The 70975-nt window shown below is 41.6% G+C and overlaps 4 protein-coding genes and 1 long non-coding RNA gene across 7 annotated transcripts; 4 read left to right on the plus strand and 1 right to left on the minus strand.

Annotated features, from left to right (window-relative positions):
* The first annotated feature begins 422 nt into the window (after positions 1–422).
* Positions 423–14435, plus strand: prkcda (protein kinase C, delta a). Of its 3 annotated transcripts, XM_070901966.1 has the most exons (19): positions 423–488; positions 3657–3786; positions 3931–4130; positions 4229–4295; positions 5043–5058; positions 5467–5619; positions 6123–6154; positions 6375–6460; positions 7016–7145; positions 7228–7328; positions 8701–8797; positions 8955–9085; positions 9411–9584; positions 9693–9784; positions 11637–11699; positions 12371–12509; positions 12652–12840; positions 13152–13280; positions 13406–14435. In XM_070901966.1, exons 2-19 carry the CDS (start codon positions 3678–3680, stop codon positions 13562–13564), a joined length of 2067 nt encoding a protein of 688 aa, XP_070758067.1. In that variant the 5' UTR covers positions 423–488; positions 3657–3677; the 3' UTR covers positions 13565–14435. The 3 variants fall into 3 exon arrangements, with proteins under 3 accessions (XP_070758067.1, XP_070758066.1, XP_070758065.1); XM_070901965.1 differs by lacking the exon at positions 5043–5058 and having other exon boundaries at positions 5463–5619; XM_070901964.1 differs by lacking the exon at positions 5043–5058 and having other exon boundaries at positions 5463–5619; positions 9411–9784.
* Positions 14436–15246: 811 nt separating this feature from the next.
* On the plus strand, positions 15247–18174 carry rft1 (RFT1 homolog). Its single transcript, XM_070903256.1, has 10 exons — positions 15247–15309; positions 15433–15518; positions 15649–15771; positions 15865–16156; positions 16237–16371; positions 16475–16735; positions 16825–16969; positions 17070–17175; positions 17264–17513; positions 17651–18174. Exons 1-10 carry the CDS (start codon positions 15247–15249, stop codon positions 17813–17815), a joined length of 1626 nt encoding a protein of 541 aa, XP_070759357.1. The 3' UTR covers positions 17816–18174.
* A 936-nt stretch (positions 18175–19110) lies between these two features.
* Positions 19111–19683, plus strand: LOC139282826 (uncharacterized). The gene is made up of 2 exons (XR_011597308.1): positions 19111–19443; positions 19554–19683. It is a non-coding gene; the product is annotated as an uncharacterized lncRNA (long non-coding RNA).
* A 1151-nt stretch (positions 19684–20834) lies between these two features.
* On the minus strand, positions 20835–26355 carry ruvbl1 (RuvB-like AAA ATPase 1). The gene is made up of 11 exons (XM_070902486.1): positions 26172–26355; positions 25093–25179; positions 24843–24975; positions 23554–23705; positions 23075–23164; positions 22220–22369; positions 22050–22113; positions 21751–21949; positions 21530–21632; positions 21358–21449; positions 20835–21145 (listed from the first exon to the last, which is right to left on the minus strand). The coding sequence occupies exons 1-11, from the start codon at positions 26310–26312 to the stop codon at positions 20986–20988; spliced, it is 1371 nt and encodes a 456-aa protein (XP_070758587.1). The 5' UTR covers positions 26313–26355; the 3' UTR covers positions 20835–20985.
* A 764-nt stretch (positions 26356–27119) lies between these two features.
* On the plus strand, positions 27120–37801 carry eefsec (eukaryotic elongation factor, selenocysteine-tRNA-specific). The gene is made up of 7 exons (XM_070902922.1): positions 27120–27426; positions 28851–29058; positions 29354–29450; positions 30103–30267; positions 31455–32099; positions 33692–33848; positions 36972–37801. The coding sequence occupies exons 1-7, from the start codon at positions 27120–27122 to the stop codon at positions 37151–37153; spliced, it is 1761 nt and encodes a 586-aa protein (XP_070759023.1). The 3' UTR covers positions 37154–37801.
* The last annotated feature ends 33174 nt before the right edge of the window (positions 37802–70975 follow it).

Below are 70975 nucleotides of genomic sequence, written 5' to 3' on the forward strand. Positions count from 1 at the left end.
TAGGGCACACTCACCAGCAATGCAGATCTTTATCTACAGTTGCCTGGACAGTTTTTTTTCAGCTCAGGTGATCAACAGGTCTGCAGTGATGAACCCACACCCTCATGTTTATCACCCAGGGTGGACTTGGATGGAAATTTACATGTGTGGCTAAAACACATGTGTGTGTGTGTGTGTGTGTGTGTGTAGCGAAGCGAATAATCCAACTCTTGTGGAAAAATGCTTTATAATAAATGACAGGCCCTTTATTCAAAGTAGGGCAACGGAGTTCTTTGCAACTACTGGGGCACCACAGACGGCTTTTGTGTGTGTGTGTGTGTGTGTGTGTAGCAGGTAAACGTCACAGCTTGACGAGAAAGCCTCTGCGGGCGGGCGCGCGCCACACTTCCTCAATCGACGGAATCACAGAACGAAAAGCGAGAGGAAGAGAAAGAGCAACTTTCGTCGTGCTGCGGTGAAGAACAAACAACACCAATTTGCAGGACGAGGTGAGACTGCGCTTACTGTTCTTTTGGTCGAGGTTTCACAGAGTTTTGGGGTCTTTTACGTTTGGAGTTTGCATAAAGTTGCTCAAAGACCCCCTCCCCACAAAAAAACCCGTATCCTTCTCTTTTTTTCTTCTTTCATTTATGGGGAAACCAACTGTTATGTTAACTCGTTCAACCGTAGCCATTGGCGCTAACGTTAGCTATTTCTTTAGACTGTCTGACTGAAAACGTACGTTAACTTACAGTAGTAACGTTAACTCTATATGTCCACGCCTTTTCTGTGGACATTAAAAACATAATTGACACTACCTAGCTAGCTGTTCTGATTGAAATAATAATCAACCAACTACCAACTTTTTGCGAATAGTTTTGCCTCGTTTTAAAGGCAGTTAAACTGAAATGGTGCGACGGAATCTGTGACCTTTCAGCTTTTATGGCACTACGGGGTTAACCATGGACGAAAAGAGACTGATTGGTTGATCAAACATTGACAGGTGAGGTGTTATGACTCTGCAAACTGACTTATGCTGGTTACCACTTCATGCTATGACAGCTTCCCGTAATGTGTGACCCTGTCTAAATAAAATGGGCTCACTTTAACTGATATTAAAGCACTGTTAGCTAACGATATAGTAACAATTGCGTGGTGGCTATATGGAATTCCAGCCCGGGTCACAGAATCTCACGGGTCACAGAGTACGTTGTAACACCGGCCGTGAGGAGGAACCCCAACATTAATTGTCATGGGGATAATTTGGTTGCAAACTGAGTCAGACGTAAAGTGTCATCTGCGTTCCGCCAACTGACAATCAACCACATCCTTTAGAGACCGAAATGTTGCAAAAGGAAAATCAGATGCTCTGACTGATTCTCTCCAAATGACTGCATGTCCTCAGTTGCTTTGTAAATCACTGTAACAGCTGCCCCGTACTTTGTGACTATCAGTATTGTGCACAGTGTCTTTGAACTAGTTGCAGTATGTTCATAGCTGTTTTTCACACTTTCTCCACGTGTGTGTGTGTGTGTGTGTGTGTGAGACTCAGAGAGGCACGTGTGAGGACTTGTTTCCATCACTAGCAGTAAGACTTTAGTTTAATTTGATGCGTAAATTGTGAGGTGCTCCAAAATAGTTTTTAGTAGAAACAGTAATTACATCCATATAGCAGATTCCTGTACAAGCTTCCTCTCTTTACTTTTTCCTGCCACAGTGGAGCAATGATACTTTATAACCCCTATCTCTTTGTCCTTCACTTATTATTTTATTATTTCAAATACCTTGATAGTAATGTTAGTATACAGTTCAGTCTCCAGCACTCATGCTAGACAAGCTACTAATGCCACAACTACATGTGTATCCAATACCTGTATTATAGTTGCTTATCTTATATTTTAAGATATGGTGTTTAAACACAAGCATGAATGGACAAAGAGGCCAAGTTCTATTGATTGTGATTACTCTAAGCCCATATTTCTAGGTGTAATAATATAATAACATAATTTAGCCTTGGTAATAGCACTTGCTACTCCTGCTAACAAACACACTTTTGTGTTGGACATTAATGCAGGCATCAGGGAGTAGGCTATATATAAATGAATATTATGAAGTTAGGTAGAAGTTTGCAAGTTACAGTATACTGGTGCATGGGACATAACTGCTGAATTTAACAGATGGAACAAATCGAAACTGCACATGAACAGTTTGCTAGGTAATCAATCTCTACCGCCCTCAATCACACAGTGTGCTTGCTATTGATTAACTCCAAAAAACCCTGACATCACAGCTCACAGCAGCAAGTCTGTGAGTGAACATGGTCGTTCATCACCCCCCCCTCTTTAGTGCATACTTTTTTCTTCTCTGTGTTATTTTCTGTGTCTTACTTTTCTGGTCTCAATGTGGGCGTTATGGGTTTAGGATTGTGAATACCAGCAAGGCCCACTGTGGTGCTCTGCATGCTTGTATTTGGATTAGCGACATGTTGAGACTCGCTCTGCCTTTGTAGTATAGGCAAACACCTCCAGCTGCAACCTTTCAGAAACTACACAGTCAAGAAAACACTGTGACAGGGAACCAAACAAGAGGCAGAGGCGCAAATGATGCTGGCACATTTGACACTGTGATTGTATTATATACCTAGAGGTGTTGAATTAACATAATAGGCATGCAGGAATGCATGGGTGTGACTGAAGTGCCTTGCCAGTAGATGAGATTGATGGGCGTCACCTTTTGCACTGCACATACAGAAACTGATGGTGCATAGGATGTTATAGAAATAGTTGTGGCCCTATCTGTAGCACATGTAAGCTTATGCAGGCAGTAAATCATGCATGCAGCAGCTAGTGCCAAGCATGTAGGGTGATATTGATCTCTCGCCAATATATCACTACCAGCATGACAAAAACAAATATCCATCACAAGAGCCTAAATTTTCTTTCTATACTAGCAGTGGGAAAATCACCTTAAAGTATGCACAAGCCTTCCCCCCCAAAAAGTCAGATATAAAAATTGTCATACTGGAAAAATATGAAATACCAAATGTATGTGAAATACAAAATACATGTCATATGCACTTTTTTTTACTTGACCAGCTTTGTAATCTTTGTAATCACATACAATAGTCAGTCCTCCACACAAACAACAACAGGTGTTGTTGACGGAGGTGTAAAGATGTTTTGTGTCCCTTCCCCCAATTTTTTGATGAAGGTAAAATGTGTCACAACATACCATTATAAATGAAGCATTGTGGTGCTACAGAGATGCCCCAGCCTGCAAATCATATTCTCCATACGTAAGGGAACATGCTTTTTAGGTACATACCACAGAAAAAATAACATCATTATCATTTTTATATTTTTGTCAGTGAAAATTAGTGTCTGAATATGTTTTGAATCTATTTCTTAGACATCAATTAAAGGAGCACTATCTTATCTTCTTTCTCTGATATTTTTGGCCTCACAATGCACATAGAGATTATGCAGTAGACCTGTAGCACTTAACTTAATGTTTAAATGTGAGCCAGCAGTATTGCTGCACAAGAATATGGCGCTGTGTGTATGTATGCAGTATAATAAGTGGATATGATTTCGAACTGTAGCTGTGTGTGTAACTAACATGTCATTATAGATAAATGTCACCAGGGTAACGCTGTGTTTGTCTGTGTCTGAAAACAGGTGACCTTGGTACTCGTCACCATGGCTCCTTTCTTGAGGATCGCCTTTAACTCATATGACTTGGGCGTCCTGCCTTCTCTGGCCGACCCTCCCTTCTGTGCAATCAAGATGAAGGAGGCCTTGACAACTGGTGAGAAAGTCTTTGATGGCCTACACCACCCTGTCTTTTGCAGAAGTTGTCCCCTTGGTAAAAAAAAAAAAACTGTTACTTCCTTCTTATTTCCTGAGCTTGAAAACATGACATTTCTCTCTCCGCCCATCTTCCTTTTCCTAGAACGAGGTAAGACCCTGGTTCAGCGGAAACCCACCATGTACCCGGCTTGGAAGGCCAGTTTTGATGCGCACATCTATGAGGGTCGTGTGCTCGAGGTACTGCTGATGAAGACAGCGGAGGAGCCGCTGGCTGAGGTCACTGTTGGAGTATCCGTCCTTGCTGAGCGCTGCAAGAAAGCCAATGGGCGTGCTGAGTTCTGGGTAGGACATTACAGACTGTCATCTGTCCCTGTAGAGTAATATCTCGGACTGTCTGTGAGTACCTGTCTGTGTGTCTAACTGTGTGTTTGTGTGTTCAGGTGGATCTCCATCCTGCTGGGAAAGTGATGATGGCAGTGCAGTATTTTCTGGAGGGAGTGGATACAGGTAAAGGAAATTAAATGGAAACATTCTCGACTTTCCTCTATTCTCTGCCTTTTTTCTGTAATCTCTATAATTGTCTGGCTGCTTTGTTTTGTCTGGTTTAACATTTGCCATGTTGTCATTAACAAACCCCTGTAAACAAAAAAAAGGGAGTTCTCCTGCTCAGAGAGCTGTTCCGGCAGTACCTACATGTACCAGGATGCATTTCGCGCAAGCTTCTGACGCCCAAATCCTTCCAAAAATTGCCCACGCTGAAATGAATTGCAGCAGAATGATTCAGTTTTTGTTGCCATTGGAGGGCAATTTGAGCAAAGGCACCACCAGTTGGTGTTGGCGCTCAAGTTCTGGATGGTCCCTGCCGGCCATATCCTCTTGCACGGCTAATAAAGCAGCAGCCTCGGCCTCTCTACGCAGCATTTCTGCATCCAAGGATACGACTGAATATCCAAGTCAGCCAAAACACTGTAAAATGTATCCTTATTCATAACATCCTTTGCACTCATATTTTGGGATGCCATTTTCACAGTTGGAAATGTAGATAGTTTAGAATACAAGTGGGCAAGCCTGTAGTTCTTCCTTGTCCCCAACTACGTCACTGTAGTCTGCACAGACATATGTGACATCACCTTTTTTCTAACTTCGACCCACACACTTCAAACCAGAGCACAGACAAAAACACACATGCAGAAATCATCATGTGAAATAACCACAATTGTTCTAACTTTGGCAGAACATTTTGTGTTCATCTAGGACTCCATCACTCATAGTAAGAAGCTGATATCTGAGTGAAATTAGAGTAGAGTTGGAAAGTGAGTGAATAGTATGAAAATGGGGAAGAATCTATTTTATATCTGTCTCATATTTTTAGCATTCATCAAATACCCAAATACCATATTGATAAAACTTAGTCTGTCGATTGTCTGGTTTCCAGTCTGTACTTCATTCCTTTCATTTTTTAAAACCCCCACCCTTGTATATACACAGACCGTCCAGCAACCAGTGTTTTTCCTTGCTAATATAATCTTATCATTCACAGGCATTCACATGAGCAATTCCTGTGGGTCCCCATAGATTATCACCAAGGCTATCAATTTGTGATGTTTACAAAATCACCTTTGTTTACCCATTAGAGTGTTGTGGGATGACTGTGTTTTTCTGTCTATCTGGAAGAGAGTAAGCAGGCTGCGAAAGAAGAAGAGGCTCCTACCCTGAACCGCAGACGAGGGGCCATCAAGCAGGCCAAGATCCACTTCATAAAGAACCACGAGTTCATCGCCACGTTCTTCAGACAGCCCACTTTCTGCTCCGTGTGCAGAGAATTTGTCTGGTCAGTCTGGCCTACACTTAAGGTCCATAAACAAACCTTCAAGGCAGCCAAAGAGGAACTCATGAACCACCAATCAGATAAACTAAAACATCACACAGAAGTACACGGGTAGATACAAAACATAGGAACTTCCTGATATTTGGCAGTATTTAACACTCTGAGTTGGCTAATTTCTGTCAAAGTAAGTTAGACAACCCGTTTGCTCGTGATGTTATTGCTAAAACCAATAGGGTCAACCTTCCCTTGAAGTTGTAACGTCTTTGGAAGTGATAATATTTGTCATTCTTTGAGGGCTACAGATCTCCACTAATCTGCTTTGAAGCCCATTTTGGTCTCACTGGAGAGGAAGTTTGTAGAAAAAGGAAACCCTGATACACAAATCAGCATGGGTGTACTTTAGCTGTTCATTATGACTAACGGCTGATTAATCAGCAAACCATTCACATTCACATGATCAAAGAATGATACAAACTGACCCATTTGTGTCACTTTGTTTCCCACAGGGGACTCAACAAGCAAGGCTATAAATGCAGACGTAAGTGTACAATAACTTAAAAACTCATGTGGTTTGTGTAATATTTAAGATTGTAGCCTAATGCATAGATGGTATATATTCAAAAATCTGTACTTGACCATGAATAAAAGTACTTTTTCATTTGTAAGCATTTTGTAAGCATGACTTCGTGGCCAGTGGACAAAATATGCTCGGATGCTGGATCAAAGAATACAAATCTCTTTCATCTTTGCTTTTTCAGAATGCAATGCAGCCATCCACAAGAAATGCATAGACAAAATCATCGGCAGATGCACCGGCACTGCTGCCAACAGTCGGGATACTGTGGTACGTATCACATATTTGTGCAGTACACCATGTACTGTGAACATTCTCCATATGTCTCAAAATTTCAGTTTAGGGTGGGCTTTTCTCTCTCTGGTCTTTGCTGTTGTAGTAAAATATCTTTCCTTAACACTATGAATAATGATGGGAATATCATTGAACTGGCAGGTGTTGCTGGTTCCGAGTTAAATACAAAAGCAGATACCAGTCAGAGTCAACATCCAATAAGACGCTCTTTTGAGTGATCATCAATATTGGAAGATAAAGACGATCAAAGACCAACCAACCTAGATAATGGTTACATGGAAATGATCAAGCACACACCCCCCACCCATGGGGTGAATAACAGATGGGATGTGGTCTCAGAGAGACACTTCAAGTCACAGTAAAGCAGCGTGGTCACTTCTGACAGTATGAGCTCAGAGAGGGAAGCAGAACACAAAGCAAAAAGAAAAGATGAGGCAGGTGCGCAGGCCTGTGAGGTGTCACAGGCGACTGATTAGGATTCCTTTGCCACTGGTCATTCATGGAGATGATGAATCCTGTTTGTCTCCGCAGTTCCAGAAGGAGCGCTTTAAAATTGACATGCCACATCGCTTCAAGACCCACAACTACATGAGTCCCACCTTCTGCGACCACTGTGGAAGTCTGCTGTGGGGTCTTGTCAAACAAGGCCTCAAGTGTGAAGGTACAGTGCAGTTATTATTGACTAATTGTTGGAGTGTAAATGTACTTTTGTCTTTAACAGACTTTTTTTGCTCCGTTTGTAGATTGTGCCATGAATGTCCATCACAAGTGTCAAGATAAAGTAGCCAACCTTTGTGGTATCAACCAGAAACTACTAGCTGAAGCACTGACACAAGTCAGCCAGGTGAGTTCACGGTTCACAAGTCATTCTATGCATGGTCAAACAAAGTCTTTGAGTTTTTAAGCTGAAATCAGAGTAAAGTCTAAAGAAATTGAAGGAAAAGTCTGACCCAAATATCATACCATCTAATTAAATCATAGCATGGCTCTTTCAGGCATTGCAGATATCTGATTACATCATCTTGTACTTATCTATTACTATACTGAAATGGGTTTAAAAATACTAATGTAACTTGATGAGATGAGAAAAACAGACATGCTCTTGATACAATTTAATGCCCTACCCCAGGTAATAAGATTTTTACACTTGTAAAAAATGTTTCACAAACATTTATACACATTTATACTTACAAAAATGGCACTGTGTTCTATTCAGGAGTTGTAGGTGAGTCTGAAGTGAGCTTGGTAACGCTTACGTTGGATGTTGTCCAAATCCAAGTGTGTTACTGAACTATCTTGTGGCAAAAATATAACAAAATAATATCACAATAACTTAACCTTCTTAATGATAAAGTGATGATGAATGGAAAAAAACCTGCAAATATGTATTTAAACTACCATCAAAACATCCTGAGAACTACATGTCTGCATCATATGATTTGCTAAAGATCATGAAGAAATACAAAGTATTGAGTATTAACAGTAAAGTTTATCATGCTGCACACAGCTTTGTTTTGAATGAAGATATAGAACAATTGTGCGATGAGATGGAAGTGTGTGACAGGTCTCAGAGGCACCCGGAGAAAGCTTTTACGAAACATAAATATCACAATGTTGAAAGCAATTTCAGCAAATGTTGGTGTAGGACCTACTGTAGCTCTGTCCTCAACAAAGTATCATTGTTGACCCTAACCATGATCTTAGGCTGACCCCTATCCTATCTTGGCCTATTTCTAACATTTATTCCCAGACCAAGACCAACCATAACTCAGTAGAGTATTACGTGACTCTCAGTTCATTGTTTATTCACACATTATAATCCCTTGATAGTTGATTATTAACAATAAACTATCAAAATGAAGTGTGGCCATCAAACTATGTGTCACTTGAATGTGAAACTCCCAATCCCTGGTGTGTGTTGATGAATTGTTGAGAGTGTGACACCTGACCTCGATGGGAAGCTGAGCTTCCTGTCCTAGTGTGTTTAAGGACTAGCTTGTTGTGGAACTCTCTGGTTCTCTTGTTGTATTTTTACAGGCATCTCAATGTCTGTAGTTTGGGGGAGAGTCAGAGCACACTATCATTGTTCAAGAGAAGAATCAGACAAAATGTGTTCACATTGGATATACCATAGCTAAATGGGTAACCACTGTTGGGAAACTATTTGTCTTGCTGTTTCATGCTTAGTTTTGCTATTGCATTTTTTATTCCATCAGAAATCGTCCACCCGCCGTTCAGATCCAAACCTGCCCAATCTGCCTGATATTGGAATCTATGATGAAGTTAACAAGCTTGCTGGACTGGATATCAATGGTCAGTGAGTGTTTGTCTGTACACTTACATGCATTTATGTGAGCAGTCTATGCTCTGTACTGATAATAATACTTGCAGAATAATATGCAGAATTCAGTATTTAAGATAATTATGTGAATAGGTCATTTCTAAGTGTGGTGATGTGTTTGTCCATTAGATGGATCTGCCTATGGCAGACTGTGGGAGGGGTCCAGCCCACGGCCTCAGTCTCGTATAACCCATCTGACCCGCATCAACGTGGACAACTTTGTCTTCCACAAGGTCTTGGGGAAAGGCAGCTTTGGCAAGGTACAAAGCACCATGTCAGTGTGAATTAAACTGTGAGACTGCTGTTTTAGAAACCCAAGAGTGAGAGGATAACCATGAGTGAATCAATAACACTCCATTCAATACTCATCCGCTGTTGTAAACACACTGGCAACTTCAGGCATCATATAGAGATAATGATATAAATGAATTGTAGATAAGGTGCTTAAATTTATCAACACTTAACTTGTCACTTCAAGCTGCATGCTCTTAATAACACAGAAAACAAGTAAAGTGCTACTATTAATCCCTCTTCTCCTCTCTTCTTCTTCTCTGTTCTTCTTCTTGTCTGCTCTTCTCTTCTCAGGTTCTCCTGGCAGAGCTGAAGGGTCATGGAGAGTACTTTGCAGTGAAGGCTCTGAAGAAAGATGTAGTGCTGATGGATGACGATGTGGAGTGCACTATGGTAGAGAAGAGAGTCTTGGCTTTAGCCTGGGAAAACCCCTTCCTCACACACCTATACTCCACCTTCCAGACCAAGGTAGTCCCTTTCCACCTCAATAGTGTCTTTGTCACTTTGTTTTTCCTACTCTACACTCTCATTGGTTGGGATTGTGTCCTCAATACTCAAAGTGGCACTTGTCAACAGGAGCATCTGTTCTTTGTGATGGAGTATCTGAACGGAGGAGACTTGATGTTTCATATTCAGGAGAAAGGGCGCTTTGAACTCTACAGAGCCACGTAAGTCACACCTGTTACACAGACATAACAGACTTGGTGTAAAAAAAAACACACACATTACCTGCCACATTATGTGCTCTTGTGCTCCTGTAGCTGTGTAGAGACTCACACATACAGGATCAATGAGCTGATGGAAAGCAGATACTCGTAAAGAAGAGTTTACTCCCCCTATGTCAAGCTCTTTGTCTCACTCCCATTATGTTTTTTTTTCGTTTACACGATATGCTGAAGCCTGATGGGCTTGGGCTGAGCTGGCGTCCATTAGCTGCTGCTCACTAGCAGACTGGCCTTGTAAGGAATAAGCAGCTCTTAGTGCCTGTGTACTGTTTGTATGGGGAGGTATCAGTTACTACCACCCAACTCTCTACTCATCATTCTGTGGGAATCCCTCCAGAAAACAACAATGGTAAAAGAGTGTTATGAAGTCTTAAGCTTGGTGGCACCTGCACCACCGCCAACTGAAGTTTTAAAAAGTCTCACATTTACAAACAGAAATGGAAGTGAAACATTTCTTGATGATGTTAGACACACAAATAAAGCCTCAAGGCAAGAGATATAAGTGATTATGTTATGTGTTGTTTGTTGTTTTGAATCACTTTTATGGATTCCACCTTTTTGAAATAGGACAGTAAACAATCTCAACAAGAAAACAATCTCAACACAAGGACCATTAGTAGCTTTTCTTGAGCTTTTTCGATTGTATCACACAATCTTTCTCAGCTCCTCAGATGGAGTTTGCCCAGTTACAGAGGAATTGTAGACTTTCAAATGTTAGATAGACAAATAAGGACAACAGTAAGGTCTTTTATGGTGTTATGGTAACAAACATAGATTACATTTCCTGTAGTTAAACTGGTGGCTGCGTCCTGGACCCATGAGATGACAGGAGTAATTCTCTACTTTGCAAACACAGACACCTCATCTTGTGTTGGCATCCACTAAAATCCTACTCACTCAGTGACTTCTATTCAGCATGGATGGGTAATTTACCCTCAGTGAGTGAGAAAAAAAGAGAGTGGGCTGTTTCATTATCTCGTTAATTTTTAACAAAACATGCACGTTTGTTTACATCCATGTTTAAATATAATAAATAAGCTTGTGTGTTGCTGCACAAGTTGTCACAGTGGAATGGAAAGTATCTCCTGGATTTGGTTATGCAATATATTTCCTCAGGCAGCAAATGAACGGCAGAGTTTCCAGTGACCTCTTTATCAGCACAAAGGCCCTGTTCTCCGAGTGGCTACTGCTAACCTGTTGACCCGCTGCTGTAGAGAGTCAAGTCCAGCGTCTCAATGTTCCTCCCATAGCAGAGCCCAACTTACTTACACCTGACACATACTGGATCTAGACTTCATTTTACATTCTGTTTTGTGTCTGTTGTGTTGTTTCTAGAGCAGGTTTAGATGTGCATATATGCTTTCTAACTTGTTCTATGAGAGTTTTAAGGGTCTGAGAGATGATCAATAGATGAAACCTGACAGCCTATTCAGCCCTTGTCAGTTGGTCATTTACAGTGAACGACCACTTGTTGGGTTAGAGCGGAGGCTACTCTGTCTCCTCTCAGGACTCAATCGTTTCACCTGACACAGATGACAAGAGAAGCAGGTCAGAGATAGGCTAATCTTTCGACTCACAGCGGCTCTCAGGTTTCACATTATGAGAGCGTTATTCACCTGTCTCCTACTCCATACAAATGTCCTCCTCAATAATTCAGCTCAACACTGAAATGAGTCTGCAGTGACACCAGCTTTCAGCTGCCAACTCAGCAGTGAGATAGCTGCAGTGCGGCTCTGTAACTTTTCCCTAGAGATAAGTCGTTGATATCTTCCGTCTACCATGTTTGTCTCCCCAGGTTCTACTCTGCTGAGATCATTTGTGGTCTTCAATTCTTACATACCAAAGGGATCATCTACAGGTCAGACTCAAAATATATATTACATCTGGATTTACAGGACATACACTTAAATTACCATACTGGCAATTTTTCATGTTTTAGCCCATAAACTTTAAATTCTATATTTTTTACACCACAGCTGACCATTTTGGATTACTTTCCTATTCCACAAGACAGTTGAATTCAAGTGTGATGTGAAAAAGATTGCAGATACTCTCTAAACTTGCTTGGTTAGGTAATCCCACGCATTTTGACACTTTTTTTTCTGAAAGTTTCATTATCATTGTGTGGTTATGCAGTTGTGTACAGGCACTGTCCCTGTGGATGTAGTCTAAACAGTCTAATTCAGAAGAAAACTGAAACATGGATCATGGATTTGGTATGCTTTGAAAAAATATGACAGCATAAATGCAATTTATGATTAATGCATAAAACATGCAAAACTACTGGTATGGTTCTTAAAAACATTTTGTAAGTCGTGAGTTATACGATTCTTACTGGCTTAAGATTTCACAGACCAACTTTTAGGCACTTTTTGATCACATATTTAATCCTCTAAAAGTCCATTTAAAAAATGCAAATAAACATTAAACATTAAGTGGCATTCTAACTTAATTCTGAATCGTCAGATCAAACTCAATCTGTTATCGTCGTGTTTATTTCCAATCCTGCTGTGATTGTTTTGTTTCCAGAGATCTTAAGTTAGACAATGTGATGCTGGATCATGAGGGACACATAAAGATCGCCGACTTCGGCATGTGCAAGGAGAACTTGTTTGGAGAGAATCGTGCCACAACTTTCTGCGGTACTCCTGACTATATCGCTCCAGAGGTATAGTGTTTCATACTTAGAGACGCTCTCTTGTTCTGAAGTATTCAATTCTGCAACTGGTTTGCTTTTATCATTCTGCATGCAAACAAGTGTCGGTGTCTGTCCAGAATAATAATATTTATAATATTGTGTTTCAACTCAGATCTTGCTGGGACAGAAATACTCCTTCTCTGTTGACTGGTGGTCATTTGGTGTGTTGCTGTATGAAATGCTGGTTGGTCAGTCACCTTTCCACGGAGATGATGAAGATGAGTTGTTTGAGTCCATCCGCATGGATACTCCCCACTATCCTCGCTGGATCAGCAAGGAGGCCAAGGACCTGCTTGAGCGGGTCTGTACAGAATCAGAATCAGAATCAGAATCAGAAATACTTTAATGATCCCCGGGGTGAAATTACACCGTAACTGTGCCGTAACTTCTATATGAAATACAGTACATTTGTCACAGTGGATTTGTGCCACGGGGAAAATCTGGTATTTCCATGTTTATTTTATAGATGAAAGAATTCTACTGATGTCGGTTTGATGAAAGCTATTCAAATCCAATTAAATAGCGTCAATTTATGCAGCTGAAAATGAACTGTTTTTGAGATGTAATGGTGCACATTCCTTACTTACCCTTACTGACTTTGTTTGCCTGCAGTTGTTTGAGAGAGACCCCACTCGCAGGCTAGGAATTGTGGGTAATATCCGTTTACACCCCTTCTTCAAGACCTTTAACTGGCAGGCCTTGGAGAGGAGAGAGGTTGAACCACCCTTCAAACCCAAAGTGGTATGCGCCACACACAAGTCACTGAGGATTGAATTATGAAAAAAATATGGATCATGTGCTGTGTTTACATGCCTATAATCTGCCTGTATTTTATCGTTTCACTGAGATACATCTGTTAATTACAGAAAGCACCGAATGACTGCAGCAACTTTGATCGGGAGTTCCTCAGCGAGAAGCCTCGTCTCTCCCACAGCGACAAGAACTTCATAGACTCCATGGATCAGACTGCGTTCTCTGGTTTTTCATTCATCAACCCCAAGATGGAGCACCTTTTAGAAAAGTGAATGTTCTAATGACAGTCAGACCTGGGGTTATATCCCTACTGTTTCCAGGCAGTTCCCTTATTCTGCCACATTGTTAAACTTACAAATGAGTAAGCTGTTCCACAATCAGTATTTGTGTGACCTTATTTTAAGCACAAACTATTCTCCTTGGGTACGTGTAGAAACGATAAGAGTAGAAACGGGCCCTTGTACTGTATATATTGATGTTAATGTGTTTGTGTGCATGCTTATTATTTGTCTAGGTTGTGAAGGCCTATATGAGTAATAATATTAGGGCGGGAGGTTGAAAATTCTTACATTCCACTTGACGTCACTGCTATCATCTGCAGCCATTTTGTGTTCCTTTTGGTAACACTCAGTTCAACCCAACTGGGGATAAATAATATGAGGAGGGAAAGAAACCTATAGGAATAAATTATGCTGTATACTTCAAATGTAGATTCCTTGTGTGAATGAGTTGACTGCATGTATAGAAATCTCAGACCAACAGAAACTTTTCCATTGTTAAATATAGATTATTGATCAATGTAATCTGTCTTTGAAGCATCTGAATTCTTGCCTTCGGCTGGATAAATCATGTCTTGCTGACAAAGAAGAACTTGTGATTGTGTGATTGACTCAACAGTGCCATGCAAAGAACAAATGTAAACAGTAACAGCTGCTCTCAGCTGTATTGAACGGTCCTGCCTGTGGATGCAGTGCAGAAAGTTCAGTAAAGGTACGTGACAAACAATGAGTGAGAAGTCACTGAAATGCTGTATATAGACAATGTATATGTATATTGTTGTAACATGTATATTGGTTCGCTAAGGATGTACTTTTTTTACTGTCTCCATCTTTTACATCTGATTAAAAAACAATCAACTCCCAAGTCTGATGTGCTATTTTTAAAACTTAAGAACTTTACACCGTCCTCATGCTATGAAAGATTATGGGGCTTATCTATGGCTGATTAAGATTTGTTGTATTTTAGTATTTCTGTATGGACATTCATTTTGGGTTTTAAAGATATTTACTGTGTTTTTTGCATATGTTGGTTTTTAACATATTGGGACCATATTAAAAAGAGCATCTCCTTTGGATTCACTGTGTTTTGTGGATCCATGAATAAACCAAATATTCATAAATTTTATTATGAATAAAATAACAAAGGACGGAGGATTGTGAATTCTAATACATTTCAGCAGCTTATACTTGGATAGTGCAAGTTGTAATTAAGTAATCAAGTATTGATATAGATTTGGGGAATTCTGTGAAGTATCAATGTGTTGGTAACAAACATTTGGACATTACATAGATATGGAGATTCGTATACAAGGGTCATAATTGCTGTGTATGGGCCAGACACTGACAGCCACCTCCCATCAATTATCAGAGGGATGGTGACGCCCTCTAGCGACACCACGGTGGACATAACGTTCTTTGACGTCACCGCGTAACGTCTTCCGTACTATGTGTACGGAAGTGTTGCTACTACTGCTTCTAGCTTCCACTGCTGTTCAACAAATGTTATCTCACACTTGCTGATGAGTAATTAGGCGCTATTATTGTTGGTTTTCAGGCAGCCACACTGTCGGTTTTCACAGTATGATTGTATAATGATTTTCCATCGTAGAAAGCAGCGGATAGGTTCTCAAACACGCGTTTGACAAAGATTTCCAGCGAGTCAGAGGAAGTCCAAAATGAGTTCTCGGGATGCACTGAGGAATGCGTCCACTCTGGCGTCGTATAATGTGTTGCTGCAGGTACACGAACACACACAGATGAGCTACAGCACCATACCAGCGCAGTGTTTTACAGTTCAGTCAACGAATAACTGTTTTGATTGTCAAACGTTTAATAACGCGTTTTACTGGGTCTTATCTCAGGTCATGTTCCGTGTCCTCACCTTCTTGCTGAATGCATTCACGCTGCGGTTTGTGTCCAAAGAGCTGATTGGGGTTGTCAATGTCAGGTAAAGTTGACAGGTGCTGAGATGAGAGAACACAGTGCCACCAGCCCAGATAAGAAAGAGCACAATACACCAGCTGCTGCAATATGTGTATGTGTAACGTGTAATGTGTGTGTGTGTCTTCACTATGCAGGCTTACACTACTGTACTCCACATTAGTATTTTTATCCAGAGAAGCTTTTCGGAGAGCCTGTCTGAGTGGGGTGTCTGGGACAAACCACAGCTGGAGACAAGTTATAAACCTGCTATGGCTGACGTGAGTTTATTTTACAAAATGATTAAAGCATGTTTAATCTTGTGCATTCAGCTTGGATGTTTGTTCCTCATCTTGGCCTTTCTTACCTCTCAGGTTGCCTCTTGGTGTGTTGTGGGCAGCCCTGCTGGCCTGTGTGTGGCTGTGGCTCCTGGAGGTGCCAGACCCCCAGACTGTCCCTTACTACGGCCCTGCAGTGGTGTTGTTCGCCTTGTCAGGAGTGCAGGAGCTCCTGGCTGAGCCCCTCTGGGTCCTGGCTCAAGCTCACATGTTTGTCCGACTGAAGGTGGTCGCTGAGAGCTTAGCAATGATCGCCAAGTGCAGCATCATTGTGATGCTGGTGGTGTTTGCCCGGGAATGGGGCCTTTACATCTTCTCTGCTGCTCATGTAAGAAATGAGCTGAAGTTGTCTGCATTATTTCTGTAATTATTTTCTCTGTGTGATTTTAAGCTATGGGCTTTTCTTAGTTGGTGTACACAGGATTCCTGGTGCTGTGCTATGCCGTTTACTTCATTCGTTTCTTGGGCTCTAAAGAAGCAGCTGAGAAGAGTTTTCCTCTGCACCGTGTCGGAGATCTCTTGCCCTGTAGAGCTGATGGAGAGGTAGTAGGGCAGGACAATATATGGCTATGTATTATTTATGATCTGTCTACAAGATATACTGTTACCATGCAGGTCTAATCCTCATCTGTTGCCCTGTTTACAGCCACTGGTTGATTGGACTCTGGCGCGGCTCACATGGAGCTTCTTCAAGCAATCCTTCCTTAAGCAGATCCTGACGGAGGGTGAGCGTTACGTCATGACCTTCTTGAACGTCCTCAGCTTCGGAGACCAGGGAGTCTATGACATCGTCAATAATCTGGGCTCCATGGTGGCTCGCTTCATCTTCTTGCCTATCGAGGAAAGCTTCTACATCTTCTTTGCCAAAGTGCTGGAGCGAGGACGTGATGTCAAAAGTCAGAAACAGGTGCGAGACGAACACAAACACGCCTTTGTGAATGGCTGGAAAGAAATCGGTGTTGGTTTTAGTTCATTTGTCGTGGGTTTTGTCTGCAGGAAGAAGTTGCCATTGCGGCAGAGGTCCTGGAGTGTCTGCTGAAACTGGTGCTGGTGATTGGTCTGATTATCACAGTGTTTGGCTACGCCTACTCTCACTTGGCTCTGGACATTTATGGCGGCTCTCTGCTGAGCAGTGGGGCAGGTAAGTGAGCTACAACCCACTGGTTGTACTGGATATTTGCGACGAATTCTGTTGTGTTTGGTGTTCTTACTCACAGCTCGTTTTTTTTTTTTTGTTAAAGGCCCCACTTTGCTGCGTTGCTACAGCTGCTACGTTCTCCTGCTCGCTGTAAATGGTGTAACGGAGTGTTTTGTATTTGCTGCCATGAGCCAAGAAGAGGTTGACAAGTAAGAATGTAGAAATATACACAGTCAGTTCAGTTATTATGCACCACGTAACGTGTCAGTAAACACTGTGTTTGTGTTTTGTCCTCAGGTATAACTTTGTGATGCTAGCTCTGTCTGTGTCTTTCCTGTTCCTGTCCTACATGCTGACGTGGTGGGCTGGCGCTGTGGGCTTCATACTGGCAAACTGCCTAAACATGGCCCTCCGCATCTTGCACAGCCTGCTTTACATACACCACTACTTCCAGTCCAGTCAATGGAAACCTCTGCGAGGCCTGTTGCCCTCCCCGCTCCTACTACTGACACTTGCTGTCAGTGCCATTGTCACAGCACTGTCAGAGGTACAAGAGAATCATGTCTGTTCATTCTGCACTCATGTTTTTACTCTAAAAATGGACCATTTCTTTGCAGCTGTATTCTATATAATCTGCACTGAGTCTTGTACAAATCAGTGATCTTCTTTATTCTCTGGTTTCAGGGTGTGTTCTGCTGTGACAGCGGCTGGTTGCTGAGGCTGGTCCACATCGCCGTAGGAGCAGCGTGTCTGCTCGGTGTGTTTGCAGCTGTTCTTCTCACAGAGACTCGGCTTATTCAGTTTGTGACGACTCAGCTCTTGCCCCGATACAGAAAGAAGCACACTTGAATTAGACTTGAAGTGGGTGTACTGGACTGGAAGAAAGCTTCTGTTTCCCCACAAACAGGAGCTACTGATTGACAGTTACTGACTGTGTGAAAGCAACGAGGGAACAACTTTTTTAAATAGACCTCATGTGTGTTTGTGTATGGTGTCGGTTTGTTTTCACAGGATCATTCCTGTGTGGGCACATTCACGTGTGAACAAACATGTCATTAATGTTTTGGGATCTAATTGTGGGCGATAATAAAAATGAATGTATTTGAAGAAAATGGTTGAATTTGTTACAGGAATAGATTGTCCTGCACAACAAATTAATTCATATTTGTGGTTTTATGATAACTTATTCAAATATGAATTTATAAAGGATCTGCCATGTATGTCTTAATGTTGTCAAATCTCCCATTTTCATGTTTGCTTTTCACCATTTTCCAGCTGTTTCAAGGCTATTTTAAGTAACACATTTCAGTAAAAACAGAATATACAGTTGTACCTGATAACATATGACAACATAATATGACATGACTTATTATATTATAAATACTCTTTCCAATTGAATAAATAATTGGAACTTGCTTCAGGCACTTTTGATTAAATTTGAAACATTTAAATTTGCAGTAATAAGAGTGTTGTAGTTTATGAAAACCAGTTTGGATTTATCTTCTTTATCTTCTTTTAGTAATTCATTCATCTCATGAAATGTGAGGGCGGTCCATTATTCTGTTCACATAACCTTTGTGTTTGATAAGGTAAATTCTGTTTTGCACACCACAAACAAAGCCTAATGGTACATCACTTGAAGTTTGTCCGTCAAAGTTTTTATGTTTAAAAGTGTTTGGTGACATGTTCATTGCTACAAGTATATATTGTGAGGAAGTTTACACTTTGTAGAGCATGTATTTTGCACCAGTGATATGCTGTTTGTCATATTTTACTTCATGGGAGCTAAGTAGGTTTGAGTTCAGCGAATATTTGACCTGTTGCTTGGAAACTTGGTCCTCCCTCTGTACTAATAGCCACTGAATTTAGGGTCCCTAAGGGCTGGATAATGATGTAATTATGGAAAATGAGCAGGAAGGGGTGGGGACAGCATTCTTTTAAAGCAGAGCAATGTTTATTCTCCTCTCTGCTTGTGTTTTTTTTACATATATGTGTACACTAGTCAAGCATGGTATAAAGTATGTTGGGAAGTTTGATGTCTAAAGAGAGACAGCTACTTATCTTCTGAGTCATACCTTTTGAACTATAAGTCCAATCTGCTTGGCTTGCTCATTAACTGTGCTGTTGGAAACTGTTGGCTGCAGGAGGGAGGAGGGAGGATACACAGACAGACATTTGTCATATTCTTGCACCTCTGGGATTCATTCGGGGAAATGTAACGCCACAAGTTGTAGCAGTGATCTCATCATTTTTTAATGAAGCAGCAGAGAGGACAGTAGACCATGAGAAAAACCAGAGGCAGAAAAGAGGAGGAGCCCGGACACTCATTACGTCATTTATTAGTCTCAAGAACACATTTATTGTCCACTGGAGAATCACTGCGAGGTTGTGTATATATGAGTGTGTGTTGGGCTGGACTTCCAAGAGAAGAGAAAAGTGAGGAGAGTTTCTTCAACTGCTCAACCAACATGTCTCAAGTAAGACCACTGTTTTAAACAGAAATGTTGTTGAAAGGACTTTCTGCAGACATGGAGAGCCAGAAATCACATGTGTGTTGTCGTCCTTGTTCCTTTTTACCGTCCTTCAGCCAGGCCAGGAAGAAGATGAACAAATGCAGCGTCCTGAGGTGAGAGAAGACGACCTGACTGAAGCAAAGACCAAACTGGGTACGAGTGGGCCAGCAAAGAGCAAGACATTTGAAGTCATGGAGGAGTGCGGTGAGGACACAAACACACACATAGACACATGGAGATGATTTGACACTAGTTTTACAGATGGAACTGGAAAGGAATCAGTCTTTTCTTTTCAGTATCTGGTTAAGCTACGATCACATTATGGCAGTGAGTTTGTGTGAGGGGCGTTTCTCATAATGCTCAAGTTTCCACTCCATATACAGAGAGCAAAAGGAGGGTTGTAATGATGAGGTATTCCTGTCAGTGTTTTCTCTCACCCAGTGGGATACAGTGTGTGTGTGTGTGTGTTTATATACAGAGAGTATATCCAGTCTTACATAACCCTTCTCACAGCGTCATTAACAGGGAAATATTCTGATTGTTGTTTCTCTTCCTTCACAGAGAAAATGGGTAAAGCTGCTCCCTCTGTGTTCAGTGGAGTGAGGTCGGGAACAGAGACTGTTTTGAACACACGCTCAACTCGACCAATCAGGAAGTAGCAGGAGACCTCCTGACCATGATTGGACAACACCTGCTCCGTGTTAGTGGGTTTGGGATCAGTTGTTTTCCAGCTGTAATTCAGTCCATGAAGCCTTTTTAAGGAGCTTTGTGTTCTTTGTAATAATCACATTTGATTTTGCACTTATAAAAAGCTGATAATTAATTTTCTTAAAATACAATAAAAAAGTATTTTTATTAACCAGTAAATCAGTTTTTTCAAAATAGGGAATTTTGTATTTGTGAAATATTATTATATCATTACTGTTTGTCAAACAGGCATTAACAGCCAGTTTTAGAGTGAACATATAATAATGAAGGAACACAAGAGTGGCATTTGTGCAATACTGTAATTGTATACGTTTGAACATACAAAAGAATAGCCTTAAAGTATTTTCTTCATATCAATAAAAAGTGGTCTGAACTGTGACAGTTTGTCAAAGGTCAAAATTATTGCAAAAAATGTAATTTCTTTGAGATCAATAAAGGTATCTCTTGGAAATATGCAAATTATGTCTCATCCATCTTGTGTTTCATTGTAAGGAGTGCCAGTAATGTAGTAAATGTCAGTAAAAATGTAATAAACCAATCAAAAATAAGCCAATTTGTGTTTTTCCTTTTTATTCAAAAAATTATTTTCATCAACAAACTGAATGAATAAAACTAAATAAAACATTTATTAGAACAAAACTACTACAGTAAATGAGCCACGGTGGAGAGAGTACAGATGGAAAAATGCAAAGAAACAAAAGGATGGTACAAGGATGGAGAATCAAAGTGAATCATGTAACAACTGGCTGAGAACACCAGCACGCAGGGAGTTGTGAAAGAACAGGTGGAGATCCAGTTTTATTTCATAAACTTGTGATGTTGGTCTTGGAGGATTTTGGCGGAGGACTTGGCGTCGTAGAACAGCTCGTTGATTTCCTCTACCTGCTCCCTCTCCACGGTCTCTTTTCCCTGAACACGGCCCAGCAGGCTGGCTGGTGTCAGCAGCTGTACGGCGTACCTGAGAGGAAACGGGAAATAAGAGCCACTCAGTATACTCGCACATATACATACACAGAATACGGCAGTTTAGGATAGAGAGGAGAGTGAGAGGAGTTGCAGGCTTCTCTTTGAAAGTTTCAACCTCAACTTGTGTATAACAATAAAATAGGGTTATGTTACTCCTTCAAATGTCGTTTTCCCTTTCCCCTGTGACACAGTGCATGTCCTTACCTGAGGGTGGTCTTGGTGCCGATCTCTGCCAGGTGTGAAAGGGCTTCCTCGCTGATATTGATCCCCTCAGTCTGAGCACGGATCTTGATGATCTGCAAACCACACTGTAATTAGGGACACATGCACAGACACATACGTCACACATGCAGATATCTGGATATAACTGACTCGCCTGCTTCATCTCCTGTGGTGTGTACAACATGGTGCGGATTATCATGACTCTGTCCAGCAAGTCCAGAGGAATCCCGTGTGGAGAGCTGATGTCTTCTGTCCCCCTGGTGAGCGACAATTGATTGTTAATATTACAAATCTTACATCTCAGCAAGGAACATGCTCTTTTCTGTTGAATTTTGAAGATGTTTCTCTCTATGAAATACATTTTAGGCCTCCAACCTAATTAAACAGTTTCCCCTGTTAGAGGCGAACACAACGATGGGGGCGATGGTGCTCTCAAGTGCTCGATGGAGGTATGTGAAGCATTCAATGTCCAGCATGTGCACCTCGTCCACAAACAGCACGCCAGGTACGAGCTCAGCTACGCCTTGGTCAATGTAGCGATTCACCACCTTGTTGATCTCAGCACGCAGCTTATCTAACGTAGGAGAGAAAACGGGAATGGATAAACAACAGAAGCCAACATGGTGGTGAAGCCAGCCGTGATGTGAGCCGTGAAGATGTCAGCTTTTCTCTACCTGTGATTTCTGTCTTTTTGGGCTTCATCAGTTGTCCCATCATGGAGAGAATGTCCTGGCCTCCCTGAGATCAAATAATGAGCAATTATTTAAAAAAAATTACAGGGGATAACTTTATTTTGTAAACAGCTGCACTGATATTAACTTACAGGACACTTGCAGTTACATACCTGGGGTCTGGCATTTGCAACATCCAGGTCGTGCAGTGTGACGTCTTGGACTATCTCCTTCTTTTTGTGGACATCACCTTTGGGCAGCGGCACGTACTCCTCTGCCTCCAGGTCGAACTCTGTAGCAAAAGTGTCACAGCGACCTTGTCTCTGCAAAGACACAGCAACACCAAAATGTGTTAATAGTAAGAATAAGTAAAAATCGACCGCGTTTAACAAAAATGAATGTCTCCCATTTCTCTGGACAACAGTGAAACAAAAGACGGCACAGGGGAGGAGGGAGGGCAGGTGTACGATTGAACCCAGTGCCAGCCCATCGCAGAGAGGAGGGCAGGAGGCTGAGGGATGAAAGAGTTTCAGAGGGCAGGTCATGATACGGCTGTCAACAGTAACAAATGTGTCGTACAGCCCTCCTCTTTTGGCCTCTGACTTGAGCCGGTCTGCGCCCCCTCCTCCCCCCACCCGGGCCCACCTGCACCGATTAAAAGGAACCGTCATCGCAGCCTGTCAACACAGGCCACAAGCCCCGCTGCTGGAAAAGAGGCATTGTGGGAGATGGAGAGATAGACGGAGCATGACGAGCTGCAGGAATGAGAGAGGCTCATTCCACAGTACAGTAGAAATGCAGCAGAGCTTTCATGCAGAGCTGAAAGAGATGACAGAACGCCACCATGAAGGACTGAAGAGGACATGCAAGACAGAAAACAGAGCTTTGGTCTAACCAAATATTTCTTATGGTTTTTCTTTGAAATATTTTATTTGTGAGCTAAACAATTTGGTGAATTAAAGTGTAGTATGTACATCTTTATACTCTGTGTTGTGAGGGAGTAACACATGGAAGTAACATAGCGATACCTTGACAGCTCCACTGTTGGCTTCAATGTAGATGACATCTCCCACTTCCACACGCTCTTTCTGAAGACTCTCATAAATGCTGGGGTCCAGCTAAGAATCAGAATCAGAATCAGAAATACTTTATTGATCCCCGTGGTGAAATTAGACAAACAAGACAAGAGATTCATCAGTGTTGTTACAGCACATTATACTTGAAATCTGAACATTAAATGAATGTTCCCATGGGGCATTAAATCTGATTACTAAAACCATCCCCACAATTGGTCAGTGACATTTTAAAAACATAAAAAAAAAGGTTCAGGTAAAAGTTTTGAATCAAAAAGATAAAAATCACATCTAGACACAACCTGGACGCAGGATACGTGTTATTTCTAGGTGAAAAGAGAACCATATAAATATTTAATAAATGTGAAGTACCTTGAGAAGTTCAAAAGAAAGAGGACTCAAAAAAAAAGAAAGATTATAGCTCCCAGTCTGACCTTGAGCTGCTTCGTGCCTTTGCCCGTCTTCAGTCCGATGATGACGTGGCTGATGGTTTTTCCGTAGCCACCCATGGGATTCTCAGTCTCACAGGGGGTCAGCTCTGTCACCTCCCCTTCATAGACCTCCTTTGTTTCTTTGATACGCAGTCCTGAATGTGGGAGACATTACAGTCACACACACACACACACACACACACACACACACACACACACACAGTACAGAGTGAGAACTCAATCAGGCCTTTATATTCCTGGCTCAACTAAGCCGCCACATCCTTCAGTCTACTGAACAATGCATTTTATTACAGAGAGCGAACACGTGTGCGCGTGCCCATGAAATGTCTGGGCATCATCTTGTGTAACATGATCACGCTCTTGTTCCTCTTTCATGCTGCCGTGGCACAGAGTATGAGCAGCACACAGGTGGCTGATCCGCTGCAGTGAGGGTCAGAAAGCAATGCTTAAGGCAGGGGCTGTCTGTCACGGCACTCTTATCGACAGAGTGATGACAACTCTTCAAAATGACCCACCCCCCCTTGTGGATCCTGTTCTAGGGGAGGAGCAAAGGTGCTGATGACCACCTCTCCCTCTACCTAAGCTCCATTTCCTTCCCTGCGACAGGTACCATCAGCAGTCAGACAAACCTCTTCCCCCTCTTCAGCCTTCCTTCCTTCTCAACACCATTCTCATAAATCCACTGTCAAATGTTGCCTTTCAGCTCATGAGCAACAACGTGTGCAGGACACCTTACTCTCCCTCCCCACGGACTCCTCACTGAGGGAATGAGTTGAATATATAAGGTCCTTTTACAACAAGAGACAAAGAAAGTAGAGGAATGTTTTTTTTCTCATTTAGCTCTGGTGGTATCGAGTCATACAGACAGACTTGGTTCTGTGTGCTGAGGTTTTGAAACAATGCTCGCTAACAAGTATGCTGGAAGGATGGAATTGTTTTTTCCAGAAACAATGTTATGGTTACTCAGGCTGTTTTCATCTTTTTCAGTAGAGTGTCTCAGTGGAAAGTCTGAGTGATTAGATTACTTTGTCTGTTTTTTTCAAATCTGCATTTTCCTTCATTTTAACATTTGCTTTCTCTTGCTGTGACCATCATTTTCAATAAACTGTTTGCCAGTATTTAAAAATGGCGCTCTGGGGTAACCAATCATGACATTTTCACAACTGCCAACTCATATCCCAACAGGTCAGAGTTTATCTCAAGAAACAACAACCTCATTTGCAGCGACTTGTCGTGGCCAATGAACCAAATCATTTTTAAGTGACACTCACCAATGGCCCTCCTGAAATTCTCCATCAGTACTTCTGTTTTTTTAATCTCAGATGAGTAGACCTCACTGCCAACCATGGGGCAGAAAGGCACCTTGTTTCCCAACTCCTGTGCTACAGCCAAGGCGAGGGCAGTCTGCAGGAAGGAGAGGAAGAAAAGGAATTTAAGAGTCACAATCTGCAGCAGCAACAGACGCCACATTCAATTAAGCTTTACTGCCGTCTTGCTAGTGAATGAACACTACACGCTTACCTTTCCTGTACCGGGTGGCCCTGCCAGTAACACTGCTCTTCCTGCCATCTTCTTTGAGCGGATCAGCTCGACAATGATGCCACACGCCTGGAGAGTGAAAAAAACCCCCATTATATATAGACATACTATGGTGAAATGTCAATAGGACTTAACTGCGATACAAGTAGCTGGAAGTGGGATACCCCCCCTGAGTTGAGTGCTGTTGTAGGGATTGACTTCAAAGCAGGGGTCTGAGGATGGTTTTTAGTTAACATATCTCCAAGTGTGCTGAAATACTGTAAAGCGCATAAGTCAACACATTTGCCGCGGTTTGAGTTGTGCTCTGCTGCTAGAAATGTAGATTGCCATGCCGTGGTTACTCCTGCCCTTTTTGTCCACGCCATTAAAGCCAATAAGCAGAGCCAGTGCACTGGAAGCTGCGCATTTCACATCAGGTTTATATTTTCACATATTGAAAATCAAGCAGTGGCAGTAGCTCCTGCAGTAGCTTCTCTTTTATTTAAAATCTTTTGCAGTTCTGAGAAGGACACATTGACAATATGCGGTCCCGGTCAAGTATCCCTGCAAACAGTCAGGTGTCTCATTAGTTTGCAAATCAGACCATCAAGACTAGATGTCTGTATCTGCTGACAATTTTTGAAGCTGGTCCTTTGTCACTGAATTGGTGACAGACCGTGGACACATACTTTTTGTTTGAGATTACATCTTGGCAGTGTTAGTGTTTGTCTATACAGCAGATCCACTTGTTTCTACATTAATCAATATATTTAGTCTCTTTGCAGTTTATCTGCGGATGAGACCGGTTAAATTTTCACAAATGAAAAGTTTAAAATAGCATATTGAAGAAAAAAAAAGAATGTGAATGAATGTGGCTTCTAATTAGGATGGACTTTCCCTTAAACTCACCCCTGCATGTATGAAACAGCGACACCACAGTGCTAACGGAATTCAGCTAGCTTGTTGGTGCACCTTACCGCCTTCAATGGGCGAAATCTTGCAGGCAAAACATTTTCAGCCCTCGAAGTTATCCCTCCAAACAATACAAAAATAACGTCGGTGCAGTGAAACATGAATATTACCTCTCTGGCAGCCTCCTGGCCCACTAGACCACATGCTGACTGTTTAGCATTCCCGGCCTCGTCTAGCCCGAGTCCTTTGACATGACTGTGAGAGGCGATCCGCTGAGTTTTCGTGGTGCTTTTTACCTCCTCGATCTTCATAGTTAATGTTACTTTACAAATATGTGATGTAAAAACTGCAAGGCAGGTTTATGGTGAAGATGCCTCCTGTGCCTCAGATTACTTCTCACCGCCGGAATCGGCGCCGAAACTCAAAACACAGGGAAATCGGTTTCCATGTGGGTTACTAGGGAAAATCAGCGGAAGTGATACCCTGAAGTACCACCTATTTGGACCATCTAGAAAAACAATTGGACATTGTTGACCAATACGACACACTCATTGGCTAAAGTCCCTGTCGATAATTTTTTTTATCACTCAAAACCCCGCCCATGAGAGTTTTCATTTCCGTTTGTGTTTCAGTTGCTTTGTCGTAGCAGAAACTGCTCGAAACGTGTCAAAGTGCAAATAAGAATCTCAAATGAATGCAGAACTAGAAGATGGAGGGTTTTCATTGCCCCATCAACGTTTTACAGTTACGTTTTAATCAAAGAGCCACTATGGCTGGTCAGTTTTCCACTTTTTACTTTTGTTAGCTAAAAAACACTAGTTCCGCTTTTGCATGTTGTCCGAGGATGACTCTGAGGGAGACGTTTCTCTCAACTGTCTACAAGCTGAAGAAACACTAAAGTCTTATTTATAGCTACATGTGGTTTGTAAGCTTCAAACTAATTGAAACAGCTTGTTTCTGATAGTGTTTTGGGTTTAATAAGCGGATGCCAACGAACGAAAAGATTGTGGACAGCTTTTATCGCCGCTTAACGTTTCAGTGGAGCTGAGTTCAAGGTCCAAATCACAGTAAGGAAAAAAAACACACGACAGTTAACGTTACATCAAACTGGTGTTAAAATGTCAGAGCCTGCTGACAGTCGCAACAAAACGTTAAATTTCAACGTCGGGGTGCTGGGACATGTCGACAGCGGGAAGACATCGCTTGCCAGGGCACTGAGCAGCACCGCCTCCACGGCTGCCTTCGACAAGAACCCGCAGTCCCGTGAGAGAGGCATCACGCTGGACCTCGGCTTCTCTTCCTTCGCGGTGGATCTTCCCGATCACCTGCGGGACAGCAGCGGAGGCCAGCAGCAGTATGACAGCCTGCAGTTCACACTGGTGGACTGTCCGGGACACGCCTCTCTTATTCGGACTATCATTGGGGGTGAGCTATCTAAATTCTCTGCAAGTTTTGGTGCTAGATGTCACGCTGATGTACATGAAACGTAATCACATGCTGTAAAGTCAGAACACGTTGGCCACTATACCAGTGGTTGTTGGTACAAGTTAAGGCTACAGCAACCATACCTCACCAACTACACCCAGTTGCTAGTTTATTGAACAACATCCCTGAAATATATTCGGACATTATGAAAGTTACAATGCTTATTTTAACTGTTTTAGAGAGGTGTTGATTTAACTTTGTGGTCATTTTAAAGGGTGTAGTCACTATGCTGAATATTAAAGGATTTATTGCAGGGTTGTTGAATTAGACTGCATTAGTTTTTGCCAGGTGTGCCTAACACACTGCCAACGGAGAGTATATACAACTGAAGATAAAAACACACCTCTTAAATTGGCCTTTTTCACAGCAGACTTTCTGACTTGTCATAGAAGGAAAAGCACAGGTGTTGCTAATAACACCATCTAATAACACCATCATGCACACACTGTCATCCATATGTAAAACATACACCCTGTGCTCTTGACAAAGATATGATTATCTAAATGCTGCATTCATGGCCACAGTAGGATGCTGCTTACACTACATTGTCAGTGGTATTACACATTTAACATATCCAGCAGAGGGCGCCTTTTCTCTGCAAACAGCTAGGTTGATCATGTCATACTGACTTGGATGGTTTGGAGTATGAGGAGAAATAACTACAGTGGTGTGACTGTCCAGAGCAGATAATGAGGACACTCACTCAGAGGGACACTGTCTTGATTACCTGCTTTCAACAACCAAGATTCCACTTTTTCTAAACTTGTAAAAAACACTCTGTATAAAAGAGTGTGATGTAATCAGACTTTAGGTATAAGTAATGGTCCTGGTATTGAAGCATACAAGCACGTACTCAAACACTGAATACTGCTGTGTCGTGTTACCAACATGCTAAATGAAACCTATGTGGGGTGGCACATGCTGTAGATTAGGGAGGAAGGAAAGTATGGGGATCGGGGTATGTATTAAACTTCCCCTCTTGTCCCAAGTGGGGAGAGCACAGGAAAGAGAGGGAGCCAAATAGAAGGAGAGAAAAGAGAGGAACACAGGAAAGAGAGACTGCCAAAGTCAGGAAAAGAAAAGAGGGAAAGGGAAGACAACCAAGTGAGCTGCAGCTCTAGTTTCAACCCTCTAGCCTTTGTGCACCCCTCCCCTAATTTCTCTTCTTGTCCAACTGTTATTTTTGGGTATCTGTGTCCGTTCCTGTTTGTATTGCTGTTGTCGGCTTCATAGTCTCTACTCACAGTTTTTACATCTTTTTATAGATGCTGGAATGTCTTAAACAGCAAATGACTGTGCTGTTCTGCTTCAGCTCACTGCTTTTCTTCCAAGTCAGTAATATCTGATTATTATTACTTCTCTAGGCGCCCAGATCATTGACCTGATGATGCTGGTGGTGGACGTGGTGAAAGGGGTGCAGACTCAGACGGCAGAGTGTTTGCTGATAGGAGAGCTGACCTGCCCTCGCATGGTGGTCGTCCTGAACAAAATCGACCTGCTGCCACCCAACAAGAGAGAGAGTGCCATTGAGAAAATGACCAAGAGACTGCACAAAACACTGGAGAGCACCAGGTCTGCATTTAATACAATTAAAATAATAATTAATCAGGACATGTGTAGAGGTAGTGGCTTTGAAATGTGGTCCTAGCCTAAGCTAAGTGGGTTAGGGCACCACATGTACGGCCAGTGGACCAGGATTGAATCTCTTGTCAAACTTCTTCACTCATTACACGTTCTGTCCCCCTCTCTGCATTCCAGCGGTCTGTGTGTCAGGCCCACTTGTTTTTTTATTTGAAGTAACTTTAATCATCACTTCAACATCAAAGCATGAAGTAACTCCAATATGACTGTTTTTTCTGTTGGCCAGATTTAAAGAATGTCCAGTGATTGCAGTGGCAGCGAAGCCTGGGGGCCCGGAGGCTCCTGACACAGAGGAGCCACATGGAGTGCCAGACTTAATAGAGGTAAAAGTCCGGAAACACGCTGGTCTGCCTCCATTGTTACTAATTTAGCTCAAAAGAGCACATAAGTTCTCACTTATGAACAAGTGCTGTTAGTCAGTTGACATTGTTCAAGTGGTGTTGAAATAGTAAAGCGAGTCCTCGACTGTGTTTACTTAGCGTACAATTGAAACTAACAATGGGATAGTTCCTTTGTTCAGTTAACGAAGTATATACTTCGTACATTATGTACTGTACTTGGAAAGATGGCAGTGACGTGTATTGAGTGGGACATTTTCAGATGAAATATAAACATACATACACTGCTTAAATTACCATAAACATATCTTTGTAATTTCTATACTGCAGTTTATTAATTATCAGCCAACAAATACACAGACGCCAATGTATCTGCTGTGAGCTAATATCAGCCTGGTTGATTCATCGGTCAGGCTGTACTCCTGTCAACCTCTATCAATATCAACAAACTGAGAAAAGAAGAGACGGCGTTTATCAGGCAGTGTTTGTGAGTTTATTTCTAGCTAGATCTGGATCTAATAAGTACCTGCCCCTCTCTTTATCTGGTTTCATATTTGTGACCTTACAATATTATGACAGCAGTTATCCTTTGTGTGTAAATAAATGTGTCTTTGCCCTTTTTGGTTGTCTGCCTCAGCTTTTGAAGAAACAGACATACCTCCCTCAGAGAGACCCGGGAGGTGACCTTTTGATGGCTGTGGACCATTGCTTCTCCATCCGCGGTCAGGGAACAGTCATGACTGGAACCATCCTGCAGGGGTCGTTGGCCATCAACGACACGGTGGAAATCCCAGCGCTAAAGGTATGCTCCAGAAAAAATGGGCATGAATTCTGAATCTCTTGATATTTACAAGCAAGTAACATACCAGAGTGCTGGAAATTCTTTCGTAGAAACCACAGAGTTTCGGAAGTTCAGAAGTTGACTGGAAGTGGGCAAACCGAGGGAGGGATGGCCGAGTGGGTTCAGAGGATGTGTCAGTTTAATGTGAGGGAAGGATGAGGGGACTGGGGGGCGACTGGCAGCACTGGAGTTGGGTAATTTAGACCAGATGCACACTTTCAGCCAGGCTCAGCAGTTTTGTCTGCAGTTTTCTTGTTCACCTCTTGGTGGCAGCAAATGGCTAAATTAACAGTCATTTGTTACTGAGGCTTGATCTGTGCCACTACTGCACTGATTTGGTCAGTGTGCAACAAAAACCACCACAGAAACTTTGAGGTATCATAGATGGGTAGATGGACAGGTAGTCAGATAGATATCTTTTAATTGTTCATTTTCATACTTGAGATTAGTTTGAAGATGTATAGTTTAAACAAAACAAAGCACATCATCAGCTGTTATTCAGTTTTTATCAAAGCTTGATAAAAAAGATTATTTAAATACATATTCAATAAGACTTTTGCCAAAAGTGTCATTTTCCCCCCACAAATAAACCTCATACAATACATTTCCCTTTATATATATATATTACTACAGTATATATATATTATATTTAATTTGACCATTGCCATTATTGGGCAAAAGCAATATTTTGATAAATAGCTCTGTTATCTTTAAAAGAAAGAAGTAAACTGCACGTTGTGCATAATTAATGAGCTGTTTAGTTGTGTATGTGCATATTTTATTGACAAAAAGTCCTCTATAGGGCCTTTTCCCTTAAATATGTTATAAAACTTCCCTGTGCTGTAGAGATAATAACTGATGTTTTTCAGTATTTAATCTCATGCTGTATGCCATCTTTAGTTTTTAGGTTTTGAAAGTAAAATTAAAGTTGGACCTGAGTAAGTTTGAAAATGTTAAACGAAAATAAAACAAAATAAAAGAAAAAAATTTAAACATGCACGGCTGGGCTTTCAACTGTCAGCAGCATTAATGTGAGTTTATGTTCTGTTTTCTTTCTATAGTAAATTGTTTTCCAAATCTGTTATATTGATGTTAAATGAAATTGTTATTAAACTGATGTTAGAAATCTGTGTTATTTATTGTATCAGGTGACCAAGAAGATAAAGTCGGTGCAGATGTTTCGGAAGCCAGTGTCGGGGGCCATGCAGGGGGATCGTGTGGGTGTGTGTGTGACACAGTTTGACCCTAAACTGTTGGAGCGGGGTGTGGTGTGCACCCCAGGGTCTCTGCGCACCCTCTATGCAGCTGTCATCTCTGTGAGGAAGATAGGCTACTTCAAGGGCTCTCTGGCCACCCGTGCCAAGTTCCACATCACTGTTGGCCACGAGACGGTCATGGCGAGGGTTACCTTCTTTGGCCTGCCACCTGTGGGTGCTTTAGAGCCCCCCTCAGACACTAAACCACCTCCCGCACAGCCTAGCTCACTGGAAACACCCTTCACCTTCGACAGGGAGTACTTCTATCAGGACGAATATGTCACCGGTCAGGGAGAGGTGAGTTCAGGACCTGACCCAGAGCAATGGGCCTTGTTGGAGTTTGAGCGGCCAGTCACATGTCCTTCACTCTGCCTGGTGATTGGCTCCAAGTTGGACACAGACATCCATGCCAATGCATGCCGGTTGGCCTTCCAAGGCATTCTGCTACAGGGGTTTGAAGATAAAGGCTATGCTGAGACTTCCCTGCCTCGTCTGCGCATCTACAAGATGAAACACAAGGATGGACAGGTGGAAAGGGTGAGTGGACTCAGCAGTTTATTTAAGATGGTCTTTCTCCGACTGTCATCCTCTCTTCTCACCCTTGAGTGTTGCCCTTGCTCCTCTGCCCTCTCTATCACCTTCTTTCTTTTTCTTCTGGCTCTGGTTCGTCTTTGGATGTTTCTCATTGCTGGTAGCGCTGGAGCGTGCGTCCCAGACAGAGCCCCTATTGTATATTCATAAACAGACACGTACACACAAACAAGCATGCATATGCAGCCCTGGTGAGTAGTGTTTGAGGCATGGGTGGGTACGCATGCCTGAGCATGTGCTGTGACACAGAGGTGTGCGTGGGTGGCCGCCTGACGCCACTAGCCCTGTCTAGCTGTCAGGGGCTGGCACTGTTTGGACACACCTGAGTGGCACAGGAATACCCACATGACTGTATGACTCTTCCCTCACTTCTCTCTGGCTCAGCATCTTTCTCTCTCTTACACATGCTGTTGTGATTTTCGTTCTGCTGTGATTACTGTTACGTTCTGTCCTAAATCCTGAGCTCCAGTTCATACCGATCCATATCTTTTCTTATCTAATTCTTTTGTTTTCTTGTTGACTGAAACATCTGATTCGACAGTTTTTCAAAAAGTCAACACACTTCGACTTCTCACAGTTTGTATTTTCACCCGTCGGTGCACCAACAATGTTATGACTCTTGACATATTGCGCTGTACAGTTGTAAAGTTACACTGTAAAGTTTCTCAGTGCGCACCCTCGTGCTGGGTCAGATTCAGGTCAGGGGTCAAGTGTGTGAGCTAGTTTCCTGCTGTTAGCACCTCAGGCCGTTGACAGCTCCAGTCACTGACTCAGGAGTAAAACAGCGCGTGCAAGAGGTCAGACTGTGGTCATGTGATGTTACATTTGCCGTTTGTCTGTCTCCCGAAAGAGGCAGCTATGTTTCAAGACTTGAGAATTCCTTTCTGTAAAAGAACACATTACTGGCATTGTTGAGATATGACGGCCTCGTCCAGTCACAATTCATACGGTCTGTCAGACGTGTACAGCAACTGTATTTCTTTTAATCAGCGCATCAGTCACGCTTGAGGGACGTCAGGGTCAAATGTTCAAGAATGAATGAGGGTTAGGCAGAAGAGAGAGGAAGAGCTGGCGGTGGGGGGTGAGTTGGAGACAGAGCGGTGCCCTCCTGTTATCAGATTAGTGGCGGGTTAGAGTGACTTGGTGATGGATGATAAGAAAGAAATACAAACAAATATAGCATAAAATGTGCAGGAGGATGAAAGAGGGAGTGCGAGACAGTCAGGCGTCGGGCCTCGAAGAATGTGGCTGACGGCAAGTGGTACAGCTGATGAGGGCACAGGACAGAGGATCGGCTCCTCTTCCTCACCCTGCCATGATGACAGAGTGAAATCACGGCAAACCAACAAGACTAGACATCAGAGGAAGGAAACCGGAGATCAAACTAAAATCTCGACTGATTTTCACGGCCATAATAACATCACATGCTTGCACACCATTTAACGAGTACTTCTAATCACGTTTGTCACATCTTGTGCTTTCATATCTGTCATTAGTGCTGCAGCTCAAAGGGCTCTTTCCCACTCTCTTGTACTCAGGTGACCGATGATTACACTGTGATTGGCCGCAGCCTGTTCAAGAAGGAGACCAACCTCCAGCTCTTTGTGGGGTTGAAGGTCACACTGTCGACAGGCGAGACTGGCGTTATCGAGGGTGGGTTTGGACAGAGCGGGAAGTTCAAGATCCGGGTACAAGGTAAGTATTTACCTGAAGTGAGGGGTTATTGTTTCGTTTAGAGATAATCACCTCAGTCACACCAGTAGTCAAACCAAACTCAATGTGGCCTTTGACGTTGGACAGCATAAACAAGTCTCCCTCTTCATCAATACACACATCCAGAGCACTTTGTCTCTTTTTTTTCTTGGATTGTGGGGCTCTGTGGACAGTTTTCAGGATGCGGTAAGAGTGGTAGGCCTGACATCCTGAGCCACATTCCCAGGATTCCTCTGGGGATCGCCTGTGTTCCGGGGGAAGTCTGTTCGATGTTTATTTTACCTTCTGTTACTCCGAACCCACTGCTCCACACCGGGAGGGAAGAGAAAACAAAAACATTTAGAAAGAGAACCTCACCTACATCCTCTTCACTGCCTCACACTAGCAAAGCCAAAAGTTTCAGACACACACACACATCTTCACGCATGAACATAACAGACAGTGGAGTTCAAGTGAGACTCCCCACGGGCATTAGGACAAAGATGGCACTATTCTGCTGGTAAGGGGTAGGTCAAATAATTGATACGGCAATATATCTGAATATGGTCTCTTACAATCCTTATCAATACACTAGTATCAATGTCATGATAGGTTTAGGTGTATTTATCCTTTCCTGCTGACATTTTAACTCTGACGTTTTGCTTTGTGGCAGTTAAGCCTTTTGAAAACTTTGCATGATGAACATGTTGCATGTTGCAACAACTATTTATATAGATATTGAATTGATGGGTAACATGACATGTTGCTATTTGTCAGTATTGGGAGTTTCCTTTGACTGCCTGTTGCTCCACAGACTTTCTCTTTCATTGTCTTACATAAGATGAAGAGAATGAAGTGCGTTCGTACCTACTGATAATACCTGCATTATTTCTAAAGCTGCAACTAATGATTATTTTCACTACGTTTTAATCTGATGACTGTTTTCTGTATTATTCAATTAGTTGTTCTCCCAAAATATTTGTTTTACTATGACATATGAACAAAAGCAGCAAACACACTACACGTTTGAGAACCTGGAATGTTCCTGGAGTGTGTTTGGCAGTTTTCTGTAGATCAATTGAGGGGGGGCAGTGGGATTATTATTGCTCCATGGTCTTATCTAGTGTAAGAACAGAAAACACAGTGGTTTAAAGTGGCAATAGACACGTCTTGCTTTTTGCTTTACCTTAACATTATGAAGAAAATGTTGATTGCACAATCTTAGCTACAGTAATAATGACACCATCAGCGTTAAGATTGGTTCCCTATAAGCCTCGCTTTCATTGCACAATCTGCCACCGGGAACGATCTCCTGGGAAAAGGAAGGCTCGATTTACGGCACAAAGGAAGTGCATCAACCATTGCAGCAAAAACAGAAAGAGCACTTTTACCTTTTTATACATCCATGGCTTTTTCATAAGGTGTTGTATAATTATTTCAATTAAAAAAAGAGCATAGTGCTTATGTTTTCCCTGGTAGCTATCGGTAAATATCCCCTTGTAGTGGAAATTGAGGACGGTGGAACAACGGGAGTAACTGTAGAAACTCCACCCGGCAAAAGAAAAAGAGCCCCTTTGATGGAGGAGGCAAAGGAGGCGAAGAGGGAGAGTGATAGAAACCGAGGTAAAACAAGAGTGAACTTCGGATGGACATTCACTCGTTGGAGTGAGCTGCGGGACTTGAGAGGGTCCCAAACCAACATTCAGTTGGCATTTTCCTACTACATCAGTAAGTAACAGAACCTGCCTACTTATTAATACCACCGGGTGTTTTGGTCTGCCTTTATCACGGTTTCTGCTTCACATTGGGATTCTGGACTGGTGTTGATCGTTTCTTCACGGAAATTTGGAAACAAATGCAGTGTGTCCTGTGTTGTGGTAGTTGCTAGCCTCCGAAGTAAATGGGAAGCGATCCGGTTGTCTTTGCGACAGCGGCGTCAACAACCAATACCACTTGGAAACTGTAGGGGTTGAAAAGTTGTCTATCGCCACTTTAAACCTGGTGTTATATTGCTCCTTCAAAAGTACATTTGCTGCCAACTTGGCTACTGACTCTATTTTATCTGTTCACCAAAGCCAATGTATAACCATATTTGGTGCTTATTGGGTGTTTATTTTTAACCCTGTCTGATAAACACTGTCTGATGAGTATGCCACTAGTCATATAATGTTTCACATGCACTTATCTTGATTCTTAGGCTTCAGTGATAGTCCCATTTCCCTTTAAGTCTGTGCAGTATTTTTTTATATAGTAGATGTTTTGTTATATTTTCTACACCCAAATCCTTAGAAATCTATTTGAGAACAAATGTGAAAAAGTGTAATTCCAACAGTATGCGTCACTTGTATGTGAACAAAAATCATTTAAGTTTGGGTGTGTGAGTGTGTTTTGTGGTGGTAAACGGACGTTTCAAGCTGATCATAGATAACAAGAAGAGATTTCTGGCTACGCTGCAACCATAACAACCCTCACATTGGCATAACGATAACAAGAAGAATGCTGGCGCCGTTTTGTACGCGAGGTCAGACAGCCTGCGTGTAAAGCAATGAACCGAGAACATTTCTTACCTTCCGTGTGCAAAACGGCAAACAAGCAGCCAGTTTCTATCCACGAAACACACATACAGAAAGACAAGGGAGGAGGGTAGATATGATGTTGTGCATTTGTCGTGCATGCATGAGGAGCATCGAATAGCAACTCAGCGTTAACTGGAAACAGCTCAGTATGTCTGAGAACGAGGCCTAAGTGAAGGAAGATGAGTCTGTGTCTAAGCAGACAGAAGGGGACATGATACTGGAGTGTCAGGGTGAGCCAGACTAACGCAGAGACCTGAGCAGCAACCGAGACCTGGTTCTCTGCACATTTTCATCAGTTACATCAGGAGGATGAAGGCATCAGGTGATCTCGAGGTCAGCACACAGGCTCCAGCACTGATACAGCACCTACTGCACACGTAACAGTGTAGATCTCTATCAAGCATCAGATATACCTACACTAAGATGATTAAGGACTGTACATAGTGTAGGACAGTATGCAGTACGACCTAGATTTATTACATAAGGGGATCTATTTATGTAATGTTTGATAATCAACATTACTTGACCTGCCTGTTTATATTTTCTTCAGATGGTCTTTGCCCAGAAACCAAGCAGCTGTTATCATCCACCTCCAAGAAGAAAGGGAAGGGTGGAAGCAAGGGCGGACCGGCAAATGAAGAGGAGCCCAAAACAGATTCTCAGCCTGTTAGCATTCACTTGCATTTCAAGCGGTACGTCTTTGATCCCCATAAAAAGATGGTTCAATCTTGACCTTTGTTGCGTCCACTTCAGCCTGACACTGTGTCACAGTGCTTCAGACCGGCATGAAGCAGTTTCAGAGGTCTTGTAGAGGTGAGGCGAATACTGGCCTCTGTATCAGGGGCAATGATGACTTTCTTCTATCAGCCTCTTTTTCTGGGGATGGAGACAGTCTGCTGAAATGCAGTGATTGTGGAATGCTGAACGCATGTGAAACAATGATTGTTTTATCTCCCTTTATGGAGATGGACTTAATCCAGTTTGCTCCATCACAAGGGGGGAGGCTGCTCTTCTGTTCCTGATGCATTTGAGATGTCTTTTTAAAAATCAGTACTTTTGTTCTCCTTCGTAAGTCTGAATCAATTCTTTTGACTTGCAGCAAACTTTCTGGCAGTATGTTTCTAATTCAGCAGAGCCTTAATTGGCATAAACACATTAGCTGACATTGTAGAAATACTAAACTCACAGATTTCCACAGATCTCTGTTCTGTCTGCTTCTTTCTCTCTAGCTGGGATAAAGGTCATGCTATGCTTCAGTTTGGATTAATTGGCTGTGATTTCATTATTTGTCCATATTTCAATGTTTTTCTTTATCTTTTAATTTACTTTAATGGCAGTTTGTAGAATACAAATACTGATCTTTTCACAAAGACAAATAAAACAAACCAATGCTGAAACTCTATTTATGACTGTTATTTTCTGTGTGATCATTGCTATTGCCCTTGATGCGTACAATAGGAATATAACAGCAATGGATGCAAAAGCACAATATGCACTATATATAAGCACTTTGCGTACCTACTGCTGCATATGTGCCATAGTCCAAAGAGATACGCTGTCCACATATTCTATCACAATTACTACACACTTAATACATATAGAACCCTAAACTTTAATGTGTGTTGAACCTGCACTTCTCTGCAGTTGGTTTGTTCTGCAGTCATCCGTACTGTTCGGCATAATGGGCACATTTTACCTTATAATTTCCTACATAAGTTTTCCTGATGTCACACTCTGTCCAGAACCAATGCGATACATATACAATCCCAGCTGTAACTAATATCCATAACAAGTGGACCTACTACTGTAGCATACAGTTACACGATACACTGCTCTGCAAAAGCATGATCAATACATGGTGTAAGATTTAGAGATTTAGAAAAGGGATCTTTGGCTAATTTAGGACTTTTATGTACTCTATTTTTAAATGGTTTTAATAGGTTTTCAACCATTTAAACCATAAATGAATCATATACTTGAGTGTTTAGAGATGGACATTATCTGCTGTTTGTGTAACCATTCGACAGTCTGTATATCATCTCTCTCTAAACACAGATTTTATTCTGCATAGGTTTTAAATTATTTCCCCTTCAATGTAATTTTCCAATTTTGAATGAGTAAACAATGAAAAAATAAATAGGAAGTAATGGTAAAAATGTAACAGCGATCATCCATATTGTAGGTCATTGATGGTGCAATTAATCAGCCAGTCATTGAAGGCTGTACAGGGTGGAAATGGTCGTGTCTCTGTGTGTCTGTGCGTGTTTGTGTATGTGTGTGTCCGTCCTGTCACAGGAGTGCTGCGAGGCGGAGCAGTGAAAGTGCAGGACACTCAGTATGTAGCGGATGATGTCAGCAAACTGTCCCTGTGAACAGCGACTCTATCTCAGCAGGAATCTGTGGAAATTGGAGAGAGAGAGAGAGGGAGGGAGGAGGGAGGAGCAGCAGGAGCAAGAGGGGACACTGGAAGGATTGTTCCTCTGAGTGACAGTCCTTTTAGTCTTATCTCCTCTCGTTCCTCTTATAGAAAACCAGACAGGGAAAGAAAAAAAAAATGTCGCTTTTTACTGCTGTGTCTCTCCAATTTCTCCTCCTTGCTCCACCCCCTCTTTCATTCTCCATCTATTCTAGTTTTTATTGAAAACCTTTTTCTCCGTCCATTACTGGTCTGATGATCATGACACAGGAATCATCTTTTAGGGTCCTAAATATTTCCTTTAGTGTCATAATTTCACAGACAGACCATCACGATGCACATACTTGTGTCATTACTCCAAGAATATATATTTTAAAATCTAAAAACTAGTCTTCATGTTAGTCAGATCCACATCTAATATCTAATCTGTATCTTTATCTGCATGTTATCCTTCTTTAAACAATAAAAAAAGCATACACACTAATATATGAATTAGCTGAAAGCGATTGTTGTCTTGCTTTGCCACCTAATTGAAAAAATTAAATGCATTATGCCTTAAAATGATTGTAAACACTGAATCAATTTGCCAGTGCGTCTTGTTAGAAGATGATTATTTTCATCCTCCTTGTCTTGATAAAGATCCTCCTTCATTAATACTGACGCTGGAGTGTGGGTGCACCGCGGTTCCCCCACTATGTTTTAACATGCATGCTAATCCCGTTGTGTGTGAGTGTGTGTGTGTGTGTGTGTGTGTGTGTGTGTGTGTGTGTGTGTGTGTGTGTGTGTGTGTGTGTGTGTGTGTGAGAGGGACACTACAGTCCCTCCCGAGCTTAGGTGAGGAGGTTTGGATGGACTATATAATCCGCTTTTAGAGCCGTAGCTGATTGTGGCAGGAGGTAACAGGCAGGGAGGCTATGGGACTGCAGCTGGCAGTGTGTTCTCACCTCAGCTCATTACACACACACACACACACACACACACACACACACACACACACACACACACACACACACACACACACACACACACACACACACACACACAGCTACCAAGCCAGGACAAGAGATAGACACCTGACGTGGGAACGTGAACACAACTTGTTCTTTTTGGCCTACATTTGGGGTCCAGTGCTCATATTCTTGACTGCAATTTCCCACAAGTCTCCCTATATTTTTTCTCCTTTTAAACCTCCCCTCTTCCTCCATAGAGATAAGACACCAGCCATGATGATGATTACCCTCCAATATCCCTGTCCTTTTTGCTGGCGACCTCCCAGGTCAGCCAGGAGTCGAGGGTCAACATCTGAGCTCCTGAATGTTTATAGATGGGAAACAGTCGCTGATGAGCAGAGATAACAAGCCGCCGCAGGAGAGAAAGAAACAGCGGGAAGAGTGGTGGCTGGATTATTGACGAGGCAAAGGAGGAGGGCAAGAAAAGAGTTTAAATTGTGGTTCAAGGCAGAGGAGATTGAAAAGACTAATTAGCAGCCATTTGACTGATAAATGGGCGCCACATTAATTAACAATTTAACCAGTGGGGAGGTGGTTAGGCTGCTCTTTTTTGCTCAAATATATTCCTAGCTTACTCCAGACTATTATATTCCTGTCTTTATTGTCTGATAGTGTATTTTCTATGCTCAAAAGCAGCTTCAGAAGCACTTTTTTCACACGTTTCTCTGTGGTTGATACCCAAACTGCTCCTTTCAGGTGTTGGTCTTCACCACCCTGTCCTATATAATGGCTGTTTTAACAGTATCGCCCTCCTCTGATAGAGATGATGTTTATTACTGATTATTTGCTGACAGGAGCTGTATGAGACAGCTAATGAGCAGGGACACAGATAGAATCACCCTCAGCCCCCTCGCTCCTCTCAACCCTCGCCTGCAAATATAATTAGCTATGATTAAAATGGGCATTGTTTAATTAATACCACCGCAGCCTCTTTCAGTCGACGTCTCCATTTCCGTTGCTGCTTATCTCCCATCCCCCCATCAGCTGTGGAAGTCTGTCTTGTTGTTTTTGACTTGCATGCCTGCGTGAATCCTGAATATAAATATAGACCTGCCTATATCATTAAGCTATATGGTTAAGTTCTTTCACTGCTACTAAAATTGTTTGAACTTATACTGAATCGCTGGTATTGTTTGCAAATTCCACTTGAGATTGTCCTCCATTCAAAGTTGTCCTGAAATGAAAGTACAGACGTATTTGCAGCTAAATGTACCTAATAACATCTCTTATTATGGAGAATGTTTTCAAGTTGTTACATTAATGTTATAACACCATTTTTATTATTATTGATGCATTGTTGCACAAGCAGTATTTTAATGGAGCAGCTGGTCCAGGTGGTGCTTAATCTAAATCATTTTTTAGTATCAGCACCTTTTAAAATGCATGACATTATTTCTTTCTTTGTGTAGTTGCAGCAAAATAAAAGCTGCTTTGAAAAAACTCAAAGAATATATTCACGGGATCATCTTGATGTAATTGCAAGAAAACAAGATTAGATTGTTATTGAGATTTTCTTTCTCAGCTTTTGTGTTGCAGCTTTTATCACGTCAAGTTGATCAAATGTCAGCGCTCACAAAACCCCAAACAAGCATTTAAACCAATGTCATTTGTTAAGATTGCAAGTTGCATTGAAAAGGAGGAAAATAATTAACCTCATGTTTAACTAAATAGGGATGAGTATTATAAAAGAAGAGACTAGTGAGCTCCATTCAGGATCACCTACACATGTCTCAGTTAGTGAGGAGCTGTTGTGTTAATGTGTTATTAAAATTGTTTTAAATCTGAGCATTTTAAGTCCAAATGAACTTCTACATGTCTGTAGTTAACATTTCTTAATGAACATATTTACAATTGAAGCGCAGACACTTGGAGTCTTTAAGTGTCAGATAGTTTTAGAAAAGACTAAATTCTGCGATCATCTACTGAAGCCAAATTCTCTGTTTCCTTTCACATATTAAAGAGGCTCATTAGCTGATGTGTCCACAAAATTGTTGCAAGGAGTAAGCGGTACACCCTGATGAAAGAAACGGCCTTAAGACCACCATTGTTCTCCCATCACCACTGAGTTGTTTGCATATCTAGTCCTGTCTCATTTACGCTGAAAAAAACTTGCAAATTAGTGCTGGCACAATAAAGCAATGTATTGATATACTGCTTTCATACCCTGACACGCACGCACGCACGCACGCACGCACGCACGCACGCACGCACACACACACACACACAAACTGCCTGTTTTTACTGCCACTGTCATCCTCTCCTCTCCCTCCTCGTCACCTCAGGATGAGGGGACGGTCAGTGAAAGGCAGAGGCTGATGGCCGAAGAATAACAGTCGATCATTACAGCTGAGCTCAGCAACGTCCAGTTGTCCGGGTCAGAGGTCACCTGCAGCTTCACCTTGAAAAATGCCAGCCGGTATTCTGCGCGCCTGCCGATGTCACCTCGTCTATCACTCACCTTCACATGCAGAGGAGAGGGGGGAGGCAGAGATAATATGTGAACACAATCTCGACTTGCAGTTGTGACTCAAGAGATTGAGGTGACGAGCGAAAGCAGCGAGGAGGCTGAGATGATTCAGAGAAAAAGATCAGCAAGATGGAGGACGCATCTCCCATAGCCATGTTTTGTCCTCATATGCTATAAATTGAAATAAGACATTATACCAATGTATTTTAATTTAAGAATTATACTGACCAATATCAGTATTTTTATTTTTCAACTATGAAATGTCCCTCTCAGTACATATCTTGGCCACAGTTCTTTGAAACTAACTAAACTAAAAAACGAATTTATTTGTAACTGTCGATTTATCAATATCAGATTTGTTAAATTCTCATATATCAGTTTCTGTATCTGTATGTTTTATATAAAATTGAGTGTCAGTCAGGCTCTATGCAGTATGTCGATTTAGTGAAGTTGACCAAGTATTTAATTAAATTTTACATTATCTGCAAATAGGAGGATCCCAGGTTGACCCTACTTTCTCTCTTAATCTGAGTTTTTGTCAAACCGGCTTTCAGCTCAGCGTAGTGGAGCCTAAACTATTATTAAACTACTGGATTTTGGTTTGGGGTCCCGTGCAGGGACAAAAATGTTCCCAATAATTATGTTAAACCAACATAGTAATGAATTTGAAGGAAAGGCCTGAAGCTGTTCCCTTTCGAGCGTTGTGTTACTGCTGAGTGGGCTTCAGGCTGCAGGGAGGAGCGTTTAAAAACTGGGGCTCCAGTTCAACTAAAATTGCTGCTGGTGGGGTCATGTGATGTGTAGGGTCATGTGAAAAGTCACTTCCACTCTGGATAACCTTAATAAAAGATGTCAAAGGGATGTCAACTATTCTTGGATTTTCATGCTTGTTTTAAGTCTAATGAAATGTCTTCAAGGAGCCTTGGGGAGTCCACTGCGACCCAGAGGTAGATGTTATGTTGAGATTAGTCACCAAACATGGTCGTCCTAAACAAAGAAACCAAACTCACTCCATACGAGTCACGCAGAATCCACTGAGCCTAAAATCTGTTTAGCAAATTATTTAATTTCTTACTAGTGAAAACAGTATCATGTTCATGTCAATCTGAAACACGAAAGTCTCTGAATCGTGGATTCTCAGAAAAAACAATAATTTAACAGCACCACCTTTTTTGTTGTGACACATACACGCTAAAATCTCTTTGTTGTTGTCCATAATGCCTGAGAGAAATGGTAATCACAGGCGTTTTATTATGGCGGTTGAATTCATGTTCAATCTCATGAATAAAATGGCCAAACACATGTAGTTGTTCAGTGGGGGAGTAAGTATTCAGATCATGTACTTAAGTAAAAGGAGTGATGCCAAAAATCTTATATTGAAACGGTTACTTTACTCACTAAAAGTACACAAGTATTAACAAAATGTCCAAAACTAAAAGTACTTGGAAAAAGGCCCCCTGTGACTGGTATTATATATTCTTTAATTGGAGTATTATTACTGATGTATTAATGTATAAGCAGCATTTAACTGATGAAGCTGGTGGAGGTTATTTTGATTACTTTAGTTTGATTGAACAGTGCCTTATATTTTGTAAGCATATGTTTTTTATGTGAAATCTTAATCTGTAAAGTAACTAGTAAAAAGTATAGTTAAGTATGGAGTACAATCTTTCCCAAAAGTATAAAGTAACATAACATTGGAAGTACATCAAATTTGCAGTACAAGTCTTGTAGTGGAATAAATGTACTTTCTACCACAGTCGTTTTCTAAATAAGTAATAAAGTGATAAAAAAACGTTTTAAAACAATTTAAACCTGCACTAAGTGATTTTTGGCCACTTTGGGGCAGCAGTAAACACAACACTGACATATTTATTAGAGAACGTGTTAGCAAAAAGTTATTTACACATCAAGCAGTTACAGAGTGTCCTCCTGATGAATGTAAATCCAATATACAGTCTTCTTTTAGCTCTGTCTCTACCAACTCCTGAGGGAAATATCTGTCTCTTTAGCTGCTAAATGCTCCACTACGTTCACCAGCTAGTCGCTAACTGTGTCTGCTGTTTGTTGATGAGCAGGTAGCGTACAGTGGGTTTGAAACCACCTGCTGTTTCTGCGAAAACGACACTGATGAGAGCGATGAGAGTGAACCAAAACAGAAGAGCTGCAGGCCGGAAAACCAAAACTGAATGACTGTAAAATGTTCCATATCTGAGAGCCACTGCAGAGCTCACTGATAATTATCTCTGCGTCCATCATTGCAAGCAACCCTTTCAAATGCATGTAGTAATTTGATCCATTGTGAATCTAAAAATATTGATTATAGCAGCTTTAAATTATTTTTATGATATAATGTTCAGCAGGAGAAACCACACGCTGATACACAAGTTGTCTGAAAACACTTATGTTCTTGGGGACTGAGTTGCTGGGCTGGTATTGTTATGACTGTGGAGAGATTTTTCAAAATGGATCCTTATGGCACAGCTCCTGCACTGCAGAGGTTCTGGTGCCACAGAAAACCCAAAAGCACACTTAAAAACCTCAGGATCTCAGCTTTAGGAAACCACAAATGGTTCTTTAATTATCAGAGACAAACTGTTTACAGAATTAGAGGTTCTTCGCAGAGTAATATGCTAACAGACCATTTCTAACCCACGAAAACCTCTAAATAACTTTCTTTTTTAAGCAAACACAAGGTTATCAGATGAAAGGATATTTATTGTGCCCAGAGGTCTACGCTGTGTGTACTGTAATGGCCTGGTGTGTATACAGAGTTAATCCTGGACTGACAGGCAGGGACAGTGGGGTTCTGACGGCTGTGGGGGGGGGGGGTCTCGGTGTCTGCAGGGGGACCCAAACATGGCTCTGGTTCTGTCTGGGACCCGTCTGAAAGCCCAGCACTGTCAGGCTGGCCCAAACACTGCCTGATGGGGCTTTTAGAAGAGCAGAGTGAGTGACGGAGGTTTAGAGGAGATCTGACACTGCAGCCTGTGGTGCTGCTGTTTATGTATGTATGCTCGCCCTCCAAAAATCTGTGTTTATGAAAACAGTGGCCCGCTGCCCATCAGATACGAGCTCCGGGGGCTGGGACAGGGACAGCTCCTCCGAGAGAACTAAAAGGAGGCGGAAAGACGGACAAAGACAGAGAGAAAACGACAAGAAAAAGGGGACAGTAAGACAAACGGAACATATAAAAACAGGGCAGGGGGGGGTTCATTTGATGCAAACGTGGTCTGAAATAACTTCCAGATCAGTTTTAGCAAAAGCCCTCTTCATCTGTCTCGCCGAATCCTCATTCCCTTTTTACCGCCCCACGTTGTCTTGTCCTCTCTCTTTCCAAATGTTTGAGCTAAACTCCACAAAAAGTAGAAAGTACTTTGCCTCTCTCACTAATCCCCCCCCCCCCTCCCTTTTTTTAATTTGATTTCTTCTCTGTTTTGCCCCTTCGGTTGTCTTCCTCCTTAATTAGCTCACATCCCTCTGGTTTTGGTTTTATATATATTTATATATACTGCCCTCCCAACCCCTAACATCACACACACTTTCTTACTTCTACGTCTTTCAAGGAGCCTAAATTGCATTTTTGTGCCCCTTTTTGTTGGTTGCCCACTGGCTGCTGCAATCATCTGTTGTTTCCTGTTTGAAGCGGTAGAAGCAGAGTGGAGGACCTTGCAATTATATTGACATTTTCTATATTTGAAATTAAGTCTACATTTACTGTATTTTACAAAGATAAGTGTGTGGGTTCCTCATGTAAACCCTCTCAAAACACTTATATACGTACATTGTTTGGTTGCATTGCTGTACAAAATGGTATATGGCTTTGTATTATGCTCACACGCTTTTGCTCTAAGTTTATTTCACTTGTCCTTGATCATTTCAGTGTTATCAAAGTAAAGCGGAGGGAAAACTGCTTCTCAAAGTTCACATTTCAAATATTTTAATTGTTTTATGCAGCTTTCATTTATTTTTCTAATAATCCCCTCAGGCCGCTGGAAGACTGTTTACTGTCTTTGATTTGCAGTCCTGTAGCTTTTACTTCAAGCGTTAATTAACCTTCAAATGGAGAAATTATAGCAGGCACACACACGCTTGACAACCACACACACACACGAATACGCACAATCCAACAATGGAAGAGAGTTTTTTCTTTTTCTGCGTTTCATCTGAGATCTCCCTTCCTCCTCCTTTCTCTCTCTCTCTCTCTCACACACACACACACACACTCTCTCACACACACACACACACACACTCTCTCACACACACACACACACACACACACACACGCTTACCAGACTTACAACATGCAAGTCGACATTTATTCTCCCTCTTTCTCCTCCTCGTTCCTTTTGTGCACCAAAGTCTAACTCAATCTCGGGCCCCCGGATTCTTTGAACTTCTGTCGGCGCAGAAATAACATTACAGGTTCAAAGACAACAGATATCTGTTTTCTACTCAGAACCAGTTAATCTCCCTGCCTTTCACTCCCATTTGTTTCTCTCTTCAGCTCCTTTTTCGTCCTATATGTCATCTCTGCAGAGGTTTTTTTTGTTCACGTCTTACATAGCTAGTAAAACATTCTATTATTTTGATATAGGCTCTCATTAGCTGTTCAGTCTAATTAAAAGAGCTCATTCATATGAAAATGGGAGGCTGATAGTGATTTCCTTCCCTGGCAACAATCGCTAACCTTGCACAGAAACTCTTAATTAGAAACTGGCTTGATTGACATTGAGTACGCTCTATACACACTTATACACACATGCATACATAAGCGTTCTGTAAAACAATATGAATACCTCTGACTTGTGTAATATCTGTAATACTAGCAGTGTATCACCTGCAGTTAAACTAATACAGGATCTTTTCTCGAGAAAATCAATAACCCTGGAAATATACACTCTCTGAAAAGCTCTGTTGTCCCTGCTCCTGTTTATACATCCTGTGTATATATACTATTATATATTCTCTCTCCTCATTTGTTTTCTGGTCACGCCTCATGTCGTCAGCGCTCTGATAGGTTAATTCATGCAGTGTTTACTGTCCCGAAAAGATTCCCATCAGGCCTTTTCTCCCCTCTGTTTCTCTTCTGCCCTCTCGTCCCTCTTTTCAGGGCCTCATCGCTGCATATTAATCATCAGGTGTGTGTACATAACATCATTGCGAGGAGGCACACGGCGGCTGGGAGACCACAAAGGAGCAGAGGCCATTCGAAGGCGACACAGAATGGCAGATAACAGTCACTGATAGCAGAACAAAATCACTAGTTCTCCTTGTTCTTCATCTGATTCCACATCTGCGTCTTGAAGCATCAAATGTGCCTGTTTATTATGTTACAAACCTCAACAGAACATATACCAGAACATATCAGTGCTGTTCAGTTATTTGACACACTGGGTGAAGTTATCATGCAGTTTAAGATGTGTACCTATTCACTTTTCTGATGACTGATTATTGGATGGCACTTTAATTTAACCCCTATTTAGGCAGATTTAAAACTGTTTATAAATGTGTTAAAAAAATGTGTTCTTTTCAGTCTTTACTTGAGGTCCACTTCATAGATTTCTTCCTGAGCTTTCAGCCATATTTCAAGGCCTTCATCAGCGGATGGCTTTTGCTCAGTTGTCACACAGTGAAAAAAAAGTACTTTGAAATAAGCATTAAGCAATCCCTTATGAATACAATTAATAGATATAATAAATAAATACACAACATTTTATACTATGTTATATTATGCTGTTAAGTCATTCATTAACATTATACAGCAGTTATGGATGCCTCACAGATTGTTATTGTTGACAGATAATAATGAACACTTAAAAATGTCCTTATCACTGCTTACAACTACACTGCAGTGTGTAATAAGCCATTTATTAATGTATTACAGATTATGAATGCTAAATAGTGGCGTTAAAGTAAAAATAATTAGGGTTGTCATGTCCAGTCGGGTCTTTTTAGTCCAGTATCACTTGTACAATGTCTCAGTGGACTTTAAGACCATGTCCCAAACAAAGTCAGCTTCCGCAGATGAAGATATTTTGTGTGATAACCTAATTTAGAAATGAATCCAGCAAAATGTCAAATCATTATCACATTATCAAGGGTGTTTATTTTGAAATACAGGAATAGTTATCATCAGGTTTTGGAAATAGCATCATGTATTTTTTTCTGCATTTATTATCTTTTCAAAGATATGAGATGTCACCGATACGCAGTGTTAAAATCTGTTCCATGGAGTGTAATCAGCTCACATGTTTTCTAAATATGTAAACATAGAAACAACATTCCTCCTTTCTTCCTTTGCAGGTCTATTATTTTTTTTTTTATCCATAATTTCAACTATGATCAAACAAACACCAAACTCCAAACTCTTTCACATCCAAACGGTTCATACAATATAATCTACATGGCCAAATATGACAGATTGGGTTTTGAGATGTACTGAGATTTAAAGTTCAGAAAATACTACTTTTCCTAATGAACCATCACAGCTATCTCTCTTTTTATGTTTCAAGAAATTCAGTTTGTATACATTCACAGATAAATTGCTCAGACACACACAAACAAACAAACAAACAAACAAACAAACAAACAAACAAACAAACAAACAAACATGAGCAAGCATATAAATAAGTAATCACAGATTTGGCTGGTTTGGGCTGGTAGTTTCACCTGCCCTGCCACCAGCAGACTGTTTGTCTGCTCTCTGGTGAGGAGGACCAAACTGAGAAATCACATTAGACATACTCCCGACTCTTGTGCGTGCTCGGAGTGTGTGTGGATGGGAAGGTTTAATGGAGGATTGGGGTGGAGGGGTTGTCTCTTTACTGATGTCAGGCCTGAGGCTTCAGGGTAGTGTCCCACGGAAATGAGCCATTAAAATTGAGGATTTATTTATTTTTCTCCTTCCCCTTTTCCTTCTCTGCATTTGGCATGGGGTGCAGAAGTCAGGCAGACTGTTTGGGAATGATTTGGGGGAACAGGACGACAGCCCCCATAGTAGACGGGCCTGTGAGTTAGATTTCATAAATGGAAATGCTGCTTCGATTATCATGGCTTTGTTATTTAATCAGCGATATCTGGGTGGGGGTTGGGTGTCTTGAATGCTTCCGATTTGCCCAGACAGTAGTTCAAGCACGTAACTGGATCCCTCCTCGTCACAGACAGACATTGGAGTAAAGTTAAGTGTGCACTCTCTTACCAGCCTTCTCTTTTTCTGCTGTAGTTTTCCACCTTCCCGCACTTTTCTGCAGTTTTGTCTCGTGTTCTTGAAAAATAAGCCCCAGCCGTACAAGTACAGGCTGGTTTCAAGCAGATAGGAAGATTGCACAGTAGTGAGGGACGTGTTGGAAGTTACGGATGAGGTGTCGCTTTATCAGCCAGCACGAGGCCATGATTGGTGCGCTGCGCCGACCTTTGATGCGAGTTGCGATCCAGACAGCAGGGAGGTGAGCTATCGCACGGCAACGATGAGGGGTGATGAAGACAGGAGGCCTCGTTTAGACACAGATGAGCAGCACAGAAACACCAAAACAAACTCAACCCACAACAAGCTGTGACTCACAGCTACAGAAGATCTAGAAAAAGAGGACTTTTTTTCTGTTTGGTGAAAATAGTTTGGTTTACTGTCTATAGAGCAGAGAGTTGTTCCACACAGTCTTAACCTACAACTTGTTGAGCTCATCAATCAAAGATGGTGGGAACACTAAGATACATTTTTTTTTTTCTATTTTTGGAATCTATTGCACATCAGAAATAACTTCGAAGACGTTCTCCAGTTTCAGGTTCTGAAATGTGAGGATCTTCTCACATTTCTCTGCTTTCCTCCTTCCTTCAACATTTTTGGGATTTGGATTTGTTGGTTGGACAACACTAGAAGAGACAAAACAAGAAGTCACCTTGCGCTCTGGGAAACTGTGATGGGGATTTTTCACTATTTGATATTTTATACACTATAATCGATAGCTGGCTAGGAGCAGCCGTAGCAGGAATGATATGTAACCCATCCAATAGTGACAAATGCTGTAAATAATTGCATATATTTTATAGAGTTCATGATTGTAAAATGATCACAGACAACACACAGTAATAAGTGACAGTGTAGGTGTGTAGGTCGTGTTTTCAGGCTTTCAGTATGACGCCTCAAACAGCCTCAATGTCACAAGATCTGACAAACCGCCATGTCCGGTTGCCGACGTGATAAATACAAACTGTACACGGGCTTTTGTTACTGACTGTGTTTTCTGTAAACACCAGCAATGAAACACTGAAGTCTGTCCCTCATCCACCATTTGGGAGACTAGAAGTTGACACATTTATATTTAGCGCTGTGCAGCACTGTATGTTTTTGTTTTGCAGTGTATGTTTTTGCAGCAGTGATTTGGATTTCCCAGAGTTCATGTAAATACCGCTCTCACCACAACCACGATGGTCATTGTCTGGTCTGATCGCTTTTCATCTGCTGCTCTCTCTGCGTGTTGATCTCCATTATCCCAGTGTCTGTTTAATAAAATGTGCGGTTGATTTGAAGCCTCAGTGAAGGCAGAGGGCCGAATAGCCTTCAGGATCATTTCACATGGGAGCGGGTCAGCTGACAGGCTCGCTCATCTGGATGTAGTTTCGACTCGTTTTTGAAGACACATCTTGGTTCACTCATTCATTTCTGCTAATCTTTTCTTTCCTCTTCGTCCTAATGAAGCAAAACTGTTTTCAAACACAAACATTGTTGCTCTGTTTCTCTCATATTTTCTCCTTCCTCCCTTTCTGTCCCTGATTCTGATTAGGTGACAAAACTTAGACATTCAACAATGTAGCACTTGTTGCATTTAAAGACACATTGAAGTCACTCGATAATGAGAATTACAATAAACATAAACACATAAATCATCTATGTACATACAGTAGAGTTATATACATTATTTACACACTCTTTCACTACGTTACACTACAGAACAGTACAAACCATACCACCCTGTATATACATTTTTCAGTAACAAATGATATATGTATATATTTTCATACCTCTTACCTGTAAATAATATCTACATTTGTCTGCTTATCCTTGTTGTTGTCCTTGTTTAGTTGTACATCTAGTTAGCTGTATCTTCCTGTGCATTCATGACATTATATTGTCTATACGTATATTGAGAAGTACCAAACCAAACTCAAATTCCTCTAAATTCAAACACACACATACACACACACACACACACACTCACAGCTTTTTCTGCTCCTGCCCTCCTGCTCCAGTTTGAATGGGGCGATTAAAGAGGAGTCCATGCTGTTCTCTTACAGGTGACAAACTCTCCACAGAGCTCTCCATCATTATCCATCCATGTTCTTCCTCTATCTTCCTCTGTCCACCTCTGTTTCTGCTCAAAAACACTCTTTAACATAATTTTGTTTTACCCTTTTAGGAGCTCACTGTCCTCCTGCTGTATTTTGTTAGTGTGTAGCAAGGATTATTTTCCCCGCAGGGTTTTAAAATTTCTGTTTCTTTTGTATAAATATGAATGAAGCACTGCAGTTCGTCAGTGTGCAATTTGATTAATTAGAACACGTTGGAAAAAAAGTGAAGGTAATTTCACTCACTTCAGCTGCCTGTGAAAACACTGCAGGCAAAGTATGAAGCGACGTGAGCGTAACTGACTGTACACGTATACACATAAATAGGCATGCACATAATTGCAAACACAGGAGGAACGGACACATGTAGACATTTACAATCAGGTTCCCCCACTTTGATCCATTGGTCCAGGCCTCCAGGCTTTGAAAACCTTTCAGTATCTCGCTCTGAGCTCGGACCATATGGTTACTGTGGTTAGTCTAAGTGTAATATTTGGGCTTAATGACATAACTCCCACCTGGAGAAGCAGGCTTTGAACAGCCATTATTAAGCCTGCTGCAGAGATAAGGCTGCCATTAGCCGAGCTTGATCATTTCATGGCTACTGCAACAATAAGAGTGACAGCCCCTTAACGTTAACTGCACCCACTGAGACGCGCTGCTTTCTCTTTTTTATGCATGTCTGCAGGGATGTGGCGCAGGGTATTGTCTGTGGGTCAGAGGCCGTTTTAAATAAGCAATAAATGTTAAATCTGCCTGACATCTTCAGTATCCATTACTGCAAAGAGCATGCCGGGGAAGAGACAGAGACGGAAAAAGCCGGAGTGAAACTGGTAGACGGAGGAGATGAGATCAATAGAGGCAGAATGGAAGATTGATTCAGGCTCTTAGATCTTTCAGATTAGTGGCTCGATTAGAGACAAATATGGAGGCTTATTCATGTGACCTTAGCAGTGACAGCCTGAACTAAGTGGTCATAGAGTAATTACATTCAAACCCCAATATCCCACTGATGCTGGAGATTTGGAGATGACTGGATTTTCTAGAATCTTCCAGAACAAAAAAAAAATGTTTGTATGGCCCAGTTTTTGACAAGGCTGGTGCACGCTGTCACTAATGTTGCTCTGTGCTGGAGATTTAACACTCTGTGGCCAAGTTGGTCCTTTCATTGGTCAGTGAGACTATATGATTATTTCTATTCTGTTCTGTGGAAAACGCTTGAGGGGAGTTTCTGTTTGGCGGCAGCCCTGAGGTGTTAAACGCAGCAGTTATGAACAATGGAGGCTTCATGTGGTCTGGATGTCCCAGTATGAAGATAAGACCCATGCAAATGTAAGCAAATACCATATATATATATATATATATATCAGAACTGGTCTTACTGGACTTACATCACCCCTCGGAAAGTGGAAGCTAATCAACCTAGCTTGCTATTGTTAGCACTGGTTCCCACTAGCGTCTGCCAGGCTCCTGCCGACGCGGTGTTGTATTCGTCCTGCATCGTACAAAGAAGGGGGTCTAGCTAGCGTTACCTCTCTTTCGTGGGTCCAGTTGTGGTGATGGCAAATGACCAGACTGTAACCCCAGCACCCCGTATGTTACCCCATGACTCGAATCAGGACATGGAGTAACATGAAATCGTGCCCCCTGGAGACACAACATAAATAGAAATACGATTTTAATTTCTTCTTTTTGGTAATTACAACTTTTCAAGTCAAAACAAACACTGTGGATATATATATAAATAGATTTCTTAACGAACATAATTTGTGCATACGAGCAGGCTGTAGATGTACTATAGTGCGGTCTTTGTGTTGACATGGATGCAGTTACTGTATTCCACTGACGTAGCCTGCGTCCTGTGTAATTAACGTAGCTGACGGGTTGTTTATGATTGGCAGCTGAAGTTTGCCTCTGCTGCCCGCACTGATACGACTGTGAGCGATACGACAACAAACAACACTTACAGCAAGACTTAACATAAGGAAATCCCCCTTTCTACCTTGTACAATACTTCCGTGCGGACGGCCATTTTAAATTAGATGAATAAATTTGGAAGCTTAATTATTTTTGGTGCTTTGAGCTATTATTCTCCTCTGTGGGAAAGTGAGGGATGAGATGAGAGAAAGGGAAAGGATATATGATCCCTAGAAGACAAATGCAGACTTATTTTGCTCAAAATCTCCCTTTTTTTTCTCTACTTCTTCTGTGTCGCCCCCTCAGTCCCCGATAGGCATAACTTTATTTCTTTCACCCGTCATTAGATTGGCTCCAAACAAAACAAACTCAATTAACCTTGTTCCTCCTTAATTCTCTATTTCTAGAAGACTCCACACACACACACACACACACACACACACACACACACACAGATATGTGTAATTGGCTCTAATACTGGTACTATGATGGTAACAGTGTAGCATGAATGTTAAACAAGCAGCGGTAACAACAGTCTTAATCAATGTACAGAGTCGTTATGAACCGCAGCCTGTCAGTCTCTCCACTTTCAGCCCCACACATGGTGTTTTTGGCCGAGTGTAATTCAATCAATTCACACTAACTCTCTCCTCCTCCCCTCTTTTCCTGCTGAACTTGCCAGGTCATGTTCTGTGGCTCATATGTTTGATTGAGGCCTCCCTCTCGTGTCTGGGAGAGAGGGGAGGTGGGCTCCGCGGGGAGAGACGGCCCGGTCGCATCGGGACTGAACTTCCCCGAGCTGGGAAACAATTACAACCCCCCCCCCCCCCCACCCTCCTCTTCGTTTCTCCTCCGTCTGTCCACCACTGTTCTTTTCTTTTCTCTCTCTTGCTTTAACACTCAGTCTCTTCCATCCCAGTCCTGGGGCACTATATACCCCTTTATTTATTTATGTATCAGGAGACGGAAATGGACTCCCACCCAGGGAAGAGGGGTGAAAGGGAGGTGAATTGTGAGTGCGTACACATGCATGTCAGTGTTTGCGTGTGTGTCTGCACATGCACGCATACAGTATATACCGTATGTTGTGATGTACGGGATGAGATGCAGTATTTAAATGTACCCTTTTTTGCCGGTTTCAGGCTATTCTGCTGACTGACAGTTGGCGATGGTAACATGCAAAGAAATGTAGCAAGGCGCTAACAAAGGCAGTGGTTAAGAAGACTGCTAGCTTATAGATACAAATAATGCAGGATTTAAAAAAAAATCATCTTTGCTGTTGTTTTATAAGGAAGGAATTTGACATGTTTGTCAGGCCTCAAAGATACTCACACCGAGTACAATAAGTGACACTGAAAATGAAAATAACTAAACTAAATTAAGAAAACTCCTTAATTCATATTTAGTGTTGTGCATTTTGTGACTTGAAGAGCAAACGAACCATAGAGGATGTTGCCATGGCAGCAGAGCTGACCGCCTGCCTCCTCTCATCCTTTTAGTTTTTGATTTTAATTTTTACACACATACGTTTAGAGACCCTTTAATGTGAGCACATTCTCCAGAGGAGAGTTTTAAATTGTTGAAGAAATTCTGCTTTCTGCCACAGCTCATTTTCTTACTGATCTCCACTTTGACTACATTTTAAAGCAGCAGTCCTCACACTGAAAAGTTTTCTTTCTAACAGGGGTTACTCACCATGCAGCCTCTGCCAAAATGTCTCAGCCACAAAAAATACAGAACAATCAACTGAAATGAAAAAGACGGAAAACACACAGGCTTACCATAAGATGAGACGTTCTGATTGCGTTGTGCACTTCCCAGCTTCTTCCTGTACGCGACCTTTGCCTGACCTCTGGGAGACCTCTTTGAAAGTATAAGTCAAGGACTTCTGCTCAGCTTTGGGCTCGAGGTGGAGGAAGACGGGGTGAGCCGAGGTTCAGAGGGCCAGCTTTCTGTTCGCCCCCAGAGCGAGCGTTATCACCTCCATCACTGCAGCACGCTGCTGTAATTGCAGCCTGTGATCTCTTTCTGGCCAAGCTTTCATTTTTTTTTGAAGGTCTTTCAAATGTTCTCCTCCACCCTGTTGTCACCCTTCAACCCTCTCACTTCAGAGACTTGAAAAGAAACTCAGGTTCTTGGTCGAAAGAACACTAACTGAACGTGTTTGAACTACATGTGTGATTTATTGTAAACATCACACATAATAAGTAACCAACCAAACAGTGAATCAGGCTGATAATGCTTGATTTCTGATTTCCTCAGCTCTCTGCACTTTGTTGAGTGAAGTGGATTCGGAGGGGGGGGGGGGGGGGGGGGCTTTCCAAAGAAAACATGCTTGCTTGCTTGTACTGGCATGAGGCGGTGGCATGCAAACTGTACGAGATATGTAGCAAAGTCATGGTTTAAGTGTGAGCTGTGTTTTGTCGATACTCTGCTGCAACAGTGTTTACCAACATTTGTTGAATCTCAATTCAAAGAGAAAAATCATTTCTTTGTTTAACATTTTCACACGTCTTTTGTGGGCATCAAGACTTTGCATTAACTGACCTGTACAACGGTACAAGTCATTCCTTTCACAATGTGAGTGTATTTGTGTGGCGAGAGAGTGAGAGATTTGTTGTTTGTGCTTCATGTTTTAAATACACTGAATACTAAACTAATTTTTGGGAAGTACAACATTTTAAATCACAGTAAAACTTGTGGGAATAATGTCCAAGTTAATAGTTGTGACTGAAATAATTCAAACTGCATATTTTACTGTAAAGGTAATTTCAGAATGTCTTGACATATGTGGTATTGTAAAAACTGTTTATTCTGTACTTTATTTTACTGTAATAAGACCAGTTTTCATAGGACCAACTTTTATATTTTTATTTTTACCAACTTTGAAAAAAGATGAAAAACAGCCTGTGATCTGGATAGATTTAAGATATTTAATACAAACTTCAACTATAGTTCTGTGCATGGTAGATGCTACACCAGTGTGTGTGTGTGTGTGTGTGTGTGTGTGTGTGTGTATTTGCATGTGGTTTGCGTGTCTGAGATCGAAGCTCATCACCTGCAGGGCCAGGTCTGCTCTCTCTTATCACTTTCTACTTCTCTGATTGGCTTTTATCGGCCCTCTGAGCTCTGATTGGCCTTTATCTCCGAGCTCGGCTCTGATTGGGAGGTCATAACGCCTTCCTGCAATGGAGCATAAATAGCCTGATAACACACTGATACCAGAGTTCAGCCCCAACGCACTGATAATACTCAACATTATATCCTGACCCTCATCCTGTTCCCTCTGCCTCTTCGTCCACATGTAGTCCCACCTCGTTCTTTATGTTATGTAACGTGTAATTTAATGAGTGGACAGTTAAGACTATAAACTGAATGTGGCTTTTGATTTAAAGATACTTGTGTATATCCATTTTATGGTACTTTCTACTTCTACTCCACTACATTTCAGATGGAAATATTGCACTTTTTACTTCGCTACATTTATTCGTCAGCTTTATTTACTAGTGAATTTACAGATTAAGATTTTATATACAACATTTATGATGAGTTTATACATTATAACCTATAGTTATAGATTAAACTGTTCAACAGTTTATGAAATAGTTAAAATTAGCTCCACCTCGACCAACTACAACTGTAAAATGCTACTTACACAACAATGCCTCAGTAATAAAAATTATATAATAAATAATAGTATAACACCTTCTTCTTTTACTTTTGATACTTTTACTTAAAAGTTACATTTTCAATTCAGTATTTTTATATTGCAACACTTTTACTAGAAAAGGAGTACTTCCTCCGCCACTGGTAGTGCATGCTGAAAGTGCCACATTTGACTTTTCCAATTTTTTATTCCTACTCTAAATCACTCAGTGGGCCAAGTGAGACACTGATATGCTGATTTTCAGCTGATATGAGTTAAAACTTAATTCAGTTTCTTCTTTCATTTCCAGTTGCCGTCTTGCCAGAATTGGTATGATTTATGTATTAGCCTTATTGTATTAAAGCCAAACTGAACACAGATTTATGACTGTAAATCCCAACCCATCAAATTTAAACATTTCTGTTCTGAAACCATATTTATGTCAGATGTTTTTGAGGAGCCACATGTTTTTTACTTCCCCTTCTCTGTGAAATATTGTCCTTCTTAAACTTAAAGTTAACTTCAGCAGGTCCTCCTTTAAGTGTTCAAGATATTCCTTTACTGAAATATGTACCTCTAGGGGGTAGTAGTAATCAAGCATGGTTAGCCCAGTGACTGATTAGTGAGTGTGTGTGTTTTTGTTAGTGTGAGTGTGAGTGTGTGTGAGTGTGTGTGAGTGTGTGTGAGTGTGTGTGTGTGTGTGTGTGTGCTTTTCTGAAAAGAGAGAAAATAGAAAGGGAAGATGGAAGTGAGGAAAAGAAAGGCAAGTTCAGAGGATCCGATGCATTCACATAAAACACTGATATTATTCTCCAAAAGCTTGATTTTTCTATCAGAGAGCTCAGACAGATTCAGTGATTCTGTTTGCTATAATTGTGTCTCCTGTTTACAATTTAAATACCTAAAATCCTGTCATAGGATGACAGTTTACTGTGGACACAGTGGATGTATGTAACCTGTGAAGTATTCCTCCCCTGTCCACTCGGTCCAACATGAACACTTTAAGCACAATGTTCTCTTCAAAATATAAAGTTTTGTATTTTCATATAAAGGCCATTCTGCATAATGAATAGTTTTTACATTGTAAGTATGTATTTCTGCCAATATTTATGTAGAATAAGGAATACAAGCTTTTTTTTTTTAAACTTATAATGGAGTATTTTTATAGTGTGGTATACCTACTTTTACTTAGGTAAACATTTAATTACTCAACTCTTCTTCCACTGTGGCAGCATAAAGGGGGATCACTCACAAATGTTCTTCTTTGATGAGGAAGGCAGAGCCCGAAATGTCCTTGTGTTTATTCGACTGTTTCTAAGGATTTAATAAGAAGAAAATGCGTCAGTCTTCACACTATATTTGAATTTAACAGAGCTACACAACCTTACACAGGTGTACATTATAATTAATTCTGTAATAATAATAATAATTTCACACCAGTCACTTCTGTTTTGTTTCTTGTATTTAAACATATTTTTTAGAGAACTTTTCATTTAGTATTACAAACCTGTATTGTCTTCTTGTGTAATTTAGCAGCCAATGTTGAACAGAGTTGAACCGTACTGTATGACAAATCATTTAAAATGCTCATGAGGTTTTCCACAGTGGAAAATTTCCCTTTGCCCTGAACTCGACTATTCTCTCCCTCAGTAACCAGCTTAGACCTTTAGTTTAATGGTGTATATCAAACACATCCAGATCTCAATTATCATTCTTAATGAGGGAACGACTCTAGAGGAATCCCTTTTCCATCTGCAACCTTCAAAGGTCCTTAAAAGAACATCTGAGGGTCTTTATCGGACAAAGTTTCTCCTTCATTTGAATAATTCTCCTAAATCGGCCAGAGGGAGATATGAGAGTGAAGAGCGAGGTCCTAAAGTCCTGGAACTGAAATGAGATCTGGGTATCACAGTGAGGGAGACGTAGTAGCCTATGATATGGATTAGAGTTTAGGGATCTGTATCGTCCTCTTCTCTCCCCCTTCTTTCACTCCTTTTTTCCTTCGACTTCCACTTGGTCCTCTCTGGCGTTTGCACTGCAGCCTTCACGAGTGAACTGTACACTCACGTACTCACACAGACACATTAACATACAGGCTTGCTCAGAGGTAAAAGGAGGGTCAGGAGGTGTTGGAGGGGAAGAGAAAACGTTTAAGATGTGTGTGTGTGTTCACAGGGCCTGTATCTCATTACATAGGAGTGTGATAGCCATCAGAGTCAGAATAATATTTAGCACATGCTGCCTGCTAATGAAGCGGTAATGTCCACAGACTGGAAATGAGAACCAGAGAGGTCTCTCTTTCTTTTATCCCCTCATCTTTACGGCCCTCTTCTTCCATCCCTGCTTCATGTTGAATATTGATAATCAAATAACTGCATGCTTCCCGTTATTTACTGTATTTGTGAGAACTTTGTTTGCAAAATCCTTTCTGCTGTCTTGAAATTTGGGAGTTGTGCAGGCGCAAGAGCTGCAGAATGGTTAAAGTTGAAGTCTCAAAAAGGCAGAAACACCACAAAAACAATCTTAACAGAAGGCCGAACAATCTTGTTTAAAGTTAGCGTTGACACACATATTTTTAGTACTTTTATATTACTTTACTGCAGCAGCTGTCTCGCGATTTGTTGATTCTTATGATTTATTTATGAGCTGAATCACTTGATCGTCACGATCACTGCATGAATGTTTATATGACTAAAAGGTTGCTGATGGAGCTTTTTGTTTTTATAACATCAGGAGAAATAATATCAGTAGTGTAGTATTCAAATCATTAACTTAAGTAAAAGCAGCATTACCAAAATGTAGCAAAATGTACTTTAAGTATAAAAGAGTACTCATTATGCCGTAAATGTCTATGTTATACTATTGGATTGTTACTGATGCATTAACTTATAATCATTTTGCTGTTGCAGCTAATTCTCTGTATTCACTGTATTGTAATGCTTTGTGTTTTATTTGCACATTATAGGTTTTTGAAGTCTTACTTGGCAAAGTAAAGTAACTATAGCTACTGGATGTATGTAGTGGAGTAAGAAGTGCACTATTTCCCTCTGAATTATTGTGGAGTAGAAGTATGAAGTAGCGTAAAATTAAAATACTATACTAATAAAGTAACAGTACCTCTGAACTGTAGTCAAGTACAGTACTTGAGTAAATGTAATCAGTTACTTCACACCACTGACTTATATCACTAAACAAATGATCCAGGACTATTTGAGTCATTATGCTATTTTAAGGCATCGTAATTTGCATTGAGATGCTTCATTAGTTTTCGTTTTTGTATCAGTTAATCTGCACCCAGAAACAAAGACTCAAGTTGAAACAAGAGTTTCTCTATGATGAAGCGTTATCTTCAGATCATTTATCATGCAAATCTGTCCGTAGTCGCGACAACATCTGTTACAGGCAAATCAGCTGTGTGAGAATCAGCTGTAGGCCAGTAGATGTACACAGCTGTCTTCTTTACCTGTACGTTTTTTTACAAAAAGTGTTTGATAACAGCAGTAATACCAGAGAGTGTTCATTATTCGCTGTGATCACAGGTATAATCCATCCATAACTGCTCCCAAAGCACGAAGTATAATTTAAAACTATATGTGGCAACACAGCAGCCAATTAAGAAAATTGTCTGGAACTACCTGTTGTATAATAAAGATTTGAACACGTCTACCTTTGTAAATGAAAGCTTGATTGGTTACATCATCACATACCAACAGCCACACACTAAAATAAAACTGTCATTAACTACTGTGAAATGTACTTTGTATGTATTTGTATGTACCACTTTGAAGATTCTCGGACCACACTCATGGCTCTGATGGTGGATTAGGTTTATAGCCAAAACATAAATTAGGTTTTATGGCTCTGCTATAAAACACTCCTCTTCATTTAGATGTACTGACGATCCTCTGCTGGTTTATTGGTCTTTGTTTGGTTTTTGGTTGTTATGAAAGTAATGGCTCAGATTCTTCTTTGCTCTCATTTGTGGGTTCATGTGACTGTTTTCTGAACATGGTTTTCTGGCAGCCTTATTTTATCAAACAGTCGCACAACAAAACATGCTATGTATTAAATGCAAACATCATCAAATTAAGTTGTGGTTTGTATAATGATATAACATGACATTATAAAAATAAGGGTCTCAAAGCATTAAACCTAAGCAACCTTCCTGAGTGAAATTAGTCCTCAAAAGATGCATCACATCTCTCTGCATCTCACACACACACACACGCATATTCAGCGTTTGCAGTCGCTAAAGGGCAAATGCAAATCATCAGAAAGTTAAACCAAAGGAGAAAGCAGATCTGAACTCAGCTTATTTGGTTAATGACATTAAGTCTGTCATTCACCCTCCACACAGCCCGTCTTTTCTCTCTGTCTCTTTTACCCTCGTGCGCACACAAAAACCACCTGCACAAAAGAAAAAGTGATTGTTTCAACTTTCACCCGTGCCCCACTCTTTTCTCTTTCTCCGGCCCTCTTCCTTGTCGAGAAGATTTACATGCTCTTCTTTTTTTGGCTCTTTTATGCAGAGACTGTCCTCCTCTGTAGACCCCCTCCCCTCCCACCCCGTCACTGCACAAACACAGCTGACAGGAGGTGGAGGCGCTGCCATGACACAGTCGCGTGCCGTCCAACAAATCCCTCTCAATCCGCCAGCCAGCAGGCCCCGAGTGGGCTTGTGTGTGTCTTTGAAACTGTCCTCAGTTTTGGAGTGTGTGTGTGTGTGCATCAGTATATTTTACAGGCTTAGCTATTGTGTGTGTGTGTGTGTGTGTGTGTGTGTGTGTGTGTGTGTGTGTGTGTGTGTGTGTGTGGATCTGTCATGCTCCCTGAATCTTGTGTGTATTTCAGCTTTTCTTCAAAGCTTCTCCAATAATTATTTATGATTATTTAATGCTGTTTGTCCTCTGGATCGAGAGGAGAATTAATTGATTTCTGCATTTAAAAAGAGAAACAGAGTCACACACTTGATTGATTGATTGACTAAGAGAGCTAGTCAGTGTATTGGACATCAGATCAAAGTTTGTTTTGAGCCAGCTTGTTGCATTCATCAATCCTCTGTCTGATCAGTTTGTCAATCTTCATTAATCAATGTGTCTATCTGGTGGACCAGTCTTCCTATAAATCCATCTTATCTCATTTTTTAGTTAAAAAAAGTTTTGTGTCTACGTAGTACATTAGGTTAAAATCCAATATTCTTCAGCATTTATTGCTAACTGACGCAGACAACAAGGAGAGTCTACCGCCACGCTAGCAGCTCTGTGAGGCTGTACAGCGTTGCTTTGACCTAAATGCTAATTCATACTGACAATGTTTACATGTTTATGATAAGCAGGTATAATGTTGACCATGTTCACCATCTTAGTTTAGTGTGCTAGCATGCAAACATTTGCTAATTAGTACTAAACACAAAGATACAACTGAGGCTGTTGGGAGTGAGTTTAGCAGCTATTTAGTCATAAACAAAAGTATTGGACAAACTTTAACCTAATGATGGTGCTAGAGGAAACGCCAGGGTATCACCAAAGTTATTATAATCCATCCTGAGAGGACATGAATATCAGAACCAAATTTCATGGCAACCCATCCAGTAATTATTGAGATACGTTACGGTGGTGCTAGAGAAAAAGTCAGGGGATCATCAAAGTCAGTAAGATTCATCCTCTGGGGACCATGAATGTCTGTATAACATTTAATGGAAATCCATCAAATAGTAGATGTATTTCAGTCACGACCAAAGTGGTGGACTGACCAACAGATCACATGGATCTATGGATGGCAATGTCAGTCTAAAGACAAGATATCCAAGGCCTGAACAATTCTTTTCATCAATGATACATCTGCATATCATTTTGCTCAGAGGCCTGTCTCTATTCGAAAACCTTTTTTTTGCCTAACAGGCTCGTCATGTCTGACCTTTGCCCTTTTACACTACGTAAAAAGGTTGCTGTTTGTCTTTGCTGTTGTTAGGACGTTATAAAACTGTGCTGATAGACTATTGTCATGTAAAACAGGCTGCTGGTGGTCTATTGTCCACGATGAAATTCAAATTCTAGACAGAGATTGTGTTTGTTTAAGTTCATGTTCTTCGCATGTGTTTAAATCATGCATGTGAAGCATCAGACATGCACACTCTTCTCTAACTCTGGTTGTACAGTAGATATATTTCGACATATTGTTGTGTGTTTGTGTGTCCTCGTCATACATTATATCTCAGAGATTGAAGTGATGCAGTCAGTGATGGATGGATGTGCTTTGCTGTCTGGCATTTTAACCAGGTCTTTAGAAACAACTCTGCAGCTGCCTCCTGCTACATGGCACTGCGGGTTAAGCACACACACACACACACACACACACACACACACAGCAGCCCTCCAGCTCTCTTCAGTCCAGGGGGCAGTAAAGTGGTTATCTCTCTCTCTCAGATCCTAATCTGACAGCAGCTCCTGCCTGTTGCCAGGTTACCCCTTGGGCGTCAATCTCCATTTAAATCCTTGCTGCCTCCCCGCCCACCCATCAACACCAGCCCTGTACACCCACCACCACCACCCTCCACTGCCGTCCTCCACTCCCCTCCTTCTCACCCCCCCCCCCCCCCCCCCCCCCCCCAGCCCTGAGGGTCCACTCTCTCCACCCTCACCCCTCCACCACCCCCAGTCTGACTGTGACGGTGGCATCAGGCTGAATTCGCACAGGGAAGCAGGTGACACATGGATGCTTTGGAATCAGCTGCTGTTCAGGAAAGAAAAAGATGGTTTGTGTGTTTTCTATGACGCAAGCGCACGCGGTGGAGTTTGTTCGACGTTCCCAGTGTGTTTTGGCATGGGTTCACACACACAGTGTACAACGTGGTGTTGTAGAGCAGGGGGATATGGGCTGAGTGGGTTTGTTTGAGAGAAGGGCTGCAGACAGGGGGTCTCATAGCTGTAGGAGGATGTGGGCAGAGTCTGTGCGGCCGGCTCTGCTCAGACAGATGAGGGGAAATGATGGAGAGATGGAGCGATAGGGAGTCTGATTTCTGAGAGAACGCTCTTCTCCTCCGTGTCTCTGTCCTCCCCTGGCTTGTGAATGGAGGTCCATTGTGTGTGTTGGACGGGACGTCTTGGATCTTGACCCTTACCCAGGGGGTCACAAGGGGAGAAGGGTGGATGAGAGAGAGTGCATAATTGCAGCACAAACACAAAGACGAGCCCACTGAGAGGCCCAGCCGCTCGACCTTTGAGAAGCTGTACAGTAGTGTGTCTGTCCGCTCTGTTTGTTTGATCTATTATCTATTGTTGACTGGTTAAAGCCTGGAGGCGAAGGAAGTTGTAGCATTGTTTTCCATAGACGGAAGAAGGAAGCACAGATACCTGTTGGGATGTACAAAAGAATAGATGGATCGAAAGATCGACAGATCTAGATAGACAGTCTCTGACTATGGTATGCTTACTGTGTTTTGAACTGTTGTGGAGGAGGTTTTAGGCTTTTCTAGGAAAGTTTGACACTTTTTATAGATTACTAGTAAAACTAATGTAACAAGAAAATGCTTATTCCTTTTTCCTTGTATTTTTCAAGGCTGGATAAAGATTCCCCGATTGTTAAAACACCCACAGATAAGAGACGCAGAGATAAAGGATCATCATGGTTCATGCAGGCACCTCTGAAGGGAGGGGAAGGAAGGGAGGAAACGATGGGTTGCATTAAACTATAGGTTCACTTTTTGTTCAAGTCTATCTTAAAAACAATACTGACATGCACATGTGTACATTGAAACAGTTATTGGATGCTGTAATTGTTCCATGAATGATGGGAAGCTGTCCTTTAAGCTTGTGTTCCTGTGAGCATGTGTGTGTGTTCAGTGTGGTTAGATTCATAATGAAAAACCAGCCCAGTATCCCAAGTAATTATGTCCATATTGGACTGGATTCTGCACCTCATGATTTACGTTCTGCACCAACGCTGACAGTTGTGTGCTCTTTATGTCCTGACCTACAAGAAGGGCTTTTCATTAACCTTAACCACAATCTTTCCCTAACCTTAACCAAGTGTTTATGTTGCCAAACCCAAACCACACCTTAACCTTAACCTTAACCACATTTTATTTGACATAACCATGGCCTTTCCTTCATACTAACCATACCGCAGTTGCCATGTGAAGATATTGTAGAAAGCAAGAATTAAAAAAACATTGTCATTGAACATACTCTAATCGTCTGGCAGTAGGGTTGGGAAAAACACACGGGAGACAGAGATGGGGGTGAGATTTCTATGTGTATTTATGTGTGTGTGTGTGTGTGTGTGTGTGTGTGTGTGCGCGCGCGCGCCTTGCAGTGGAGTTGACATTGAGCCATCCTTGGCACTTCCAAGCTTGTGCAAGGTCCCAGAGGACCCGAGGTTTTGGGTGGAGGTGTGTGTGTGTGTGTGTGTGTGTGTGTGTGTGTGTGTGTGTGTGTGTGTGTGTGTTGGAGCCTCTGCTGTGTTTGTGTGCGACTGCAGTCCAGTTGGCTCACTGCTGGTCAGTGTGTCAGTCAGTCTGTCGTGCGAGAGGGCATGCTCGGTGCATCTGAAACCTCTGGGCTGACGGCCGGCGGGCATGGCTCAGCCTCCGGTGCTCCACCTGGCTGATTGATGCGGGCCTGTTTGAAGTCCTGTCAGGGAGAATGAACTCCATTCATAAGCTGCTGCACCCTCCACACTCCCGGCCCCACCTCTCACTGCCATGCCTCCACTCTGTTAACAGCTGAAATGCTACACGGCTCAGAGCTCATAGTGGTATGAAACTGAGGTGGACAGACAGCAACATGATAGACAACCTCAGGATATTCTCCATGTGTGTAGAGCTGCAGGATGTTGTGGCTTTAGTTTCCTGCCCTTATACTGTACCTTGTGTAATGATATGACCAAATAATTACATACATCATAAAACATACATTGTCAAAATTGAGTCATACACTTTTTCTTGCAGAGGGTGAGATAAAAAATATTGATACCAACCTCATGCTTGTACAGTAAATATCTAGCTTAGCTTAGCATAAATAAATAAATAAAAACACCTAACCTAGTTATGTCCAAAGCTAACAAATCGGCCCACCGGCACCTCTAAAACTCACAGTGTGAAAACGACCCCCTGCTTTTAGTCTGTATGCTAAGCTAAGCTAAACAGCTGCTGGCTGTACAGACATTAGAGTGATATCGATTTTTAGTCTCGCTCTTTGAAAGAAAGCAAATAAGCTTATTTGCCAAAATGTCAAACAATTCCTTTAAGAACAAAAGTGACAACTCGTCATTCAGGCTCCAAACAAAAGATCTGTAATTTTAAGTTTCCCAAAATGTAATTGAAATCAAAAGTGCAACAATGTTGTGTGTGTATTTTCTGTATATGTGTGTGTATGTGTGCACTTGCTTGGTCATGCGTGTGTTTTTCTTGCATCCTCTTGTATCATGCACATGTGAGTGTGAGTCCCTTGCAGTTTCTATCAGAGAGATCTGCTGTTGACAACCAGAGCCAAGGTCAGTTCCTGGCCCTCTCACCACGCTTTGTCTGTGGGATCCCTGGAATGTGCTGGAATGTGGGCTCCGACAGGTGGAGAGGTCCTCTTCAGAGACAGACACCCAGACACAACCCCAACCCCCACCCCACCCCCACCCCCTCTTTCTCTCCCTCAACTAGTCTTTCTGCCTCCCCGCTACACTTTCAAGTTCCCCCTCACTCCACGTCTGAAGAATGAATGTCAGGAAACCGCTCTCCTCTTTTCTCTCTGCACATGTTGAGCAAAGGAGACAAACTGGAGAGAAAAGGTTGATTTAACATGAGAACAAGAGTCCAGGCATTTCCTTTTATTTTTCTTTCCTCTCTGCAATTTTCTTCCTCCGTCTGATTGATTGGGTTGGGACGCCATTGTCACCACACATAGAGAGATATTCCCATTCTTCTGCAGATGGACTCGTCAGGATGTTTCAGGGGGAAAAAAATAAAAATACGGCCTCTCGTTCTCAGCACTGGTTCATTTAATCTACCTCAGCAAGAAGTTAGACAGGTATTTCTCCGGGTTAAACTGGGGAAATAACCTGCCTGAAGTAGAGCTGGATATAACTGAAAAAAAAAAAACCCTGTCTACTGTCAGCTTCCCTCATCCCCCATCCACCCTCTTTCCTTCACTCAGATTGTTATCGTCAGTTAGATTATTGCTTCCTGTAGAGACCTGGAGCTGCCTCTGCTCTCAGTTTTATGTTCCTCGTGTTTCTGAATGAAGTAAAAAGCCACATTATTACAATCCAGTGAAAAGATCCAGTTTACATCAGTGTAAACAGTCAAATATGTTAAAAACAGCTAATGGCTACTTCTAAAGACATGAGTGTTGCAGTGTGAGTTAAATATGTTGTTTTGTCATTTTTCTTATTCTCTCTCTATCTATTCACCATTCCCCTCTTTCTCCATTTGTACGTTATCTTACTTTATGTCGCATGTGTGGTTCTGCCTGTTTATGTTTTGCTGCTGTTAGTGCCATGTTTCTATTGAAAATGTAATTAAAGATTTCATGGTGGCCTAACGATATCAGATTCAGATTGTATTAACTCAAGACCATGTTAGCATGGTACTGAGTTCAAACATCATATACAATGAAACAATGAAATGCAACATACTGTGCTTATAAAAATAAAGTAAATGATGTATTGTTTTACAATACTGAATCAAAGTTTTAATGTGGGTATTTTGACACTGGTCAAACTGGTCTCCCTTAACTTTTCAATTAGCTTCTCATATAGTTCCTTCAAGTGTTTGTTTTTTCTCTTTTTGGTGAAGGTTTTGTCTTGTTACTGACTCACCTTGCAGATACAGCTGTATTTATAGTAAAATCAACAGAAACCCTTGACTACACACAAGTAATCTCCATTTAAATAATGACTTCTAAAACCGTGTTAAAGAGGGTGAATACTTATGCAAACAGGTATTTTGTATATTATATTTGTTGTAATCTGTTTTCACTTTGACGTTAAAGAGTCTTTTTCTGTTGATCAGTGTGAAAAAAGTCACATTAAATGTATTCAGTGACAAAACAGATGCAATATTGTAAGATAATAAAACATGAACAAACTTCCAAAGTCGGTGAATACTTTTATGATCATTGTAAATAGCTTAAACGAAGGTAAACATTCTCGACATATATTTGCACTTACATATAACTGTAGTGACAAAATTAGCTTCAGCATAGATGGACTTTGGCAAGCATTGTTCCTGTCTTTCACTCTGCTGGGCTTTTATATTTTCCAGTGACTTTGGGGATTTTGGTTACAAGTTAAAATTTGTTTCTCTGCAAGTTCTGATTTTATGCAATTCTGTACCTGCTTTTCCCAGTTGAACTCCTGTTTAAATTGGACATAAAGACATAAATGTGTTATTCCCAATTTTTTTTCTGTTTGTATTTATCACATTCTGTTTGATTCCAACATAAACTCATTTCACTATATGTTGTGCCAAAGACACCTGTGAACCTGTGAAATATTGCCTTAAGCATCCTTTGAGCATATTTGCATTGTGATTTTAATTTTCCTACACACAGTTGCACACACATTATTCAAATATCCCATATCTACATCCTCCTCTCCGTCCTCAGCCTGACCGCAGTACCAGCCGTCAGACTCCCGGTCCCATTACTGCATCACTTCTGGGGTAACCAGAGCCATCCGAGCCCCTCTGACACCCACTTCAACACACTCTGCCCTGTAAGACCTCTGTGTCCTCTGATTAGATTTGACTCTGCAAACTGAATCTCCCTCTGAAACAAACACCCTTTTATGCACATGAGCATACACACAAACACACATCAACTGGACACTGAAACCCTACTTAGTTGATTGTTTACACAGTGACTCTCATTCTCAGTAAAAGCTGCTAATAGAAGCAAATTACTGCCAACAACTTGGAAATATCAAGTGCCTGACTGCTCGGCCGTAATGGAGTTAACTGCTGACCAATCCAATTATGGGCCTGCAAGGGGCTCAATGGAGCCCGGGGAGGGATGGATGGGGATGGAGAGAGGGGGCGTGTCGGCCTCAGGGGACGGGGGAGTGGAGGGTACCTGGCTCCTGGGCCGCTAACTGTCACTGTTCGGCTGTAATTGCATTTGGAGTGGACCATGGGGCAGAGTTGCCCCTGCCATCCAGACTGGAGATGTGATCTGATCAGTCTTTATCAGCAAACATAAAACAGCTGCTCAGCTCAGGGCTGAGTCTTCCTTTGCCTCTCTTAAACTGTTAGAACAATTATTCCAAGTTGTCCAACTGTTGAGCAGCACCGCATGAAGGATTTCCATTTAAGAAGGTTTTGTTGAGCTAAAATGCTTAAGATGATTGAAGGTTTTATTGAGGTTAAGGACATGTAACACCCCTTTGAGTCGGAGCAGTTTCAGCCGTTGAGGACCGCGGCATGTTTGTTTTCGTTCTGCTTTGTGAGAGACATTAGGCTGGTGGTGACCTGGGAGGTCAGCGAGAACACAGCTCTCAGCTTGCTGGGTCAACTTTGTTTGACGTCTGGAAATGTTAGAGCGGTAACTCAAACCAGGCCTGTTAATCAAAGCTAAGGCAAGTTTGATGCAGCTGTATTTCTCCCTCTATCTCCACTTCATTTAACCTCCATTACCTCGGCCTTGCTGCCTCATTCCACGTCCCTGTCCTCCCTCCTCAACCCCCCCCCCCCCCTTCTGTCTCACCGTGGTGCTCTGTTCAACTGGCTCCATAACTGGGAACCCCAGCTCCAACCTCGCTCCCCTCAGGCATCCCAAACCTCATTTACACAGATATGTTTAGCCAGCACAGGAAGCAACCCGTGCCCTTAACAAAATTACGGTCCAGCCAGCGAATGAGCCGCGGGGCTGGTCTGCAGGGACCAATCGCAGAGGGCCTTGGCTCTACCACTTCCTCCTTTTGAAAGGAGAAAAGGGGACTAGTGGCTCCAAAATACAGACTTTCTGTTGGACGACTTTGGACCCAAGCACGAACTCACCTCTCACAACAAACTAACTAATGTACTCCATTACAGCTTTTATATGGACTTCATGTGTAGCTTTGAACGATGTTAATGATAAGGACGGTAATGATGGTGATGTAAATGCACTGAGTGCTGCGTTAACAGACCCAGGGTGCACGGACGTGCTCTGATCGCTATCTCTGCGGCGCCTCAGTAATTTGGCTCTGAAGTTGGCTCTATTAATGGGACTCTACTTTTCCTTTTTCCTCTCGTATCCTTTAATTCTCCCCGTTCCTCTTTATGTCTGGCAAAACTCTCTTGTTCTTCCAGGCGCAGTTTTTAAGAGATCACACTGTTTATATAGAGGTTCATTCGTCCATAACAAATGTGTCAGAAACATTTGATATATTTCTAGGTATAGAAAAAAAGTCTATTCAAGTGCATCTATTTTGCATTAGTGCCTCACAGCAAGCCTTAACAACCTTCACTTAAAACATTCCTTCATGCTTTTTATTGCTGCAGGGCTGCAGGTCTGTGGCTCTGCGGGAGATAGCCTAAAGATGAGTGTCTCCCTTTGATTCCTGTTTAATATTCCAGTGTTGTCTGTGGTCTTGGAAGGACCATGATGCCACTTAAACAAGCCCCTCTTCCCACTCCTCCCCCCCTTTAAATCTGTTTCAGTATGCGTCAGGGACTCTGGAGGGGTAGCCATGTGAGATATCTCTCTCTCCCTCGTTCCAATCACCTCTCCCTCCATGCCCTCTGCTCAGGTAATTAACTTCTCCCTCCCATCTCGATCCCCTC

The sequence above is a fragment of the Enoplosus armatus genome, chromosome 3 (genome assembly GCF_043641665.1).
Source record: "Enoplosus armatus isolate fEnoArm2 chromosome 3, fEnoArm2.hap1, whole genome shotgun sequence".
Classification (NCBI taxonomy): Eukaryota; Metazoa; Chordata; class Actinopteri; order Centrarchiformes; family Enoplosidae; genus Enoplosus; species Enoplosus armatus.

Excerpts from the sequence above, each read along its gene's own strand:
- eefsec (XM_070902922.1), top strand. The coding sequence starts at position 27,120 with ATGTCAGAGCCTGCTGACAGTCGCAACAAAACGTTAAATTTCAACGTC. Across the intron at positions 29,059-29,353 it reads AAAACACTGGAGAGCACCAG|ATTTAAAGAATGTCCAGTGA; the intron begins GTCTGCATTTAA and ends TCTGTTGGCCAG. Across the intron at positions 33,849-36,971 it reads GTTCAAGATCCGGGTACAAG|ATGGTCTTTGCCCAGAAACC; the intron begins GTAAGTATTTAC and ends TATTTTCTTCAG.
- ruvbl1 (XM_070902486.1), bottom strand. The coding sequence starts at position 26,312 with ATGAAGATCGAGGAGGTAAAAAGCACCACGAAAACTCAGCGGATCGCC. Across the intron at positions 23,165-23,553 it reads AAGGCACGAAGCAGCTCAAG|CTGGACCCCAGCATTTATGA; the intron begins GTCAGACTGGGA and ends TCTGATTCTTAG. Across the intron at positions 21,633-21,750 it reads AGGGGAAACTGTTTAATTAG|GGGGACAGAAGACATCAGCT; the intron begins GTTGGAGGCCTA and ends GTCGCTCACCAG.
- rft1 (XM_070903256.1), top strand. The coding sequence starts at position 15,247 with ATGAGTTCTCGGGATGCACTGAGGAATGCGTCCACTCTGGCGTCGTAT. Across the intron at positions 16,157-16,236 it reads ACATCTTCTCTGCTGCTCAT|TTGGTGTACACAGGATTCCT; the intron begins GTAAGAAATGAG and ends GGCTTTTCTTAG. Across the intron at positions 16,970-17,069 it reads TCTGCTGAGCAGTGGGGCAG|GCCCCACTTTGCTGCGTTGC; the intron begins GTAAGTGAGCTA and ends TTTTTGTTAAAG.
- prkcda (XM_070901964.1), top strand. The coding sequence starts at position 3,678 with ATGGCTCCTTTCTTGAGGATCGCCTTTAACTCATATGACTTGGGCGTC. Across the intron at positions 9,086-9,410 it reads GGAAAGGCAGCTTTGGCAAG|GTTCTCCTGGCAGAGCTGAA; the intron begins GTACAAAGCACC and ends TTCTCTTCTCAG. Across the intron at positions 12,841-13,151 it reads CCAAGGACCTGCTTGAGCGG|TTGTTTGAGAGAGACCCCAC; the intron begins GTCTGTACAGAA and ends GTTTGCCTGCAG.